Genomic DNA, 72,089 nt, shown 5'->3' on the forward strand with positions numbered 1-72,089 from the left:
ACTGTGGTTATACTTAATAATACTGTATTATACCCTTGAAAGCTGCTAAGAGAGTGGATGTTAAATGTTCTCACCACAATAAAAAGATGGTAATTGTGTGACGTGATGCAGGTGTTACCTAATAGGAGGGTGGCCATTATTTTGCAATATATGAGTGTATCAAACCAACACCTTGTACTCCTTAAACTTACACAATGTTATATGTTGATTGTAGTTCATTAAAGTTGAGAAAAAAGAAAAGTGTGCAATGGAAGGATTGAATGTATGTTGTAATTATATAGGTAATATATATAATGTGATATATCTTATATATACAAAATAATTGATTCCGTTTTGCAGAGAAATGAGTCAGTGATCTAGAGAACAAGCTGGCAGAACTCTTCTGTAACATGAGGACCAAAGACAGAGAGACATGCATTAACAGAGAAAAGGGCATGGCTGGGGAGGAAATCTTACAGTCATATAACTGGCACTGGTGAAGAAGAGATCGGAATCAGTATAACAGAAGCGAGAATCAAAAATATAATGGGAGAATATGTCAGGAGGTGAGGAAGAAATATTAGAATTATTGTCTAATTGGCAAATACCAGTAAAAAAGTAAAAGTAAAACCAAAACCCAACTCAAACCCAGACATTCTCTGCCTTAAAAAAATTCAAGGACTTTTTTGCTAATTAGTGAATTTATTCTTATTTTTCTAATTTTAAAATTAATATAGATTTATTTTTGAAAATTAGAGAAGTACACAATAAAACACAAATGACACGGCACTGGTAATATCACTACCAATAGGTATTACTATTATTATTTCTTAGGTTCTTTCAATGTTTTTCTATGCTATTTATCAATACAAAACAGAGATTATATTGTGTGCACAAATAGATTCATGCACACACCTATGTGTACACACATGTAAACGTATCCGCATGGGTACACAGGTGTATGGGTGATTGTGCATATGCATATATGTATTTATATAAACAGTTCATTCTTTTTTACTTATTTTTAGATGTCTATAGAAAGACCAACAGAACAACATCGAAAACATAGGCATTTGAAATCTTACCATTTTTAGTTACATTTTTTCAAGTTTTGTTATGCTCCTTTTATTATGGTAATTTCCCCAATACTCTGAATTTGCAGTTTTGATTTCCTACTCAACCTAATCATTACTTTGGAGAGGCTTTGTATATTTCATTTTCTCCTATGTTTTCTCCTGAAAAGTTTTACATTTTCCCTTTCATATTTAGGTCACGTGTCCCAGCGGCTGTTTTCTTGGTTCCCGTTCTAGAAACAAACCTCTGGTTTTCCTCTGCTGCGGCCAGAGAATAGACTGTAAGAGATTTGTCCTCTTTGGAATGTTCTGAGGTTTTCATCAAGGCCGAATTATGTAATCATATTTTTGTAAATGTTCTGGGCCCTGGGAAAGAAAGCTTTTTTTTTTTTGGTTTGTTTTTAAAGTACAGCATCTTCACTAACATTTGCTACCATCAGACTTGTGAAACTTGTGTATATCTGATTGTTGTAAAACAATATCTTATTGTAGTAAGTTTCCTATCTTCTCTCTTTGCTTGAGATGTTGATTACTATTCATATGCTTTTTTGGCCATTCTTGCTTTTGCTTCTATGAATCTTTGATTCTAGCCTTTGACCTTCCTTATTGGTTTGTCTTTTAAATATTGATTTATAGGCATTCCTTCTATGTTCTGGATTCGATTTTTTCCCTATTATATGAGATAGAAATAACTTTCACATGCCTGCAGGTTCTCTTCTCTTTTTGCTTATGTTGCCTTTTCTCATAAAAGCCTTTTATTTTAGTAGAGTAAGTTTGTCAATCTTTCATGTTTTGTGCTTTTTATCCTTTGCTTAAGATCTTCCTTTCTGTTAGCTTAAAAACATATTTTCCCATATTTCTCTTTTTAATCGTTTTAAACTTACACTTTTCACATTTAGGTTTTCAATCCATAAGGACTTTATGCTTGTATATGGCGTGAAGTAGGGATTATATTCTTTTTTTTTTTTTTTTCAATCTGGATGGCCAGTTGCTACAATGTCATGAAATAAATTATTTCTTGTCAATTTTTTAATGCCACCACATATTGGTAGATGTTTCTTGGAGATCTTTGCTTGGTCCTCTGGGTCAATTTACCTTTATTTGTACCAATGCCACATTATTTTCGTTCTATGACTTCATAGTGATAAATAGTAGGGCAAATCACCCATACTTATTTTTCAAAATTGTCTCGGTCCTTTATTCTTTCATTTCAACATCAGCTTATTGATCGCCATGGAAAGCTTTGTTGTAATTTTTATTGGAAACATGTGCTTATATATTAATTTAGAGGTTATTGCCTGCTCTATAATTTGAGTTCTTTTATCTGATGACATGGTGTATCTATCTCTGTATTTAGAATTCTTTTTACATTCTCAAATACAAATTTATAATTTCATTCATAAATTTCTTACCTTTTTCATTTCCTTTGTTGCATTTCTTCTTAGATATCCTGTAACTTTTGTTGTTCTTAAGAATGAGATTTTTAGGGGCACCTGGGTGGCTCAGTTGGTTAAGCGTCTGCCTTCGGCTCAGGTCATGATCCTGGAGTCCCAGAATCGAGTCCCACATGGGGCTCCCTGCTCAGCGGGGAGTCTGCTTCTCCCTCTGACCCTCCCCCCTCTCATGTGCTCTCTCTCTCTCTCTCCAGCAAATAAATAAATAAAATCTTAAAAAAAATGAGATTTTTAATTTTATTATAGTTTCTAATTATTTACCTAGGATTGTACTAATTTTAATATACTGCTCTATATCTGGCAGTAATGCTAAATATTTTTAAATAGTTCTAATACTCTTTTTCTCTATTGTCTTATATATTCAATGTTGTCTATGTGACTAGCAGAAGTATTTCTTTCTAATCCTTTATACCACTTCTTGCTTTTTCTTGCCTGCCTGCATTGACCAGGACCTTCTACATAATGCTGAGTAGGTACAATGATCAGAGCATTCCTTTCCCTTTGTCTTGACTTGAAAGAGAATGCTGCTAAATGCTCGGTATTCTCTATGATGTGTGTTGGAACTTGTGTGGAGATCTGCTGTATATGCTGTATCAGGAAGTTACCCTTTCCCTCTCCTGCCTCTGGTTTACTAAGACTATTTAAAAAAAAAATCAAGAACAGTTATTAAATTTTATCAAATGCTTTTTGGGCATCTTTTGAGATGCTCATATGATTTTTTCCCTTTAATATGTTAATGAGGTGAATTTCATTATAGGGTTTTTCTAATGTTTAATCATGCTGGCATTCCTGGCCTAACTCCAACTCGATTATCATTGTATATTATATACATAATAATAATTACATTATTGCGTTCAGTTCACTAATATTTTAATTAAGAGGCTACCCTACGATTCATTGTCTATATTTTTAAATTCTAGAAATTAAATTCTAACTTAGTCTAGAAGTTAATCTGTTTCAAATTTGTTCCATTTTTTCATCCTCATTTTTTCTTTCATTACTGTTTCCTTTAGTCATTTGTAACATATTTTATTTGATCATGTCTTTGAGATAACAAGCTACTACTTCCTAATTGTCCTATTTGTTATGCCCAGTGACTCTCCATAGCTGTGGTCTATTTTCCCATCTGGTTTGTGATTTTTGATTCTGAGCTCATCTTCTGCAGTGATTGGTTTTTCTGTCAGAATCCACTGGGTCTATGTCATGGAAACTTCCTTGCTGAAACTTCATGGTGGTGCTTGGGGTTTTCTGGTCCCTGTCAGAGTTTGAACAGCTCTTTGAGGATCTTTGTTTTACGTACATGGCTGATTCCACCCCATGCCTCGTGCAGACCTTGAATTGTGTATAGGCAGTCCCCGGCTTACCATGGTTCAACTTATAATTTTTTAACTTCATGATGGTGCAAAAGTGATACACATTCAATAGAAATTGTTCTTGGAATTTTAAAGCTGGATCTTTTCCTGGGTCTGCCTACCTAGATGGGTAGAAGACTTTCTTGCCGTGCTGGGCAGTGGCAGTAAGCCCAGCTCTGAGTCAGCCATGTGATCACAAGGGTAAACAACTGGTATACTTAAAACCATTCTATACCTATACAGTCATTCTGTATTTCACTTTCAGTGTGGTGTTCAATAAACTACATGAGACATTCAACACTTTAGTACAGAATAGGCTTTGTGTTAGATGGTTTTGCCCAACTTAGGGCCAATACAAATGTTCTGAGCACTTGTAAAGTAGGCTAGGCTAAGCTGTGATGCTTGGTAGGTTACCCCACTAAATACATTTTTGACATACTCTATTTTCAATTTATGATGGGTTCATTGGGATGCAACCCCATCATAAGTTGAGGAAGATCTTTATTCCCATCCTCCAGGGGACGGTGAAACCCCTGGGCTCCTGAGGCCTGTTATCAAAGCCTGAACGTGTCCAGAACCACACAGTGTCAGCTCATGTACTTCTCTTCCCTATTTCAGACTTTTGGGACTTATTTTTCTTTTCTTTGAGGACTTTTATGCACTTTTTAAATATCTTATAATTTATCCAGGATTTCTATCAGTCCATAATGGGAAGGAGGAGATTTTCATCTCCCTTAGTCTGACATTGTTTCAGAAGTTCAAATCTTTTCATTTTATTTTAAAATTCTCTAATCATTGTTTATCTGTGTAATCTTTCCTGATCTCAAATTATCTTTCTGACTATAGTAGTTTGATAAATTCAATGTCTTTTTGATTCTTCTTAGAACAAGAATACTTTCTTTTTTGCCTTGTTTCTTAGATATTTAACCTGATTCTTTTGAATGCCCATCATTTTTTGAAAAAGTTAATTTTCTTAGAATCAGGGTCTTTTCATTCCTTATAAAACCTATTAGCTTTTAGAGCAATGCTTCTCAAAATGTTGGCCACAGGCTACCAGCATTAGAAGCATCTCAATTCTTTCTTAAAATTGAAAATTCCTCGGTCTTCCTCTCCTTGCCCTCCTTGGGGGCAGGACCCTAGAAGCTACATTTTAAACATAGATTCTATACACCTGGGGAGCTGCTATTAAGGAACATCACTGCTTGTCCAGCGTTAGCTCCTAGTTAAACAAGATAGGCTAAAAGTTTCTTTATACGAATTCCCCTAAGTGTCTATAAAATCCTTTAGGCTGAAATTCAGAAGAGAAATGTCTGGGTTTGCTCTCAATTGCCACACCTGACTCTGACACCCAGAAGCTTCCAGTGATTTAGGACAGACATAGAGCTAGAAACAGAAGTGGGCCTGGTGGTGGCCTTTGTGGGTGGGACATACCATGCCTTCTCAGTGTTTGACATAGTGTCCAGTGCTCCACTTTCTGGTCTTACAAACCAGTAGATACTCTACATCTGGTGGCTGATGGGACCAGGAGGAGGTGTGAGACCACTGAGGGCAGCAATGGAACAGAGATGTTGCTAACCCCCAGGGTGTGAGGGACCCCACTCTCCTGCAGCTTGCTTTATCTGTGGCTCTCAGCCCAATGATGGATTTCTGTTCAGTGGCCTCCCTTCTCTCTCCAGACAGGCTGCCATTTTATAGATGAAGTTGGAGCCTGCCATCTTTTTGTCTCCCCTGCCATCTAGAACATTTCTGAAGCTGGTGCAGACTTCAGTGCACGTTTATGGTCTTTTGGTCATTCTGCTGAGAATCTGAGAAGACAGAGGCTTTATCAGATGCCTTTATGTCTGTTAATGAGCTTCTGGGAATATTTTCTTTGTTGTTTTATACTGTAGCTGTGAGGAGAAGCTCTGAGAATTCTTTTCTTTTTCTAAAACAAGTAATTTTATTACGCAATTGTGAAATACCAAAAATATAGATTTATCTTTGATACGTTACACATTAAATGTATTTTTTTCTTAAAGATTTTATTTATTTATTCATCAGAGAGAGAGAGAGAGAGAAAAGGGTGCGAGCACAAGTAGGGGAGTGGCAGGCAGAAGGAGAAGCAGGCTCCCCGCTGAGCAGGGAGCCTGACGCAGGACTTGATCTGGGACTCCAGGATCATGACCTGAGCTGAAGGCAGACATTCAACTGACTGAGCCACCCAGACGTCCCACTAAATGTATTTTGTATAGCATATGCTTTAAAAGGTGCTTTATCAAGTTTGCCATTAATTGCTCTGCTCTCTATATAGATTACATCCAATGTATTATTTTATTTATTTATTTTTAAACATTTTATTTATTTATTTGACAGAGAGAGACAGTGAGAGAGGGAACACAAGCAGGGGGGATGGGAGAGGGAGAAGCAGGCTTCCCACTGAGCAGGGAGCCCAATGTGGGGTTCGACCCCAAGACCCTGGAATCACAACCTGAGCCGAAGGCAGACACTTAACGACTGAGCCACCCGGGTGCCCCCAATGTATCATTTTAAAGCAAATAACCTTATTTTTGTATACATCAGCGATGTGTTTTGTGATACTCTCCTCGGACTGAATTGTGTATCAGAAGTCACATGTCTGGTGAGATTTTTATAACAAATAAGTTAGTGTACATACATATGTCCCTGAGATGTACATTTCAGCTACCAGAAACCTAGTATGGAGTGCAGGGCACGTAAGAGACCATACCCTTTTTCCTTTGTGTAGATAGGGAAGTTATAACCCTACTTATACTGAAGGATTGTTGATGCAAGGTTGAGTGAGTTTTGCAGCTGAGTCTGACAACAGTTTTGAAGCGTACCCTTATTTGCCCGTATTTACAGCCTCTCAAGTATTAAGAAGTCTAAAAGTACGTAGCTCCTTCCAATTTTAACAAAGCTTAATTTAATGTATAGAGCAACTTAAAGCTTTTACAGAGGCATGCGGTCAGTAAATGTGTGCTTATTTTCTAGGAAATAGAGTAAATGATCATATCGTAGGATCAAATAAAATTTTTCTAGTTGTTTCTAAAATAATCAAATGACTTTTATCTTGAAATAGAGGATATGAGAGCTTCAAGAGACTCTGGGGAAAATTTCATCCATCGAGGGGTCGGAAAATAAATATTGCCTCTAACTTTGATTTTTCTCAAAGTTTTCTGTATTTTCACTTCTTTTCTCATGGCATCAACATTTCTGGGGCTTTTGCTGCAAGCTGTCGAAAAGCCATTTGGCTTTTCAGCTCAAATCACAAACTCCAAGCTCTGACTTCCTTTAGGATGCAACTTGAGCACCTAAGAACATGGCCAACTAAAAACCAGAGTGCAAATGTTTTCTTTCATCCCTTTGACGTTGTCCCAAGTTACACCACTGCAAAAGGGCGCATGTCAGATTGAGGGGAACACCTGGCTCAGGTCTGATCTCCCAGCCATATTCCCTGCCACCGAGGGGAAGCTTGGAAAAGATGGGTGATAACTCAGCCATTTCTAAAAAAGGAAAATGGTAACAACCTGTCAGAGGGCCAGCCATAGCACATGGCCTCATTGGTGTATGCAAACCAGTCAATCTGCTTCTGCTTAAGGGGCATCTTGGGCCTGGTTCAAAGGAAGGCCTTCTCTGTGCTATGTGTGCCTGGAAAAGCCAGAGTGGGTGGAAACTAGAGACTGTTTTCAGTCTTCAGTGTTTATTTAACAAGAGCACGGCCTCCCAGAGAAACACAGAAAGGGCTAGGGTTCTGCAGGACAGAATCCCACAGCTCTATGTTGGCTTCTCCCTCTGTCTGGGGACTTCGGTTCACTTGCTTGACGTGGCAGTTCTCTGAGACCACCCGAGGCTCCCCTGGGCTCGGGCCCCTTCCTCCCCATTCCCTGCTGCTTCTGTGCTTTCTGGTCAGGATGTTTGTGAGGGCTTGAGACAGGGGATTACAATGCCCATGTTGGAAAGGAAGAAAGTTTGACTCAACCTAAGGTCTAAGGCCACAGAATTTGCAAATCTTGAGTCTGGATGAAAATCCAGGCCTGACTGGTGCTAAATAGCGTATCTTTGGCTAAACCACTGACTCTCTCTGGCCCTTACTTTCCTCCCTGAAGTGAGTTATTGTTAGGCCAAGTGGCATTCATTCATTCGTTCCTTCATTTGACAAATATTCACAGCACGCTAATTCTGTGCCAGAAACTCTTCCAGGTACTAGGAATACAATGAACATCCCTGTGTTCACAGAATTTATCATTAGGTGGAGGAAAGGCAAACCATAAACAAAATAAATGTTGCATTCATATTTCAAGGGGTGCTAAATGCTAAATAGGTAGGTAGGTAGGGGTGGGGGCCATAAAGGATGCTGGGAGCAGGGGGTAAAAATTTTAGCTTGGAATGTCCACAATAGCCAAACTGTGGAAAGAGCCAAGATGTCCACCGACAAATGAATGGATAAAGAAGATGTGGTATATATATACAATGGAATATTATGCAGCCATCAAAAGGAATGAGATCTTGCCATTTGCAATGACGTGGATGGAACTAGAGGGTATTATGTTGAGTGAAATAAGTCAAACAGAGAAAGACATGTATCATATGATCTCACTGATATGAGGAATTCTTAATCACAGGAAACAAACTGAGGGTTGTTGGAGTGGGGGGTGGGGTGGGAGGGATGGGGTGACTGGGTGATAGACACTGGGGAGAGTATGTGCTCTGGTAAGCGCTGTGAATTGTGCAAGACTGTTGAATCTCAGATCTGTACCTCTGAAACAAATAATGCAATATATGTTAAGAAAAAAAAAAAAGAAGAAGAAGGTAGCGGGAGGGGAAGAATGAAGCGGGGGAAATCGGAGGGGTAGACGAACCATGAGAGACGATGGACTCTGAAAAACAAACAGGGTTCTAGAGGGGAGGGGGGTGGGAGGATGGGTTAGCCTGGTGGTGGGTATTGAGGAGGGCACATTCTGCATGGAGCACTGGGTGTTATGCACAAACAATGAATCATGGAACACTTCATCTAAAACTAATGATGTAATGTATGGGGATTAACATAAGAATAAAAAAAAATTCCTAAAAAAAAAAAAATTTTAGCTTGGATGTTTAGGAGATGCCTCACGGAGTCAGTAACTTTTGAACAGGAGGTGGGGGAGTGAGCCCCAAGGATAATTAGGGGAAGAACATTCTAGGCAGACTGAACAGGAGTGAAGTCTCTCAACCAGCAGCAAGCCTGGCCTAGGCAAAGAAAATCAAGAAGGTGCCGTGGCCACGTAGATGGGGTGAAGAAGAAGAGGAGGAGATGATGTCATAGAGGTGATGCAGGGGCGGGAGGGGGGGGTCATCAGACAACAGAGCTTTAGAGGCCTTTATCAGAGATGATGATCATAAAAATGCTTTTTGATGGGCAAAGGACTGTCCAAATGTATATGCTATAGTGTAAATAAAACCTATCAGCTGTTCTGGAATTTGGGTTCCAAAACCAGTCTGCATTGTAGATTTTATTTATTTATTTATTTATTTTTAAAGATTTTATTTATTTATTTGACAGAGAGATAGAGAGAGAGCACAAGTAGGTAGAGTGGCAGGCAGAGGGAGAGGGAGAAGTAAGCTCTCCGCTGAGCAGGGAGCCGGACGTGGGGCTGGATCCCAGGACCCCAGGATCATGACCTGAGCCCAAGGCAGCCGCTTAACCGACTGAGCCCCTCAGGTGCCCCTGCATTGTAGATTTTAGTGCTCAGCTCTTAGTCCTGAAATCCCAGCTCCTATAGAGCTGTAGTTCTCAAATGGGTGCCATGATTTGTGGGGTTTCATCCAGCTCACTGTCCAATTCCTGATCAACACGTAAGAGTTGATGGGTATCATTGGTGCGTGTGGATTTTTAAGTTGAATGGGATTATGATGGGGCGTAATGTCTTATGATTAAGAAATAGGAACTGTAGCTTAATGCCAAGCCAGCAGCAAGGAAAAGACCTTCTTCTGAAATGCATGAGGACGGCTCCTCCTCGGAAGGGTGAACTGCGTCCTCCCGCAGCATTGCCAAGATGAAGGGGGAGCAAAGGCACAAGCCAGGAACTGGAGGTTTTTATAGACACTGTGAGACATTTTTATAACCCAGCAGTGATTGTGCTATTGTCATGGCTGACTTGTTAAAATCTGCTATTCAGAGATTTTAATTTTGCTAAGCATCCTGCTAAAATTTCAAATAATCAAAAATGTGGTGCAAAAACATATGAAAAAAAAAATGAAGGTTGGGAAGCACTATTTTGGAACCTAGAGAACTGCGTGATTGTCCCTGGTGTGCAGCTCCTGGGTGAATCACTTCGGGCCAGTTATGCAGTTTAGACAGATAGACTGATAAATTGGTCTGGCCATTGCCTTAAATGGATTGTTTCCCTTTTTTTGTTAGCTGGGCATTTGGTTTATGGAATACTCTATCCTGCATTGTCCCATTTTATCCTCCCAAGACTTGTGTGGAATGAGCATGAGGATTGTCACCTTCTTATTATGAATGAGAAAAATGAGAAAACGGGGGATGCTGTGATTTGCCCAAGGTCACACTGCCATTAAGTAACAGCAGAGATGGGACATGAATCGAGAGGATCAACAAACCCATCCTTCCTTCCTTTTCTAGACTGACTTCCAAATGATGAAGACATGATAGAGGAAGATAATCAGACCGAACGAATTATTTATTGTTATGTAGAGAAATAGCATTCCAATGAGTAGCCGCTTTCAATCTTAACCAGTTATTAGCCCTGCATCCGTGTGGAAGGCCTAGAGCAGCTCCGAAAATGTATTTTCTTTTCTTTTTTTTTTTTTTAAAGATTTTATTTATTTATTTATTTGAGACAGAGAGAATGAGAGACAGAGAGCATGAGAGGGAGGAGGGTCAGAGGGAGAAGCAGACTCCCTGCCGAGCAGGGAGCCCGATGCGGGACTCGATCCCGGGACTCCAGGATCATGACCTGAGCCGAAGGCAGTCGCTTAACCAACTGAGCCACCCAGGCACCCCTTCCTTTACAATTCTTTTTTTTTTTTTTTTAAAGATTTTATTTATTTATTTGAGAAAGAGAGAATGAGAGAGAGCACATGAGAGGGGGGAGGGTTAGAGGGAGAAGCAGACTCCCCGCCGAGCGGGGAGCCCGACATGGGACTCGATCCCGGGACTCCAGGATCATGACCTGAGCTGAAGGCAGCTGCTTAACCAACTGAGCCACCCAGGCGCCCCAAAAATGTATTTTCTTGATGCAACCGAACAACCCAGTGTGTAGCCAGGTTTCATGACCATCAGTGTATGGGTAAACTGTGTTCCCTTGTGTGACAGCAGGCTGAACTCTGCAGGCCTGATCAAATAGGGAGGGGTAGGTTGAGTGCTCTGGTCAGTAGGAATTATCTGATTTCTCTTAATTATCACTAAGAAATTATTATTTCTGCTTTACAGCTTAATTCTCCCAACTAGATTGACCTCTCAGAGGGCCATATCCATTATTGTTTTATTTTAGAAACTTTTCACTATTGCCCATTCTCTGGTGTAGCACCATCTAACCAAACTTTCTAGGATGATGGAAATGTTCGATATTGGCCTTGTCCAATATGGCAGCCACCCGCCACATGCAGTGGCTATGGAGTAGTTGAAATGTGGCTGGAGCAACTGAGGGACTGATGGTTAAATTTTATTTAATTTTAACTAATTTAAATCTAAAAAGCCGCATGTGGCTGGATGTGGGCCAGGAAGAGGTTAAGAAGGAGAGAGTGAATCAGGGGTGGAAATTGTGTGCCTGGGAAGCTGGAGGGCCTTGGTGAAAGCAGATGAGGAACAGGGTTTGGAAGATGGCCGGGGGGGGTGGTGGGGGGGAGCGGCTTTAGGGTTACCTGATGGGCTTGTATTGTGTTGTGTGGTGTGTGAGGCTGAAGCTGAGCGGAAGTGGCTAGGGCAGAGGAGGGACTGTGGAAACCGTGAACAATGGGACTTTGGGAAGTGGGGCTGGGATGCAGGGTGGGCCCAGGGTGGTGATGGTCACAATAATGAGGATAATAGTAATGATAACAGTGGAAGGTCAAAAGAGCTTCCTCTGAGACTGGCAAGATGAGGGAGGGGCCTCGTAGCAGGCTCACTTCGCACTGTGGGGCTGTGAGCCCTGAAAACCCAGCTCTGTCTGGTAGAAACTGAGGTGAACAACTGCCAGAGGGGAAAGGGAGGTGGGGGCTGAAAGGGAAGATTTTCCGAACACAGGAACCAAGGTAAATAAAGGAAATGGAACATTAACGCTATTTGGATTCAAACAAAGGAACCCCACCAGGGCTTTGGTAGAGTTCCCTCGGTCCTTTCAGCTGGCTAGGAATCTTATCCAGAGGGTCTCTCTGCTGTAAGCCTGAGCCTGAGAATGACCTGAGGTTTGAATGAGGCCTTAGTCCCAAGCGCTCAGGGGCCCCCTCTGGCTCCCTGACCAAATGTGCCCCCCATTTTGGGAGATAGACGTGGGGAAAGAATTTACCATTTTCAGGACAAACTCAGGGACATACAGGGCAATGCTGTCAGAATCTCCACAAGACCTGAACCGCATTTCAAGTCATCAAAAGCATCAGGGGAGACTTTTTTGGGGTCACTTAGGTGACAGTGTCTGGGAGGACAGAAGCCCAATATAGAGGGTGTCCTGAACAGAACTTTGTGCAGAAGATGTCATGGAGGTCTGAATCCTTCTTAATCTCCCCCACACTGAGGTGCAATAACACTGTGTCATTTAATCCTTCCTGGCAAAACTCCCCTCACTCAAAACAAGTATTAGCCCCGTTGTACAGATGGAGAAACTGATGCCAAGAGGAGGTAAAATTACTTGAGTAAGTAGGAATGGTAGATTCTAGCTGGAGTAGGGGAGCTGAGGGAATTCTGCTCTCCTGTGTTACCAGGGAAGCCTGGGGAATTGGGAGAGCATCTTCTAGGTGATGTCTCAGTTGACCACAATGCTCTTAGGCGTTCTTGACTTTCTCCTTTTCATCCTTCATGTCTCCTCCTCAGAGTGGCCTTCCTTGATCACTCAGGCTAAAGGACATCTCAGCACCTTTTTGTGTCTTTCGAGGCACTGATTTGAATTGTATTTATTTATGAATCCCCCTCCCTTTATTCTACCCATTTTCTCCAGTAGACTGTGACTTCTGTGTAGTTGAGGACTGGTCTGTATCGCTCACTCTTAGATCCTGGCACCAAGGGAAGTGCTTGGTGCATAATATTAATGATGACTATTTTGTGGAGTGAAGGATCCTCTTAGTTCCCAGGAATGGGGCCTGACCAGAAGACTGGGGCTCCTCAGGAAGGCAAGGAATACAGGGTCCCTTTGGTGTGCTAGTTTCAAGGGCTATGGAGTAGAAATGACAGCTAGGTTTATGAAAGTGAGAAGAAAATGTCCCATTTTTCTATCATTTTCTGTACTCGTATATGGAGGAGCACAGCTGGGGCTGGGTTGGAGCAGGTGTAAGAGAACTGGACCAGCCCTTGTGCTATGTTGGGGAACTGTGTGGGCTGGGGGAGGTACACCTCTCTTTGAGGGCATGAGCTTTACAGACTTGGTCTCATTTGCTCTTCCCAAAAGCACCTTGAGGTAAGGGTTCCTACCATCATTGTCATCCTTATCAGTGATGAAACAGGCTCTCAAAGAGGGTAAGCCATAGTCCAACACCATGCAGGCAAGATGGTGGAGGTGGGATGCTAACTCAGGTGTGTCAAGCTCCATGACCCTTTTCTCTAGTGATTATGACTGTCCTTTTGAGCCAGAATGCCTGGGTTCATAGTCCTGCTCCATCACTAACTAGCTGTGTGATGGTAGGAAAATTATTTAATTTTTCTGTGCCTTAGTGTCCTCATCTAAAAAAATAGGATAATATGAGTGTCTACCTTATAAGGTTGTATAAGGACTAAATAGGTCAATACTCTAGGTAAATAGGTAAAGACCCACTTCAGTACATGACACTCTTATCTATCATCATCATCATCATCACCATTACCACCACCATTTATTTATTGGGTTTCTTTCCTCCTAGGCTGAGGTGGTGCACAGGCTACGAATGGCTAGGAAGGGAAACCATCTAGGAAGATCTGAGTGAAGATTCCGATTTAGGGGAGCCCTGGAAGCAGCGAGAAAGAGCTCACATCTGGTTCTTATGACAATTATCTCTTTCTCCTGCACTGCTTCTTTCAAAGGCTAAGAGGTTTCCTTTCAGGTTTCCTGAGTTTCTATACAGTAAGTGTGATCTTTCTTTCCTTTCATCTTTTAGTCCTGGTGGAAAAGGAGAGTAATGATATGAAGACTTTATCAGGAAATGAACACATCAAAATAACACTGTTTGAGATGGTGCATCAGTGAGAGTCGCAGGGACGCCCCAGGGGATGTGAAAAGCCAGGCTGAAGCTCTGCCCTACATTCAAATACAGGCGTTTCAGGCTGATCCTTTAGCAGAGTCCACAGTCTTTCTAGGCATATTAGAGAAGAGAGAGGAGCTACATGAGAGAGGGAACTCTCAGACACCCATCTGAAAGGTGTTTGAAAAAGTGATACTTTACACCAGTTATGAAGCATCATGGATATTTGTAACTGGAGACACAGTCTTGCTTTTCCTTCTGTTAATGGACTATACCCGTATGTTTCCCATTTGGGGCATAATTAAGAAATTCCATAGTGAGCTAATGGTTCTTGGGAGGTTGAGAGGCATTCCTCTGATTTTGCCCCAAAGAAGAAGATTTTAGTTTTTAGGAAGCTGCAGAGTCTGTGCACCCATCTCTGCCAGGTCTCTGATCTCTCTTTATGTTGACCCCCCCCTGGGGCTGGAGCTCCCCACATTAGAAATACAGACAAAGCTAAGTCCCTGTGACGTAGCAAACACCATGACCAAAAGATGGACTCCGGAATTGGCCAAGGAGTGGGGTGGGAAGTAATTATGTCCCAGCTTTCTCAGCTGGCTTTGGACCCTGCACTTCCCCAAGCTCAGGATATCCTAAAGCCATTCTCTCTGAAGCACCCAGGTGGAAAAATGATGACAGAACCCTGGTCTCCCTACAATGCAGTTTGACCTTTTCTAGAACCTTCAAAAGCCCAGAACACAAGTTCCGCTACAATCCATTAATGCAGGAAAGAATTGTGAGGTTTGGGGGGCGCCTGGGTGGCGTAGTCGATTAAGCATCCGACTCTTGGTTTAGGCTCAAGTCAGGATCTCAGGGTTGTGAGATAGAGCCCGGAATTGGGCTCTGCACTCAGTGTGGAGTCCACTTGGGTTTCCCTCTCCCTCTCCCTCTGCATCCCCCCTTCAAATAAATAAATAAGTAAATCTTAAAAAAAAAAACCAAAAGAATAGTGTGGTTTGTTTAAGGAGAAGCAAACCCTCTATGGAAACACACATCTGCTGGGATTTTGGAGAGATTTTCTCTGATCAATCTAGAAAGTCAGCAATGGAAAATGTGTCTGCCCATAGGTGGCAGGACCCAGGTGAGTTCTACAGAAAATAGAATGGATGTGTTAAGGGATGCATTTGTGAATTTGACCGCAAGGTAATCAAAATCTTGAAAATGGACCCTGATCTCTCTATGAAAATATCCTCTTCCTGATTTCCATACTGTCTCCCCACTGGGGACAAGGGGACTGAAAACTCCTCAGGAAAATAAGAAATCCTAACATTTTATTCTGGCATAAATGGTTATTTTTACCAAGTTCAAAAAGTTGGTTAAGTTCATACAAGACATCAGGTTTTTTCTGTTATTGTTGTTGTTGCTGTTCCATAACCAACTTGTTAAAAAACAGCCTTGAAAAGAATTTATGTTTAGTTGATAGAAATAACAAGGGAGTCTCAGTGCTAAAAAATTTTGAGTTTGAGATCTGAGCTGAAAGATAATTACTTCCTATCACCTCTTGTTTTTATGCCATAAATGTATGGATGCAGTTTAACTTGCTTAGGAATCTTTATACAGCTGATCAGAGAAAGTAAGGAAATGAACATTTATTGAGGGGTTACTATGCGCCCATCACTTTCTCCTCTAGTCAATACTGACAGCTAGCATTTATTATGTTCAGGTGGGGCCTAGTACTGCACTGTGCACATTACAGTCAGTTCTATTATAATGCTGCATATGATACATGCCTCCTTAAAATCACCGTACTGTGCCAAATCATGCAGGGAGAACACGCGGCTTATGGGAGCAATGGGCTTGGGGCACAACACTCAAAAACTTCTTAAGTGACAAATGAAAAAAAAAAAAAGATAGGAACCATATAGGCAAAATAGATAAAGGTGTTTGAGAGGTACAAAATTCCAGTTATAAAATAAATAAGTCATAGGGATGAAAGGTACAGCATAGGGAATATGGCCCGTAATATTGTAATAACATCGTATGGTGACAGAGGTGACCACACGTACTGTGACAGGCGCTGCGTAATGTACAACATGGATGGATTGCTATGTTGTGTGCCTGAAACTAATATAATGGCCTATGCCAATTATGTTTTAGTAATACAAAATTTTAAAAAGATAGGGACCTAATAAAAATGACAGCTCAGTTTGATATCTTGAATGGTTAAGGCATATACAAATACTAATAGATAGGGCATTTTACCTTTAAAGACGCCTAAAGATTGCCTGTGTAAGTGGGCTTTTTTTTGCGGCTGGTGAGTAATTATGAAGGGGTCCCCTGAAATCGGATGGAAAGTTGGAGCCCAGGTGTGGAGGGGTGTGGCTCACTGAGGGAGCAAACTGAGGCAAACTGAGGTAGATGTTTGAGGTGTGTGTGTGTGTGTGTGTGTGTGTGTGTCTGGGCACAGCGCAGTTCAATGGTGTTCAGTTTTCTGGATTCATCTCAGTGTTTCTCAAGGATGAAACTTCACATAAGTCAATACAGAATTCATGTTATGTTCAAGTCACCCCCAGTAATCAATCACACTGGAGCAAATTCCGTTTTCAAAATACACGTTGGGGCAGGACTGTGACGCATGCATCCCGGCTTCCGGAGCCCACGACTACTCAAGAGGCCAGCACCAGGATCATTGTCCCTACACGGAAAGTCTGAGTCACAGTTTCCTTATACTTAAGCAAGTTTTCCAGGATCGCAGACAAAGTTTGGATCTCACATAATTTTTGAACCTTGGATACAGTTCATGGGCTGGTATTGGTAGCTGGCCCATGCGAGGACAATACATATCTAATTAATCCCCTTTCTCTCCACGTCCTATTCTATAGGCAACAATTCTAATGTGTTTGTGGTATCATGGCGACAATAACCCTGAGCATTTTGCAGATTTTCCTGATGCAGGGAAGGCAGTCTGAGAGAGGGTAAGTTTAAGGTCATGACTGTATTAGGTGGTTCCATCACTTTCCTAGGGCTGCCACAATAGATTACCATAAAATTGGTGGCTTAAAACAACAGAAATTTATTCTCTCCTGGTTCTGGAAGCCAGAAGTCTAGAATTGAGGTGCCGGCAGAGCTCTGCTCCCCAGCGAAGGTCCAGCAGAGGATCCTTCCTTGCCTCCTCTAGCTTCTGGTGGCTTCTGGCATTCCTTGGCTTGTAGCTGCATCCTTCCAATCTCTGCCTTGGTCTCCACAGGGCCTTCTTCCGTGGGTCTCTGTGTCTTAAATCTCCCTCTTTTTCTTATAAGGACATCAATCATTGGATTTAGGGCCTACTCTAACTCCAAAATGATCTCATCTCAAGATCCTTAACTTAATTACATCTGCAAAGGCACTATCTCCAAAGAAGTTTGCATTCACAGGTACTAGAGGTTAAGACTTGGATGTATCATTTGGCAGGGGGTGGAGGGACCATTCAACCCAGTACAGTAGTCCAACAGGGATTTGAAAGCAAGTGTAGAGCTCTTTTGGTTAGGCCATGGAGGCACTAAGTTTTTGACTTGCAGGGAAGTGCACTCCATCCCCGAAGATACAGAAAAAATTTTAAAACATCAAAGCTGCTAAGTTCCTCCCTTGGCAGAATTTTGCTTCCTTCTGCCAAATTGTTTCCATCCTTGGAAGGCATCTATAGAGAGGACATTTGCAGTATCAGAGAGGGAGGTCTAATGGGAGGAGGTCCTACAGGGTCTGAGGAACCCTGGAGGCTGGGAAGACCTTTATGTTGGGGGGTGGGGACACTTGGGGCTTGTTAATGTGCTCAGAGGATAGAATTCAAGCCTTCCTGAAGGGGACCTTCTCCCTGGACTCAGGGATGAAACTAGTAGAGCCTCCGGACAGGCCACCAAATAACTAGGTCAGTGGTTCCTTCACTTTAATGTACGGAAGAGCCACCTGGACAGCTTGTTCAAACACAGACTCCTGGACTTCATCCTCCCAGACTGTCATTCAGCAGGTCTGGGCTGGGACCTGAGACCTGGCATTTCAAACAACCTTCCAGGTAATGTTACCACTGCCATTGCTGGGTGGGGAGCAGGGACCATGGTTTGAATAGCATCGATTAAGTAGATGGTACAAAAAGCCAAATGGGCCAGTCTTGGCATCACAGTCAAAGATAGTCCAGAGAAAGTCAGCTCAAAATATTCTCACGTGGACTCCTGTTTCTCAAAGAGCAAGGGACATTCAAAAGTGTTGAGTCCATAACCCAGAGTTCTGAGAAGACTTTCTGACTTCTCTCTTCTGCCACAGACCTGGGACTTCTCACCCACGCGCCGCCACCCTCCCCACAGAGCTTTGGCTTGCCCTCTTTTTCTGACTCTTCCCCTTTCTCCCTTTGTCCTCTGGCTCTGAGTCCCCAACTCCTAGGATCCAGTGTGTTAAAGAGAGAAGTCCCCCAGAGGGAGAGGCGAAGGGTGGAGCCTGGGAGACCGACACTCCCAGGCTGATAAATCTCATCCCTTTCAAACCTATTAATATTTCACATCTGAGCTCTGGAGGGAAACTTCACTGATCCAAAGTGACCTGCAGCCACTCAGGAAAATGTTTATTTTTTAAATAATTTAACTTTATGTGGTAGACAAGCAAGGGCAGGTGTGTCCTGAGTGGCTCCATTAACCTGTAATTCCCCAGTGACGCTGCTGAAATTGGTAGTGTTGTTACTTCCAGATGTCCACCTGACACAGACTTGTTGATTATATTATTTGTTCCTCTTCATTCAGGCTTATTTTACATCTTGACCAGAAAGAGGTATATTAATATGTATATTTATATAAATAGATCTTATATTTTATAATATATACTTATATATACTTTATAATATATGTATTTATATTTATACAAATATATAGTAATATATGAGAATACATTAGTGTATACATAAAACGGTATATATAGTTTAAGAATTTTAAACATAATTTTTAATTTGGTACTGGAGCTAAGAGGCAGGGAGGGTCGTAGTGCAGAGTCTGGGAACAGAAGAAGTTAACAAAGCAGGGTTAGGTCAAGTGGTTGGGTCAGGGAAGGCAGCTACGTGCTCGGGAGGGTCCACCTCTAAGTGTCCATGCAGCGTGGCCTCAGACGCCATAGTCCCACACCTGCACTGGCCGGCCTGTTCTTCCCTGGGTCCTGACTGAAAGCCCTCGGCCAGACTGGGTGGGGGGGATAGGCACAGGATTCTCTTACTGAGGACCACAGCCCAGCCCAGCTCACAGCCTCAGCGTCCCCAAGGATGGAGGGTCACTGCTGCCATGACCACGTGCACCTGCTGCGGCCCGGCCAGGTCCCGCTGGTGGATGAGCCTCTTCCCTGGATACCCTATATTCTATAGAATATATAGTTTTCTAGATATAATGATATATATTCTCTAGAATCCACATATGTACACCCTGAATGTCATATACACACACTATGTAGTGTATATGCTAAAGTGGCCGAAGACACAAACCAGCCCCTCAGCACGCGCATGCCCCTGCCTGAGGACTCTGTCTGGCCATAGGTAGGGCTGCCTGAGGTGCCTGGGAGCTGTTCCAGGAGCTTTGTAACTGGCGCCGAACGGGAGTTGGTAGGAAAATACCCTCGCTTGTCCCCTCAGTGGAACAGCTCCGAGACATATTCAACCTGTTTATCATGAGACCATATACCAGGTTTTCTCCCTTCCCCACTTCCTCACTGTGCCTCCTGGATTCCCAAATAATGACCTCCCTCCCCCACTTCCTCACTGTGCCTCCTGGATTCCCAAATAATGACCTCCCTCCCATTCTCAGAGTCTGCTTTGGGGGAATTTAAACTAAAACAATACACCACAGACAGTCCCCACACATATCTTCCAAATTTGGCAAAAATCCATCTGGGCATTTTTTTTTTTTTTTTGATCATGTGATTCAGAGAGATGCTTCTCTTTCTCTAGGTATAGCCTTCATATTTGCATAAATGTTATCTGATTCATCAACATTGCTATTAAGTGTTCTTGCAATAAAATAATTGAAAAATAATTTCTATACTTACTTCCTATTTTCAGCTATTTACAACTTTCAGGAGACTTTGACTCTAATACATTTTTAGTCACTTTGTGTGAAATTTCACTTTTTTTCCCCTTTAAAATTTTTATTTGGCTCAAGACTCTGCCTGTCCCATATGGTGAGTGCATGCAAAGTCCCACTGGTGGAAAGCGATTCTTTTTATTTGAGTTGTTTCCCTAAAAATTTATTGTCAGAACATTTCTTTGGAGTATGTGTAACTCCTCTGGGGGGTTAAATGTGGGTGGTGAGCTGTTTAGAGAAATCCTACTGTGGCCCTTCCTGGGCACAGATATTCTCTTATATATTTAGTCTGGCTTTGAGTACATAGTTGGTGCTAAACAAATGCTAATTAATAATAATCTAATAGAAAATGGATTTAGGGCAAACAAATGCAATGCTTAATGACATCCTAGGTTTTTCAAATAACACTCATCACATTTATTTTGGACTTCTCAAGCTCAAGCCAATCTTTTAAGTCAGCTCTGAAGAAAAGAGGAGGTTAGGTTTGGGTCTGGTTTTTTTTTTTTTTCCCCCCAGAATGTTCTATCCTGTAGATGCCTGTAGGTCCTGGGCCAAGGCAGAGTAGCTGTGTGCCATGCGGAGGTATGGAATGTGTGAAAAGTTGCTCTGTAAGGATGGGGTCCTTTCTTCTCCAGAGAGGATTCTCACTGGGATTTAGTACGCTGTCCAGGAAATTGTCATTCCAAGAGAAGATAAAGCTTTTATTTAATTAATAGGATGGATGAAGCCATAGACTCCCTGGTTTATAACCTGGATCCAGGCCAAGACTAGGGTCAATAGAAAGGTGGCAGATGTGATGTTAACACCTTCTTTCCTTCAGTAACTCCTTTTAATTTTTTACTGATTCTCATCCTGCCACGATACCATTTAGATGTGGTCATTGTACACCCTGCGCCCACTCTTCATCGCAGCCTTTCTTCCTGCCTCTGGACCTGCCCTGTCTTTCGTCCACCATGTCTCCCAGGAAATAGGGTCTCTCCGCACAATGGAGTATAATTCAGCCATAACAAGAAGGAAGCCCGACGAGAGGCCATAATGTGGATGAACCTGGAGGACATCATGCTAAGTGCAATAAGCCAGACACGGAAAGGCAAACACTGCATGATTCCACTTCCCTGAGCCATAAAAATTCCTCCTATGAGACATAAAATAGTCCAACACGTGGAAACAGAAGGTAGAATGGTGGTTGCCTGGAGCTGGTGAGAAAGGGAAAAGTCACTGTTCAATGGGTGTGAAGTTTTGGTTATGAGATAAATGAGTTGTGGAGGTCTGCACACGGCTGTGCCCAAAGCTAACAACACTGTATCGTGCTCTTAAAAATTTGTTAAGAGGATAGATCTCACATGAAGTGTTCTTACTACAATAATTAAAAAAAAAAAAAAAAAAAGACAAATCTCACCAAGGTGTCTAAGCTTCAGTTCACTTGTCTGGAAATAGATAATGCCAACTTGGTGTCAGCGTGAGAAAGGAATGTGAGAATGTTTACTGGATGTCTGGCATGACCCTATAGCAGTAAGCACATCTCGGTTTCATGCCCATCGGAGGCGTGCGTGTGGCCTGGCGGGGAGCATGGGCTCCGAGGCTGAACGGCCTGAATCTGAATTCGGTCTTTGCCATTTGCTGCTTGTGAGGTTCCGGGGAAACGTGATTTCTTTGCTCTGTGACTCAGTTGCCCCATCAGTTAAATGGGGGCAACGACGGTGTCTGTTACATAGGGCTACTGTGAGGATGAAATGGGGTGGGGCCTGCACTTAACGCAACGGACGCCTCATCATTATTATTCTTTGTTTCCCAGGGAAATAAACAGTCCCTCTTCATCCCCTCTAATTCAGTTCTATTATTCTACGATTCTTTCCTTCCCAGGTGGGAAAATGGGTCCTCATTGCTAAACTTACGAAAGAAAATGCTGATCTCCCAAAATAGCTATTGAGCAGTAATTTTCAAAATACATAGTAAACCCAAGCCGTACATGAAAGGCTCTTAAAGTAGGTCATTGCCACGGGGCTGCTTAGAGAGGGTGCCGCTGGGGTGATTTATGTCTGGGGGGATTATTAATTAAACAAAAGAGGGTCTGTGTTTTTGAAAAATGCCTCTGCCACAAAAGAACCGTTCATGAAGAGGCATAAAGGAATAGCTGTGATTAAAGAGTGTATCTCTCTCTCTATCTCTCTCTCTATATATATATTCAAAAGATTATGCATTAAACAGTTTTTTTTTTTCTGTATTTAATGCTTTGGGAGTTTTCACAGATCTCTGTGTTCAGTTTGGACTACTTCGGCAAACTTGCTGCAAAGGCAATAGTTTGTGCGCACGATCGCTGCGTCAATGAGGGATCGGCTCTTGTTTTTTTTTTTTTAAACTTTTTTTTTTTATTTGAGAGAGAGAGAATGAGAGACAGAGAGCATGAGAGGGAGGAGGGTCAGAGGGAGAAGCAGACTCCCTGCTGAGCAGGGAGCCCGATGCGGGACTCGATCCCGGGACTCCAGGATCATGACCTGAGCCGAAGGCAGTCGCTTAACCAACTGAGCCACCCAGGCGCCCTCGGCTCTTGTTTTTAAGAAGGAACAGAGGGAGGGCACTGACGTGTGTGTATGTGTCATACGTGTGTGCCGATTCTAGGTGTGTTTCTCTACAGGCGTGTGACCACTGCGTATTTTTCCACAGAGGGTTTATTTTGGGGAGCTTGATAAGGACAGGGATTTAGTGGTGTATCTTGCAGCAGTGGAAATTTCTCTGGCAGGAATGTTGAAGGTGGCATAATCACCTTTGAGGACCCCCACCCGCCCTCCTGTTACCTTCCCCACAGTGTGGGGGCGGGGGGGCTCTTTGTCATTGCATTTTCTTTCTCTCTTGACTTCATGAAGCTCAAGCATTGTCCTTCTTCATTTTGCCCTCTATTAAAGATAAAAATATCTTTATATTTTGTCATTATAAAAATAAGGCATAATTCTAGAGGTTCCTTATATATTTTGGTGATCAGCCCCTTATCACATACATGGTTTGCAAATACTTTTTCACATCCCATCGGTTGACTTTTCACTCTGTCGATTGTTCCTTTGCTGTGCAGAATTTTAGTTTGACATAGTAGTTTGCTTTTGTTTTTGTCGCCTGTGCTAAGTTAGAAACTTGAATAGACATTTCTCCAAAGAAGACATACAGATGGCCAACAGGTATGTGAAAAGATACCCAACATCATTAATTATAAGGGAAATGCAAGTTAAAACCACAGTGAGACGCCACCTCACACCTGTCAGGATGGCTCTTGTCAAAATAAAAAAACACCCACAAAACCCAAAAGACGCCAAATGTTGGCAAGGATGTGGAAAAATTGTGACCTTTGCACATCATTGGTGGGAATGTGAAATGTTGCAGCTACTATGGAAAACATTATGGAGATTCCTCAAAAGTTAAAAAAACAGAACTACTGTGTGATCCAGTAGTCCCACTTCTGGGTATTTATCCAAAAGAATTGAAATCGGGATCTGGAAGACACAGTAACACTCTTACGTTTGTTGCAGTATTATTCATAGCAATTAAGATACAGAAAGAACTACGGGTTAGCCTGGTGGTGGGTATTGAGGAGGGCACATTCTGCATGGAGCACTGGGTGTTGTGCACAAACAATGAATCATGGAACACTTCATCTAAAACTAATGATGTAATGTATGGGGATTAACATAAGAATAAAAAAAATAAATTAATAAAAAAAAAGGAAAAAAGATACAGAAAGAACTTAACGCCCATGGACAGATGAAAGAATACAGAAAATGTGGTATATTCATCCAATGGAATATTATTCAGTCATAAAAAGAAGAAAACTCTACAATATATAGCAATATGGAGAAACCTAAAGAATATTATGTTAGGTGTAACATGCCAATTACAGAAGGACAAATACTGCATGATTCCACCCACATGAGGCACCTAAAATAGCCAAATTAACAGAATAGAAGAGTGGATTGGTGGTTGCCAGGGGCTGGAGGAGAGGGGAAATGGGGAGTCCTAATCAATGAAAGTAAAGTTTCAGTTATGCAAGATGAATAAGTTCTAGGGATTCACTGTACAACACGGTACCTATAGTCAACAATAATGTATACACTTAGACATTTGTTGAGGGTAGATCTCATACTAAGTTCTTTACCACTGTAAAATAAAAAATTTTAAAAACCTAAGAAAATAGGGCATAATTGTAAAAATTTAAACAATAGAGATATGTAAAAAATAATCACATCTAACAGCAATAGGTACTATTAATACCTCTGAGATTGTTGCTATGCATGGGTGCACATGTAACTCACACATAACAGAATTTTGTAGCCGCTTCTATCCCTTCACGATGTAGTATTCCTCAATCTTCATGTCAGCATATATAGCTCTATTGTTTTTGTAGAGCTGCATAATATATTTTGAATGCAATTATTTATGTACCAGTCTTATAGGTAAACCTCCAGGTTTTTTCTAATTTTGTTGTTATAAACAACCTTTATATGAATATCCATGTACATACATCTTTACACTGTTGCCTGATTATTTCCTTAGAATGAGGTCCTAGAAGGTTAATGGCTGGAGTTAGATGTATGAGCATTTAGTTTTGGGTTCATATTGGTAAATTGTCCTTCAAAAGGATGGTTTGAGGTCATATTTCCACAATAGTTTAAGTGCATCTTTCTCTATATCTGCAACAATAATGGATAATATTAATCTTTTCGCTCTTTGACAATTTGATGGGCGCAAAAAAGTATGTTGATATCTCAATCTGCATTTCTTTGGCTCTTACTGAGATGAGCATCTTTTTCCTCTGTGTATTGCTCTTGCATAGATCTTTTGTGAATTGCCTGTTCATGCTCCTTTCTGTGTTTTCTATCATAATGTTCATTTTAAATTGATTTGTATGATCTCTTTATTGATTAAGAATAGTAATCATTTTTATGTCATCTATCTTGTAAATATTTCCCTAAGTTTTATTTAACATTTTATGTCTGATGACAATGTTTTGTCCATGTTTTACATTTTCCTGAACTAATTTGTTTATCTTTCCTTTAAGATTTTTGGCTTTGATGCCAAGCTAATAATGGTCATCCCCACTCCACAATGACAAAATTAAATGTACATAAATCCAGTATTTCACATATGGGACAAATATAAAGCTTACCAGAAAAAAATCAGAGACTAGGATGTCTGCAATAGAGGCATGTGGATGGATATAAAGCAACAGGCACAAAGTTGAAGATTTTTCTATCACATGTCAATGTTCACATTTGTCAAAACATCCACCATGGAGTAAACCTTGAACAACAAAGTAGACAAAACGGCTTGCCCAGTTGATGTTAGTCAGCCTTCATCATTGGCCGCCCCAGACCTGGCACACCTGTGAATGAAAGATTGTAGTGGCAGAGATGGAGGCTTTAAATGAGCTGAAGAGTATGTACTCCCACTTCATAAGGCTTATCTGTCACATCTGAATGGCCAATCTCTTAATAGCAGAGATGAACAGAGCCTTTATTATGGCACTGTTTTTCATAGAATCTAACAGACAACTTGGTGCAAGAGCGTTCCCATGACCATGTGATCTGCTGGTCATATCACATAGGACCCCATCCAAAATTGATAACTCTATTGAGCCTCTTCCATCCTAGAAGGGACAAGGGATTATCTTCATAGGGATAGATATTCCAGGTCTCTTAGACATGAGATAATGTCTGATCGGCAGGCATGATATTATCTTCCCCATGAAACTGAGGCTTAGAAAGATTTCATAACTTGCCCAAGGTTACACATCTTGAATGTTTGAGAACTGCAATTTAAACCCAATCTGGGGTCCCCACAGCCCATTCTTTTTCTAGTCCAGTGGGACCAGTGTGGTTTCCTGCAGAAGACACATTGATTCAGGTCTGGGGGGCTTGGCTTGGCCACTCTATAACCAAAATTGAGCCCAGAGCCCCACATAATTGCTTCCTATGGGAATGGGAGTACCTGGGGAAAAGCCTCCATGATTGCTTCATTCAACACAAAACAGAACAATAAGCAAACAATTTCTTTCACTCGTCATGTATCTAGAACTTCGATAAGGTGTTGGTGGCTTTTTCTTCAACTGCTCCAGGGATTGGTGGATAATGTAGAAAAATCTATACTAGAGTCAGGCTCAGTCTAGCTCTTAAGCTTCCGACCTCCTTTCCCACATCCTCATCTGAAAAAAGAAGTTGCAATTTCAAAAGGACCAAGGGGACATGTGTTGGGGGGGGAGGTCCAGCACCCAGATCCTACTTGTTGTCCCTTCTTCCTAACCTCTGATACGCATATCCCAGAAGTAACCTCCTGTAGTGGGCCCTCTTTCTGAGCCCTGTTGCATCATCTGTCCTTCAGCTTGTGATACGCTCACATTCAACTTGTATAAGTGTGCCGTTAGTACCATGTTTGGTGGTGACAGAAACCCAGTTTAAACTATAATAAGATTTATCAGCCTAAGAAAGTGAATGTACCGCTAGACTGAGGACCCGTTGGAATGGGCATCTTGAATGTTACCAGGACCCCATTTCTTCCTCTCTCTTTTATGCTTCTTTCAACCAGTCCATTTGTATCCTTTCAGATTGGCCTCCTCCATTTGGCTGGAATCACAGTCGTTGGTGGCCCCCAAGCCTCCCAGCTTATATCTGCATTATTCCCAGTTTCAGTTTGAAACACCTCAAGGACAATGCTGATTGGATGGGCTTCGGTTAGATGCCCACCCCCGGACTAAAGAGATATGGCCACGAAGGTGGCGTGCTATGACTGGCAGGTGTCCTGCAACCAGTGGTTGGAATGTAGGAAGCAGCAGTTGTCCACAAGAAGGAAGGTGTTGTTGGCATCCCAGAGGAAAAATATTGAGCCAAGAAAACAAAGACACCCACAGTGGTGGCCAGCTGACTTGCAATGAGCAAGCCAAATCAATAATGCTGTAAGCTCCTACGAAATAATTACATTTTTTTTTCTCTTCTAGGAAACGTTGATTTTTGAACACGGTCAAAGATGACTTAGCCTACCTTTGTACTTTCCCCAATGATGAACAAAGTGCCTTAAACTGAAGAAACAGGAAGGGGAAAATCAGAGCAGGTGATAGGTTTCTCTGCTGGGATAATGACTTTTATTTTTTTTTCCCTAGCCATCAACTCCTTACTGGGCATCTTGAGGTGTTTCTTTGGTTGCATTTGCCTCCCTGGCTCTGTCAGAAAAAAAGCAAACAGGATTTTTCACATTTAGCCTTTGGTTTCTGAAGCTGCTTAGGCACTGCATCATGGGTAAAATTTGGGTTAAAGATAATTGTAAATATGGTATTGATATTAACTGATGTTTTCCCAACATTGCAATAATGCTTGTTTTGTTTGTTGGAGAGTTTATTACTTTTTGATCAATAGAATGTGAGATTTGTGGGGGAAATTAGCATAGTGAATAACAATTAGGCAAAAAATCAATGGCATTCAGACAAATATGGGGCTTGGAAAAGTCCCATAGGCACACCAACCTTCACACACACACACACACACACACACACACACACACACACACACACTTTTAAAACTGTAATGCATCTCATTTACAATTCTGAAGCATGAGGTGGGGGTGGGGGTATGTGCGGCTCCTATGAACAGAAAAGGAACAGGTCCAGAGAAGATGTCTGTGGATTTTGTGTTCAGGAAACTCAAAATCTATCTCATTTACAATTCTGAAGCATGAGGTGGGGGTGGGGGTATGTGCGGCTCCTATGAACAGAAAAGATGTCTGTGGATTTCGTGTTCAGGAAACTCAAAATCTTTGCATTCTGAAAAACCCAAAACATCAATATCTACTAATTCTATTTACACTTACTCTACTTTCAGCTGAAGAGTCACTGAATGCCTGCTTTTCACCAGCTGTCTGGGGGTCAGAGGTGGAGCAGATAGGACCATAGTTCTCCCTTAGTCTCACTTCTGTTCTTTTCCTTCCTTCAACATTATTCCATAGTGGCCAGAGCAAAAACATTTCTATCCTATGTCATGGGATCAGAGTCAAATAAATTAGGAGAGCCCTCAGCAGTCATATGATCCAATTCACTCTGAAACACAGGACAGAAATCCTTAAAACTGCAGTGGGTCCTCACCTTTTACTTGAACACTTCTAGGGACAGAGAACAAATTACCTCCCAGTGCGGCCCACCATGAAGTAGCATAGCTCCGAGGCTTAGAATGTGCTTCCTGACACTGCATATTCTCCCACTGGTCCTGGTTGTCCCTCTGGAGTCAGAAGGAACAGGAGAGGAAGGAAGAAAGCCATGATTCATTTATCACCTTGTAAGGTTATAGGTCATTTCATATCTTTTCGTCTTTAGGACAAATGGTCAAGACCAACTTTGTATGAGTTTTTGAGCATCACTGTGTGCCAGACACTGGAGTAAGCACTTCACATGCATATACCATCTCCCTCTCTCACACAGCAAAACTCTGTGGTGAATAGGTTGCCATTTAACTGAGGGAAACTGAGAACTGATGTTCTCTAGGACTAATCTGTCCTAGAAAGTGTCAGAGACAGGATTCAAACCCAGAAATTCTGAGTCCAGAGCCTGTTGTTGCAAATACTACTCTCTGTGAGCTTTTTGTCCTTAGCACAGGAGGTAAAGATATGTATAAAATTCAAACACATTTCAATATATGAATTTGGATTGAAGTATTCTGCTTTTCTCTGGCTGTCGAATATGGAATGGACACCCTTGAAGAGAGCCACACTGAGGTGTTTCCTAATTCCCTTCCCTCCTGCTTGGTGGGAAGAAGCCATGGGGATTTGGAGAAAGGAAAAAAGAATTTCCATTTATTTAACGGATTTATTTTTCTTTGGAACTCAGAGAGATTCATGCTATGCTTTACAGCCCTGAGCACCTTGTATGTTGTTGAAGAGATGTCCCACGTTTCTGTGAACGTCTTTCATTGGATGTAGGACTCTGCTGAAATATAGAAACCTATCTGTAAAGGAGAACCTTCTGAGACACTAGCCACATTCCAAGCATCCATCCTTTTTGAGTGGAGGGCATTTCTAGGCTTCCTTAAGGAACAACACAACATATTGACTGCGGGGTCCTCAAAGGTAGAGGCCATGTTTCCTTCTTGCCTCCTGAACCTCCAGTGAATACGGTTCAGGGAAATTACTAAGCATATATTTGTTGGATTAAATACAGTGATTGGCGTACAATACAGTTCTCAGCTCTTATATCTTATGGTGCATCTAAGAAATATTCCTTGCAAACATTGCTAAAGTATATTCACAGCATTGCTGAGTCTCCCTATGGGCTCTGACATCTGTATATCATGGTATTTGAGGATTCCAGGGGGTTCATTGCCTTGTCTGAGAATCCTCACTATATATCATCCTATCTGATAATTCCTTATGGAATATCTCTGTAGCTGAGAATTTCCTTCCCCTGCATGCCTGTTCAGAAATCAATGTTTAGAATAATGGTCCTGCTTGGCTCTGAATTGGGCTGGTTAATAACCATTGCCAGGGAAATCAATCAAATCTATGATACCTTATTACTTACACTAATTTAATCACAGGGAACAGATCACTGTTCCAGTTCAAAGGGCAAAGTGTGTGTGTGTGTGTGTGTGTGTGTGTGTGTGAAAGAGAGAGAGAGAGAGAGAGACTGACCTTAAGCACAGAAGGTAGTGAACCCTGGAGGAAATGACCTATTACTATAAATCTCTACACTGCATGATTACAGGCAATATTCAGCTGAACTTTAATTTATACCTAAAAGCATGACCCTTTTATTCCAATTTCATTCTGAGGATATTTTGTGTTTTGAATAATCTTTGAGATCAGAGAAGGCAATTGCTAATTCCCTAATCATACAAATTAACTGAGTGTGATCTTTAGTAAAATTGCTCACATGTGATTACTGCAGCCAACATAGCTAGCTCAGTCCTAGGCAGCTGATTAGATTACAGATGGACAGGACAGAGTCTGTGCATGTGGGGAATCGAAGATGGTTCTGTCTCTTCATGTACATCACTTAGTCTGTGTCAGCCACTTACACTCCCTCCCATCTCAGAAATGGGAAGTGGCACCTTTTTATCTACCCTGAGCTCAGGTGTCCCAGCGTCCATGAAGCCTTTTCTAAGGACCCCAATCAGGTGAGGGCTTCCCTCTCCCGCCTTCTTCACATTCCTTTTGTGCCTTGGTAGTGGGCACCAATCTGATCTACCCATGTCTCTTTTTTACTGGGCAGTGCCCCTATTTCATGGGGATTCTAGTGGGTTTTAAATCAAGGACCATGCTCCTTTGCCCCAGGCTGGTCAGTAGAGGACCCCACCCTCCCCTGGGCAGAAAGATTGGTTCAGGCTGAGCCTGTTTCTCAAGCAGGGCAAGAAGAATCATCCTTTGGTGATTTTGTGAAGTTCAGGGTAGGTAGGAAACACTCCTGAGATTGCAAATGGTAAAGACCAGGAAGCTGTAGTTTCCATTTTCCCTGGCTTCCCTCTTTTTTGTACAGCTTTGCCTTTGTCTTTCGCTTCTGTTTTATGAAGTTTCCTATTCTCTGATCACTGGGTTAATGCCGAAATGACAGATTTTATCTCAGGTCCCAAGCCTGACTGACTGGCAGTGGCTGTTGGCAGACTGTGTTAAGAACCTAAAGAGACACCTAGGGTCAGCAAGAAAAGAGATCTGTGATCAACTAGTTATGTCTGGCATGGGGACAGGAATGCATGTAAACAAGCAGGTGCTTGCCGTCCTTTATCTAGTGACATGTCTTATATTTTTTTTTAGTGATTGGTGTGAGTCCTGGATTTAGGTGGCATCCTATTTCTATCATGTGTCACATTTGTCACTGGGAAAGTCACAGTGACCACTTCATGAACCAGGCCAACCAGAGCTTTGCCCTTCAGATTTTGGCATTAATTCTTTGGATCCTCAAAGCTGGAGTCAGTTAGCAGAAGAAGTGATATTAAAGAGTATATATCCAAGTGGGGAAGGAACATAAAGAATGAGAAGAGAGAACAACTAGAGCCATTCTGACAATTTAAGGAGTGTGCAGCAGCAGCTGGGAAGCTTGGGGTTGTATGTTCAGCAGCATGTGAAGCTAATTCAGTTAAATTAGCTTTCCAAATCCAGAAGAAAAGAGAAAGGACCCAAATTAATAAAATTATGAATGAAAGGGGAGAGATCACAACTAATACCAAGGAAATAGAAACAATTATTAGAAATTATTATCAACAACCATATGCCAATAAACTGAGCAATCTGGATGAAATGGATGCCTTCCTGGAAACCTATAAACTGCGAAGACTGAAACAGGAAGAAATTGACAACCTGAATAGGCCAATAACCAGTAACGAGATTGAAGCAGTGATCAAAAACCTCCCAAAAAACAAGAGTTCAGAGCCTGATGGATTCCCTGGGGGAATTCTACCAAACATTCAAAGAAGAAATAATACTTATTTTCCTGAACCTGTTTCAAAAAATAGAAACAGAAGGAAAGCTTCCAGACTCATTCTATGAGGCCAGCATTACCTTAATCCCCAAACCAGGCAAAGACCCCACCAAAAAGGAGAATTTCAGACCGATATCCCTGATGAATATGTATTCCAAAATCCTCAACAAAATCCTAGCTAATAGGATCCAACAATACATTAAAAGGATCATCCACCACGACCAAGTGGGATTTAACCCTGGGATGCAAGGGTGGTTCAACATTCACAAATCAAACAATGTGATAGAACACATTAATAAGAGGAGAGAGAAGAACCATATGGTCCTCTCAATTGATGCAGAAAAAACATTTGACAAAATACAGCATCCTTTCCTGATTAAAACTCTTCAGAGTATAGGGATAGAGGGAACATTCCTCAAGTTCATAAAATCCATCTATGAAAAACCCACAGTGAATATCATCCTCAATGGGGAAAAGCTGAGAGCCTTTCCCTTATGATCAGGAACACGTCAAGGATGCCCACTCTCGCCACTATTGTTCAACATAGTACTAGAAGTCCTAGCAACAGCAATCAGACAACAAAAAGAAATAAAGGGTATTCAAATTGGCAAAGAAGAAGTCAAACTCTCTCTTTTCGCAGATGACATGATACTTTATGTGGAAAACCCATAAGACTCCACCCCCAAATTACTAAAACTCATACAGCAATTCAGTAATGTGGCAGGATAAAAATCAATGCACAGAAATCAGTTGCTTTCTTAAACACTAACAATGCAACTGTAGAAAGAGAAATTAGAGAAACAATGCCATTTACAATAGCACCCAAAACCATAAGATACCATGGAATAAACTTAATGAAAGAGGTAAAGTATTTATACTCTAGGAACTACAGAACACTCATGAAAGAAATTTAAGAAGACACAAAAAGATGGAAAAATATTCCATGCTCATGGATTGGAAGAATAAACATTGTTAAAATGTCTATGCTACCCAGAGCAATCTATACCTTCAATGCCATCCTGATCAAAATTCCAATGACACTTTTCAAAGTGCTGGAACAAACAATCCTAAAGTTTGTATGGAATCAGAAAAGACCCTGAATCACCAAGGAAATGTTGAAAAAGAAAAACAAAGCTGGGGGCATCATGTTGCCTGATTTCAAGCTATATTATAAAGCAGTGATCACCAAGACAGCATGGTACTGGCATAAAAACAGACATATAGACCAATGGAACAGAATAGAGAGCCCAGATATGGACCCTCAATTCTATGGTCAAATAATCTTTGACAGAGCAGGAAAAAATATGCAATGGAAAAAAGACAGTCTCTTTAATAAATGGTGCTGGGAAAATTGGACAGCCACATGCAGAAGAATGAAACTCGACCATTCTCTAACACCCTACACAAAGATAAACTCAAAATGGATGAAAGACCTCAATGTGAGACAGGAATCCATCAAAATCCTAGAGGAAAACATAGGCAGTAACCTCTTTGACATTGGCCATAGCAAATTCTTTCAAGATACATCTCCAAAAGCTAGTGAAACAAAAACAAAAATGAACTTTTGGGACTTCATCAAGATAAAAAGCTGCACAGTAAAGGAAACAGTCAACAAAACAAAGAGGCAACCCACAGAATAGGAGAAGATATTTGCAAATGACACTACAGATAAAGGGCTGGTATCCAAGATCTATAAAGAACTTCTCAAACTCAACACCCAAAAAACAAATAATCAAGTCAAAAAAATGGGCAGAAGATATGAACAGACACTTCTCTGAAGAAGACATACAAATGGCTAACAGGCACATGAAACAATGTTCATCATCATTAGCCATCAGGGAAATTCAAATTAAAACCATATTGAGATACCACCTTATACCAGTTAGAATGGCAAAAATGGACAAGGCAAGAAACAAATGTTGGAGAGGTTGTGGAGAAAGGGGAACCCTCTTACACTGTTGGTGGGAATGCAAGTTGGTACAGCCACTTTGGAAAGCAGTATGGAGGTGCCTCAAAGAATTAAAAATAGAGCTACCCTATGACCCAGCAATTGCACTCCTGGGTATTTACCCTAAAGACACAGATGTAGTGAAAAGAAGGGCCATATGCACCCCAGTGTTCATAGCAGCAATGTTTGCAATAGCCAAACTGTGAAAAGGGCCAAGATGCCCTTCAGCAGATGAATGGATAAAGAAGATGTGGTCCATAAATACAATGGAATATTACTCAGCCATCAGAAAGGATGAATGCCCAACTTTTATATCAACGTGAATGGGACTGGAGGAGATTATGCTAAGTGAAATAAGTCAAGCAGAGAAAGTCAATTATCATATGGTTTCACTTATTTGTGGAACATATGGAATAGAATGGAGGACATGAGGAGAAGGAAGGGAAAAATGAAGGGGGGAAATCGGAGGGAGAGATGAACCATGAGAGACTATGGACTCAGAAACAAACTGAGGGTTTTAGAGGGGAGGGGTTGGGGGAATGGGTTAGCCCGGTGATGCGTATTAAGGAGGGCACGTACTGCATGGAGCACTGGGTGTCATATGAAAACACCGAATTGTGGATCACTACATCAAAAACTAATGATGTATGGTGACTAACATAACATAATAAAATAAAATTAAAAATTTTTATTTTATTTTTAAAATTTTTTTTATTTAATTTCAATTTAGTTAACATAGAGTGTATGAGTAGTCTCAGGGGTAAAATTTAGTGATGCATAAGTTGCATATAATACCCAGTGCTCATTACATCAAGTGTCCTCCTTAATGGCTATCACCCAGTTACCCCATCTCCCCACCGACCTCCCCTCCAGCACCCTTCAGTTCATTTCCTAGAGTTAAAAGTCTCTTATGGTTTGCTTCTCTCTCTGTTTTTATCTTATTTTATTTTTCCTTCCCTTCCCCTATGTTCATCTGTTTTGTTTCTTAAATTCCACACATGAGTGAAATCATATGGTATTTGTCTTTCTCTGACTGACTTATTTTGCTTAGCATAATACCCTCTAGTTCCATCCATGTTGTTGCAAATGGCAAGATTTCATTCTTTTTGATGGCTGAGTAATATTCCATTGTATACATATACCACATCTTCCTTATCCATTCATCTGTTGATCGACATCTGGCTCCTTCCATATTTTGGCTATTGTGGACATTGCTGCTATAAACATTGGGGCTCATGTGCCCCTTTGAATCACTGTGTTTGTATTCTTTGGATAAATACCTAGTAGTGCAATTGCTGGGTTGGAGGGTAGCTCTATTTTTAACATTTTGAGGAACCTCCATACTGTTCTCCAGAGTGGCTGCACAGTTTGCATTCCCACCACCAATTCAAATTTTAATTGATTGATATGGTGGCATCATGGTCCTTTGTATGTAAAAATGTGGTCACAGATCATGTATGCCTTTTTGCTACTGCATCTTCTGTGCCTAGTACATAGTAGGTGCTCAATAACATTGTGTTGAATGAGGGAAATAATAAATTTACATATTAATGTACAATCTTCCCAGATCATATCAGAAGTCAAAACTGATAAAATGTATATATTTGGAATATTGTCTGAACTGAAGCAGGAGCATCTAGAAAGCACATTCTGATTTTGAGAGATATTAGGAGCTGCAATTCATCAAATTTGGCAGTGGGTAGGATGCTGGGAAAATGGAGGAGAAAGAGAACAAGAAGCCTTTCAGATTTATGACTGGGTGGGTGGTGTCGGCATTCACCAAGACACTCTAATGAAGTACCAGGGTGGATCCTAGCAAAAGGACTTCTCATACTATATTTTTATTGGTTTGTTATTTGTCTGACTTCCTCCCAACCCAGGAAGTGCCCAGAGTCTAGCACAGTGCCAGCACATAGTAGGCCTGTCATAAATACTGAGCACATGCATGGATTGGCAACACATATCCACCAATGATGACAAACTAGTTAGTTAGTATGTAGGGTGACATTACATTTCTATTCACTGTGGCAGGGGAACATGTCATGTGAAAGCAACTTCCAGCCATTTATGATGGAGAGCAGGAGGCAAGCCCTGTTTCACACAGCTCGGAACTGCATTTAGGTCTACCGGAGGCCTGCCAATCTTACTGTGGTATTAAAATGAAAGTTTTGCATGAGCTTCAATTACTGAAAGTCTATATGGAGTTTATGAGGCTTAACCCATAGCTGGTTCCTGTTCACAGTCAAAGGCCAATGAATGGTCAATAAAAGCTGCAAATAGTTTTCCATTATTCCTGATGGATTTCTCTGTAAGATGACAGAGTGTAACAATGATCAATAGTGGAACAGCCATTCCTGAAGGCCTTTGTGCCAGATATAATATACTGATAAAAAAGAGGGCAGCATGGAGTTTTGTTGGTATATTGGCCTGTGGTTTTTGGGTAAACAGGAAAGCTCTTCTTGAAAATAGGGTAGACTGTGCTTGCATCCTTTCAATAGAACCTGCTCCATGGTTGGGGCTCAACAATTGTGCGGTTGTGAGGATCATATCAGAAGACCTGGTTGAGGGGGAGCATATTAGTGAGCCCAGGAGCTCAGGAATTAGATTAGTTCTTGGGGAAAAAGTTCCTCACCTGGTGTTTTATTGAAATTTAAGATTTGAAAACAGATGAGCTCAATGAAGAGGCAGAGCTGGGTGGGAAGGAGCTGTGACCTACAAGATGCTATTATTTTTACGTTAGATAACTCTCAGCAGCATGGAAATGGTTAAACACTCTCTCCTTTCAGAAAAGCTCACCCCAGATGATTTCCATAACCCTTGTTATGGGTGGAAGTATGTCCCTTTCAAATTTATATGTTTTGTTGAGACACCTGCTCTTTTTTCCCTGTGTCCTCCAAACTGAGGAACCTCATTACCATTGAGCCAGAAAGCTGGAGACTTCTCTTTCTTCTTCCTCAGCCCCGAATGCATTCATCACCAAATCCCACCAGTTTCACTTCTTTAATGTTTTCTCCCTGAAACTTATCCAAGGCAGCAGCTTCCTTGTTTCAGGATACTTGATCTCTTGCTCAAGTGGCTTCAGTAACCATCTATCTGTCTCCCAGCTCCGGCTGTCTTTCCCATCTTCTTCAGTCTCTACACTAGAGCTTGATGATCTTTGTAAAATAAGAAGTTTTGATCATGTCGCACCCTGCCCCAATTAAAACCCATCAATGTTATCACCTTGCCCTCAGAATGAAACAGAGCATCCATCACAAGGCCTTTCTTCATTTGGTCCCAACCTACTTAATTTATCTCCAGGTCATCCTCTTGCTCAGGACGAAAATGGGTGGAAAAGACATGTTCAATTTACTGAATGGTGAGGACAGCATTTGTTTTCCTATTCATTACACACTCAACACTTCCTGGCTTAGGTCTGGGAGAGTCAGAATTGAAGACCTGTGTCAGGACACTGCTAATGATGCATGAGGGGCGCAAAGAGCTGCGCTAATTCAGGAGGACACCCAGCATCATCTGGGGGTACAAATTGGCTAACTCATTAGTGTCTCTAAGATATTCTGAAGGCACTAAGGTTTGGATGTCCAGTTTTTAATGCTCATTGGAAGCAAGTAAGTAATAGCCCATTTATATAGATGGGGAGATCTGTTCTTTGCAGGTGTAGTGAATGTGGTAGGTCACCATATAGCAAAGCTAGGATCAGTTAGATAATGATTCACAGTCCTGGATGCACATGAGAATCTGTTGGGAATCTTGACCAGTGTGGGAGCTCTGCCCTAGAATAAGATTTGTATGGGTGAGTTTAGGAATCATTTTTTTTTTTAAAAGCTTCTTAGGTGATTGTAATGCACAGTGTGGGCTGAAAACCACTGATTTAACTCACTAGAGAAATAAATACATCAGACATTTTTTATGGAGAAAACCTTTTTGAATTGATAGTTACCTGGGCAGTGAATTAAAAAAAAAATGGATTTGGAATATTTTTGGAATTAGATATTGTTAGCTAAATAATGCCTTGGCTTTGGGATAGCTGGTTTCATTTTGTATGTGCCTTCCTCTGGAAGGGAAAAACATGAAAATTTTTCTTACTCTTTGTCTAGACACTGGTTACAACCATTGCCCCAAATATCCAAACTTTGAGAAAGGCAGATTAGCATACAGTGACTAATTGGGAGGTTATGTATCTATTGAGAGGGCCTCCAAGTATGCATTCCCTCAGGGAATCTTGATTCTCACCTCAGGCTGACTCCGGGGAAGGCTGTCCTTGGGTGTGGGAACAAGGTGGATAAGTTGGATTTAGGGGTTTAGACTTCAGAAAACAACCAGAGGGGTAGCATCAAAAGTTCCTGCCTCTTCTGAATCAAAAGGAGAAATGGTGGTTGCTAGGAAATGGTCTTTGCTGTTTGGCGAGCACATTTTGTTACATCTGACCCAGTGGTTAACTCTTTAAGTAAGTGGACATTGCCAGTGAAAACCGCCCTGGGATGGCAGTAGCCGACTTGGTGCTGTGGGAGCCATATGCAAAAGCTTATCAAAGCAGCCCCAAGAGGGGCTTTACTTGCTATAGATGGAATTCAAACTTTCCTAAGCATTTGGAGACCACAAATTACAAAAAAAAAAAAAGCCTACTGGATCTGAGATTTTTTTTTTCCTGCTGGTTTCAGACTTATTATTATTAATGAGTATGTTGGGAACTGGACTTGTTTCATTATTTTAAGTATTCAACTGACCTATAATAAAGAGATATTGCCAAGCAAGTGTTGTTCAATAAAGGAAAGGATTGTATTTCTGTTAAAAACATGAGCCTGTATATCTGTGACCTTGTATATCTGGCTGGGGTGATGCCTTTCCAGGCCTATCCGAATGGGTTAGTTCCTTCTCATTTGACCAATGAGTCTACTGAGACTTGGTAGGAGTTGCCAGAGAGCTATTAAATAATGTGGAAATTGAGCTGCCTTTTCCCTGGAGGCTGCTCTGCAAGGAAGATAAGTGAAGGCAGAATCTTGCTGCGAAGGGGAGCCTCCATAAGGATGTTTGATGATGGCTCTCTGCAGGATGAGAAAGAGCGATAGACAGAAGGGTTGTCACTGTCTCCTCTCCTTCCATTGTTCCTGAGACCTCAGTTGTATAGCCCTGTCCTCCCTCTCTTCATGCCTGTCTCTCTGTGTGGGTGGAGGAGATGACAGAATGCACAACCATGGAGCAGACAAGAGGTCATGAGAGTGGACACCAGAGTCTGTCCAGAGTGGGGTCAACTGTTGGCTTGAATGCCTGCATGTATTTGGATGGAAGCCAGAGAGCCATCCACAGTGTTCTTCCAGAGAGTCAGACTGCCTGGGCTCAAATCTGTTCTGCCACTTTTTGACTGTGTAATCTTGACTCTCAGTTTCCTCATCTATATAATGGGGTGATGATAACAGCACTCAACCTCTCAGGGCCATTTTGAGAGTGAAATGAAGTCATGCTTGTAAGTGCTTAGAATAGTTCCAGGCATAGAGTAAGTGGTCAGTGTAAGTTAAATATTATTATAGGCTTTTAGGAAATAAGTAGGGAAATTTGACACCTGTCTTTCTCAGAAGAATGGCCATTCATTTATTCATTCATTCAACAAATATTTTCTGAGTAGTATTGTGCGCTGGGTCTCATGCCAGGTACTCACAAATGAATTACAAATAACTTCTCTTTCAAAGAGCTGGAGCTGGGAGGGCTAGTCAGTTTTTTATGTCCCAAGAACAGACAATCAAAAAGTGAAAACAGTAGAACTGCCTGCCAGCCCAAGGATACATGGAGACCTCTTGTACCCTGGAAGGATCTAGTCATGGGGACTGGAGCTTCTCTGGGAAGATATGCCACCAGGATGCAGCCCACGTAAGGTAGTGGGGATGGAGGAACATGACACCAGGCCTTTCTCTTTCCACCAATCTAGAAGTGAGGCTTATAAAGTCATTTCCTAAAAGCAATCTATTGAACTCAAGTTCACCATCACAATCTCAGAAAGGTAGGCAAGAGGGGCTGGCTGCCTCCTTTCACAGACTTTCAGGGCAGGGAACTCCAACAAACAGCCAGCTTCTACAGGCCCCATAGAAGATTCCACTGTTGAGTGATGCTGGTCTTGGATGGAAGGAAACCTTCTCTGCTAAGTCTTCCTGGGCCTGGGCCAAGGGCTCTGCACAACAAATAGCTTCCTGGGGATGGGACCACTGTGTTCTCAGTCTGCTTTAGATTATAATTATTGATAGACTTTCAGCTTGGCAGAACTGGGCTGGATCTTGGAGATCATTGAATTCAATTCTAACATCTTACAAAGGAAATCCCTTACACCCAAGGGCCAGGTTCTCCTTCCTTGCTGCCCAGTTCTGTTCCCCTCACAGCAGAAATCTCATCTCTCCACCGATTGTCCATAGGGATTCTGCCAGATCCACTTACACATGCTTCATATCCTAAGAACTTTGTACCAAATGTAAAGTCTAAAATATTTGAACTGCAATAGGTTTCAACAATGGCTCCCAACTAGTATGGAGCATACTAGGATATTTTCATAAGTTATACAAAACACATTTATGTTTTACTTTACTATTTACATAAAATTAGAGTCCCTTATAGCCATCATCACCATCATCGCCATCATCAGCATCACCATCATCACCACCACCACCATCATCATCATCACCACCACGACCATCATCACCATCATTATCACCATAATCACCACCACCATCAGCAGCATCATCATCATCATTACCACCACCATCACCATCATCACCAACACCATCACCATCATCACCAACACCATCACCATCATCACCACCACCATCATCACCATCATCACCACCATCATGATCATCATCATCACCACCACTCACCATCATCACCATCACCAACACCATCATCACCACCACCACCATCATCATCATCATCATCATCACCAATACCATCACCATCATCATCATCATCATCATCATCATCACCATCACCATCATCACCACCGCCATCATCATCCTCATCACAATGGATGAAGCTATGAAAGACCAGTGGTTCTCAAAGTGTGGTCCCAAATCAACAGCATAAACATTGCCTGGGAACCTGTCAGACATGCAAAACCTCAGAGCCCATCTTAAACCTAATAAGTCAGAAACTCTGAGAGTCAGACCCAGGAATCTGTGTTTTAACAACCCTACTGATGAATCTGATGTGTGCTAAAGTTTGAGAAACACTGTGCTAGACCGTGCCAAGGACTTTTTTTTATTAGTAATTCCAAATATTTATTTTTACTTCATTCTTCAGTACTCTGTTGTTTGCCTCTAGGTTGAGATTTTACAGACTGTTTTGCAGCCCTCTGTATAAAGTATGTTCCAAGATGGACACCTATGAAAGACACCCCAGCTACAAGAAGATAGTTCTTTCTAATCCAGCTGGTGTTTTTCATCTCTTCTTTCAATATCAAGCTCAATTCAAAGATGCTTCTTTCTGAAGATTCCAAGCCTGCTATTTCCCTTTGATGTGCTTCTTCTCAGGACATTCAAGTGCTGGACTATCTGGTGCAGAAACATTGTCCTTATTAAGCATTTGGAAAACAGGGCTGCTCCTGATGCTATGCCATTCCAAATGTATGAACCCAACTAAAGGTACCATAACAATCAGAACTTTGTACTTTCTCCAGAAGTTCTGAAAGCTCATAGTACTTCAGCATCAGTGCACCTGCCCACCAGCCGCTGAGTCTCCCTAGGCCGCCGCCACCAGCTGGCCCCATAGGCCAAGCCGCACGCAGCTGCTGCAGCTGGTCCTGCCAACCTGCGCTCGAAGCTTGGAGAGCTGTGCCAAGGACTTTTAATGCATTATCTCAATTTTTCCTCTAAATAACCCTCTGTGATAAATACCACTATTTTCTCCACTTTGAGAAAGCTGAGATGTGACAAGGTTAAGTAACCTGCCCAAGATCACACAGTTTGTAAGGGGTTTGGCTAGACTCTGGCCTGCAGTTATTCAGTTATACGATGAGGTCAACATCTTATCCTAATCAATTCTTTGAACTACAAAAGGAAAGGTGTAGAAAATCCTTTAGCAACCACCCACTCCCTCCAAGCTAGGGCACAGAATTACAACTTATTTTTACTCAGCCTCATCCCTTTTTAGTCCATAACTAGCACGTGGAGCTTGAAGTGGTGGCGTGACTTCAAACCCTGCCTCGTCTTCCCTTGAAGTAGCGCCAGAGGTGGTTTCCTGGGCAGGTCTGAGGCCACTGACATCTGTGGCAGCGAAAAGGACTGGGCAGAGGAGGATGAAGCTGGGGCCAGCTGCAAATACTTGCTGAGTAGGGAAAGCGGGGATGGAGAGGAAAGGCCAAAAAAGGAAGTAAGTAAGCTGGCCACTGGTCTGTGAAACAAGTATGAGGGCATCGATTTAACCGGTGAGCAAATGGAAACCTAGGGAGGTACATGACACCTGTAATACCACCAACCAGGCAATAGAAGTCTTGGGATTTGCCTCTAAGTCCAGTGCTTACTCCACCACAGTGCCATTGGAGCAACTGGGTAAAAAGCCAGCGATATTGGGCTATGAAGAAACAGAGGTACCTGTCTTGGGTTCCTACTGACCCTCAGGGGATTGATGGACTCACTGAAATTAGGTGTAAAGTTACAGTATTATGGTGTGTGTGCATGTGTTTATGAGATATACATTTATATGCACATATACATATGTGTGTGTCCATACATATATATACACACATACATGTATAAATCTGGATTATTGGGGTTCTCCAGAGAAACAGAACCAATAGGAGATCTCTCCCTCTCTTCATCTATCTATCTATCTATCTATCTATCTATCTATCTATCTATCTATCTATCATCTGTCTTTCTCTATCATTCATCTATCTAACTAGCTCATATATTTACCTATTGATCTCTCTATCTCTATCACATATCCATCTATGTTATAAGGAACTGGCTCACAGGAGAAATTCCATGCTCTGCCCTCCATAAGGAGGAGATTCAGGAGAGCTGGTTTAGTTCCAGTTTGAGCCCCAAGGCCCAAGAACCAGGAGAACCGATGGTGTAAGTTCCCGTCCGAGTGCAGGAGAAGACCAATGTCCCAACATGAGGATAGTTAGGCAGAGAGTGAGAATTTTCCTTTACCCTGCCTTTTCTGTTTGGGGCTTCTGTGGTTTAGCTGAACCCCCCCACCTCCACATTGGGGAAGGCAATCTGCCATTGTCTACCAATTCAAACGTTAATCGCACCCAGAGATACCCTCATAGACACACCCAGAATAATGTTGAACCAAATAGCTGGGCACTTGTTGGCTATATATATATATATATATATATATATGTGCAAGGTTTGAAAAAAAATTTTGTCTTGTGTTTATTTTTTTAAATAAATCTCTTTTCTCCTGTTTGTGTGTGTGTATAATATATATATATATATATATATATATATATATATATATTTCCTCTCAATCTCTCTCTCTCCTATATATATATAGGAAATAATTTGTAGGAGGGGCTCTGTGGCATATTGCATTTTCCAAAGATGGCTGCACACGCACACACACGCACAAAGGTGGGGTCTGTGTTCCCTACCTCCTGCATCTGGACAGGGGTTTGGGACAGCTTCAGCCAATAGATAATGGTGCAAGTGATGTCATGTGACATCCAAAGCTAGGTCATAAAAAGGGTATAGCTCCCATCCCCTGCAATCCCAGCCACAGTGCTGTGAGGAAGCTGAAACCAGCTGAGGGGAGCTGAGGTCCCCAAGCTGACATCCAGCATTGAACCACCAAATGTGACTAGATGTGTGAGGGAGTGAGCCTTCAAATGATGACACCTGCCAGCTTCGAGTCTGAGACCCCTGAGACTGTGGAGGGGAACCAAACTGTCCTTGCTGTGTCCTGTTCGAATCCTGACTCCCAGAGTCCGAGAGCATGATAAATGATTGTTTTATGTCGGCCCCCTTGCAGGAAGCACTACCCTGACTTACCGAAGGGCTGAAGTTTCCCTGAAACCATCAGTTCCCCAAACCCGTGTCTAAGCAAGACCACACCTGGCCATGAAGGGGTGTCACGAGCTCACAGTAAAAAAAGGTGAAAAAGCAAAGTTTATGCACAAGGCTCCCTTTAGGGTAAATCTATTAAATTTTTTGAACCAAACCCCCCCTCCCCTACTTCCACCCGCCCCCCCATTTCTTTAACTGAAATTTATACTCTTCCTGTTTTTTTGGTGCTAAAAATGTTCCTTCTTTAATGAAATGATGAGAGTAGCTTGTTTTGTTGTTTCTGCTCCTGCTGTATTTTGTTGTAAAGCCCTTACTAGGCAAAATAAAAAGTTGGTCACTAAATGCTATCCTCCCAGTCTTTCGAAAAAAATTCTGATACTTGAAGTAGAACCGCTGACCCACATAATAAAGTCCAAGCCACTTGGCATGGCATTAAAAACTTGATGCTGTATTAGTTGAATCCTATTCTAATTAGGTGATAATCAGGCCCAACCACAATGCGATTCAACACTATGCCCCTCAGGTAAGTTACGGACTTCCGAGAAAATTAGAGGCTCGGCGGAGCATATTTTTTTTTTTTTTTTTTTTTTTGCGGAGCATATTTCTTTAGGAAAATGTGTTTTAAGACACAAACTATTGACTTAATTTTTAAAACGCAGCCCACTTCAAAGCTGGGCACTGCTAGTTCATAAATAATTAACACAAACCATATATTCACACAGACAAGGGACCCACAGGCTCAGCTCCCACCCTGTGTCGTTCCCACACCGGAAGTGTGGACGCATGCGCACACGGCACACAGACGCCCACGGCAGCTGCAAAGAGGCAGCGCTCACCCGAATGATCCAGCGAGGCCACCAAGCTGAGCGGCGCTTCCCAGTTCCTGTCCAACTGCGCAGTGCTCCATTAATCTCTGCATATCCGCTTCCAGGAGCTCTTCTCCCCAAAGTCCTCGAAATGAACCTGTGGCCTGATATTTGAGAAAGGGCCAGTATGGGTCCTGCTTACATAACTCATCCATGCCCTTGACATCCCTCCCCGCCCCCCGCCCCCCGCACTCCACCGGGTTTGTCCACGAACAGCTGCCCATCCCCAGGACCAGGACGGGACTACAGGCTCAGGCCCTCTGGTGGAGAAAACACTGGCATTTTCTCCGGACCGGACAGGCAGCCACCCGGACTTGCTTCAGTTAATCAGTTGCCTGCCACCTCGCCGGGATAATAGTTCATTTCGGGTTTGTTGGCCTCTGTCTCCTCGGGTTACCTGGTGTTTGGTGATTCAGAGAGTGATAAATAAACACAGGATTCATAATCACAGCACGCATGATTAGGAACACTTTCTGAAGATTTCAATTCAATTTGCATTTAGGTCTGGTTAACCTGAGGGGCAGGCATGTTAATCTTCACACAATACAGATTGATTACTGGCTTCTCTAATTTTTCTTCCTTCAGATGACAAGCCCCAGCAGCCTGGAATTTGTCAATTTAGGATAGCACCCAAGGAGCACAACTAACCCACTTTAGGAAAAAAAAAATTAACTTGAAAAAATACATTACTTCCGCACGGAGCAAGAACATAAAATTATACCCCAAGGAAAGGCGCAGCCTATAACCTACTGCACTCCTGAGATATCACAGTGCTGCTATTAAATTTATTAATGAGGGTTGGGAGGTCTTAGTGGCGATCGCTGGCCCATCAGTTCCCCCCAGCCCTATTGTTTAATAGGATCAGTGGACATTTACCAGTACAGATGATTAATTAGAGAGAGGCTTTATCAGTGTAAGGGTTGGGACTGGGGAAGCAGGTGGAGATGTTTCCCCTTGACCTCATAATCCTTCATCTGTCTTCCTTGTGGTGAGGTTTTATTACTCCCAGTGCACAAGGATCCACTGCTCACCCTTGAAGATGTCTAGGCATGTGGGGGTGTCTCTGGGATCTCCGTGGAAGACCTTAGGAATTCCATCCAGGTGTGTGGGTTTCTCTGCTCTGGCCCATGCTTAACAATGGAACGAGGAAAAGGGGCAAGCCCAAGGAGTATTTATTGTATCATAAGTGACTTGAATTTTGCAAGGCAGAAGTTAGGCCTTATGTCCCTCCGAGATCTTAGTAACTGGTGTACTTTAGGATGCGCAGCAGGTCCTTAGGAAATGTTTACTAAGTGAATGGGCTTTTGGACTGTTTGGGAGTTGATGATTTCCTTGCTGTTGCTTGAATAAAGATGGAAGAAGATAGTTTACTGCAAGAAGAGGATCCTGAAGAGTCTCTGTAAGATTTTTTCCTTCACTGCCCCCTCCTGTCACACTGCACTCTTTTGTCTGGTCTATAACAACGATTCTTGACTGTTCTCCCCAATCTAATGGAGCTCATACCCCTCCTTACCTTTTTGGTTTTCACAGAATGATGTTAATGCTGCTGGCGATGACTGTCTATGGTGCTTGGGGCCATCCTCAAAATGTAACACAGGATAACTTCCTCACAAGCATTTCCCCATGAGGGTGATCTAGTGATCACAGGCCCTCAGTTTCTTTTCCAGTTTCTGGAGAGAAGTAATATTTGAGAAGTATTGCTTGCTGGGAAGGTCTGCAATCCACCTCTTTCCCCAAATACTCTAAAATGTTTCCTTGGAATAAACTAGGCCAACAGAAAGCTGGGCATCTGGACATTCAGCTGGTTCCCTATAGATCTGCTGTTAATGAATGGCCCTGTGATGGTCTATATGGAAGTTCTCATAAGAAACAGACCTATGAAGCTTATAGTTATATCTATTTTAATGACACTGTAAAATGGTGTTTATTATATCATACATTGTCTTCTTTATGAAGACTCCTGGGAGGAATTTTTATCTGGTCCCAGTGCCATGAAGGGATGGATAATTAGCAAAGAGTGGAGCCTTTACCTTTATGAGATATATAAACTTTCATATGTGTTTGGTTTGTGTGTGTGTGTGTGCTTATTTCAAGAAATCTCTAAAGCAATGCAAAGACAGGATTCCTGTGGGAAAGGAACTCCTATCCATCCTTTAAGACTTATCTTAAACATATATCCTTTGAGGAGCCTTTCTCCACTGCTCAGAGGTAGTTAGAAACTCCTGCCTCTGGTCCCCCAGATCACCTTGTTCTGTAGATTCCGCAGTTGCACTGTGTTGGGATTTGAGTGTCTGTGCCTATCACCTCCACTCACCTTATAAGGCCTTCCTTGTAGTCTCCAGAACCTAGATATATAGCTAGGGACATTGTCACTGAGAAGTTTACCTATGCCTCTTGATCTCCACCTGACGAGTGGACTCTCGGGGATGCTTCATCTATGTGCAACTTTATAATAGAGTAGTGGAAAAAGAAAGGGATAGGCCTTTTTGGACAGAGGTGGGTTCATCCTTTATTCAAGACTTTGTAAGTCTATTTCCTGTTCCTACCACCCAGAATTAAGAAACATCTTCTCTAGTGGTGTGTGTGTGTGTTTGTGTGTGCGTGAGAGAGAGAGAGACACACACACACACACACAGAGCAAGTTTGAGTGATTATTCAAGACATACCCAAGTTACTGAATGGGAAGAGGACCCACAGTCTTGACTTATGAGTTAGATCTGACCCACAAAATTACAGTGCTGCCACCTTGTAGGACCAGGTGCTCTTTTGTATTCTTTTCTTAATCAATCTGTGACTGGGTCATTCTCATTTTTGGATTTTGGAGCAGATCTGTTGAAGATAAAAACTGTGCCTCTGAGGTTTGCTTTCTAAAACACAGCTGTTTCTTCTTTTCTTTTCTTTTTTCTGATTTGCTTTCAATTTCATCCTTTCTTCGACCACTTCCTTTTTCCTTTCTAGGAGTAATACAAAGTTCAGACAAGTTTTGAGGTTGAGTTTTTGGTGACTTTAGCAGAAAGTCAGCAGGACGTTGACAGTGGGTGGTGGAAGGTGATGATGTTTGTGTTCCCAGTCCTCCCTTGGACCTGCGCTGCACCACCATGGAGTGTGGACCGTTAACATCTTGGGAAGGCAGACGCTCGTCAGCTTTTGGCAAATCACTGAGCAGCATTGGAAAGAAATGGACATCACGGATCAACTTCATGCCAAGGGGCTCTCCACTCAGTTGTGGTCTGCTTTGGACTGTTTGGGCTTATTTCGCTCAGCATAACCCCCTGGGGTTTTAAAAATTAGGAAAAAGCAAAGTAGAAAGCCCCAAGAGGAAAACACTGGATTTCTTACCAACATATTAAAGGGAGCTCAAGACTTTAATTTGAGCTGACAACTTTTATAACAGGTATACTTTTTGAGTTTCTAAAAATGGAACAAGTCATTATGGTTACACATTTTTTTTTTTTTCTAAAAACCCTGGGTAATTGCTGTGAACTGAATGCTTATGTCCTTCAGATTCATGTGTTGAAGCCCTAACCCCAGTGGCTATATTTGGAGATGGGGCCTTTACAAAAGCAATTAAGGTTAAATGAAGTCATAAAGGTGGGGCCTTAATCCCATAAAATTAGTGTCCTGCTAAGAGGAGACAGGAGAGAGCTTGCTTTCCCTGAATACAAAGGAGTCATGTAAGCACGAGGGAAGAAGCCTAGTAATGAAACCCATCTCTCTGGCAACTTGATCTTGGGTTTCCAGCCTCCAAAAACTGTGAGAAATAACTTTGTGTTGTGTAAGGCACTTAGTCTCTGGTATTTTGTTATGGCAGCCCAAGGAGACAAATATAGTAATTTTAGTGAATCTGCTATTTACAGGGGAGTAGAGTGTGTCCAGCTTTGGTAGTCAGGAAGACCGGGAATTAAGTCCTATGTACACCATTTGTTTGCTGTGACTTTTAGGCGAGTCTCTTTGCCTCTAAGCTTGTATTCTATCACACGTAACGTATCATGCAGTCCTCAGTGTAAAGGTTAAATGAGATAATACACAAAAATACAAGTCTAAACGCAGGACTGGCATAATGAATTGTCTAACAGCTATCACCCCTCATACAACTGCTGGACGATAATAGTGCCTCCAGATTTATTTTGATGTGGCCACCTCCCCAGTGCTCACCCTCACCCCAGAATTGGTGGTAAGAGCATTTGGGGTGGCAAGTCTGCCTCTGATTCCCTTCTCTCCATGAACTGGAACCAAAAAGATTTTTAAAAAAATTTCCTCTAAGTAGTTATCCTCCTACCTTAGGGCAACAAGCTTTATGGTTCAGCTGGATTAGTGGAGAAGAGATATTTTAAGGTCCCTGGGTGAAAGGAATGACTCCCTCAAAGAGGGTAGGAGAAGTCTGGGGAGAGTTCAGCAAAGGGACTAGTTCCAAAGGCGTGGATTTGAGGAATGAATGAGAGGGATAATGCGGTATGCTGCAACAGTGGGGAGGTGATACCACCTCTAGGTCTAATGGGGCAAGAGGAGGGACCAGTCTCCAGAATAACGGTATGGAGTTGGGTAACTATATGATGAGGGGGGTTCTGGCAGGGTCTCTGCCTGGCGATAGAGGAAAACAGCCCACTCAGGATACCTTGGCCGTGAGGGACCTATGGGGACAAATATCCAACCATACTCTCCTCCTGTCTTCTCCTCTCCTGCTGGCCTCCAACTGGCTGAAACCAACCAGAAGCCAAAGATAAGGGGATTGGTTGATGGATCCCATATGAGTTCATCCCCTGGGGCACATAGCAGAGGTAGGGAGTGAACTTGGGAGGGCAAATGGAAGCTATGCAAGACAGGAATCTTCTCAGCACTTCTCACCTTCTCCATAGAGGAGCCACTCTCCATTTGGTTCTTGAGATGTTAGAAGAGTACAGAACATCCCCTGTCTTTCCCAAACTTAAATTTCTAGCTTAAAGTCTGCCCCGGAGTGATAAATTTCTACCTTAGAGCAGAAGACAGCAAGGACACATGATTTAGGAGAATTAAAACGAACCGGCTTAATGTTTGGAAAACACTTTCTCCATTACACTGACTCACGCTGTCAGTGCATCCGTGGCTGGGGGTCCTTTAATCACTGTGTTCTGGGGCCACCTGTATTGTCCATACCTCTTTGTCACTGGAAATAAAAATCTATTTCTTTGGGCCTTCCCTCCTCCCTCTTTTTATTTAACCTTTTTAGTTTGAGATAATTATATATAATTATATACTGACATGCAGGTATAAGAAGTAATTCTGAGAGATCCCACATACGTTTTACTCAATTTCTGGATTTCAACGTAAATACAAGTCACCGATCTTCAGTCAGATTGTCTCAGTTTTACTTGCACTCCTCTGTGTGTGTGTGTGTGTGTGTATCTATACAATTCTGCCACAGGTACAGGTTTGTGTATCCACCACTCAGTCAAGATACAGAACAGTTCAGTCACCACAAGGATCTTATTGCTCACTTATAATCATACCTGTTTCCTTCCTGTCCCCAAGCCAGCCCCTGTCCCATACTTAACCCTTGGTGATTATCAGTCTGTCCTCCTTTTCTATACAGACATACCTTGTTTTATTGCACTTTGCAGAGGGTTTTTTGGTTTTGTTTTGTTTTGTTTTTTTACAAATCAAAGGTTTGTGACAACCCTGCACTGAGCAAGTCTATCGGTGCGATTTTTCTAGCAGTTTGTGTCTTTGTCACATTTTGGTAATTCTTGTGATGTTTCCAACTTTTTCGTTATTATTATATTTGTTACGGTGATCTGTGAACAGTGATTACAACTCACTGAAAGCTCAGATGGTGGTTAGCGTTTTTTAGCAATAAAGTATTTTTAAAGTATGCACCCTGGTTTTTTTTTTCTTAGATATATGCTCTTGTGCCCTTGATAGACTATAATATAGTGTAAACATAACTTCTATATGCACTGGAAAGCCAAAAAATCCATTTGCCTCACTTTACTGCAAATTTTGCTTTATTGTGGTGGTCTGGAACCAAATCTGCCATGCCTCTGATGGATGCCTATAATTTTGTCATTTCAAGAATGTTACATGAACGGAATCATACAGTTTGTAACCACTGGGATTTTTTTTTTCTCACTCAGCATGATTTCTATGAAAATTAACCCCAATTGCTGTATGTATCAACAGTTCATCCCTTTTTCGTGCTGAGTGGTATTCTGTGGTCTGGATGCACCAGTTTATTTCCCATTCATCCATTAAAAGTCATTTGGTTTGTTTCCAGCTTTTTACTATTAGGATCAAAGCTGTTACAGTCATGTACAGGTTTTTGTGTGAACATGAATTTTCATTTCTCTGGGATAAATGCTCAAGAGTGCAGTTGCTGGGCTATATGACCATTTCCCATTTAGTTTTATAGGACGCTGCCCTACTGTTTCGCAGAGTCGCTGAGCCACTTCCCATTCCTACCAGCCAAGTAGAAGTGATCCATTTTCTTTGCATCCTGCCAGCATCTGGTCTTTTAACTATTAAAAAACAAAAAACAAACAAAAAACCCCAAACTTCTAGCCGCTCTGATAGGTGTGTGGTAATATCACGTTGTGGTTTTAGTTTGCATTTTGTTGAACATCTTTTAATGTGCTTATTTTCCATCTGTCCATCCTTTTCGATGACATATCTGTTCATAGCCTTTGCCTATTTTTTAACTGATTGTCGATTTTGACTCTTTTGAGAGTACTTTATGTATTCTAGATGTTAATCCTTTGTCAGTTATATGGTTTTCAAATATTTCCTCTCAGTCCGTAACTAATTTTCTCAGCGTCTTAACAGGATATGTCATAGAGTGAAAGTTTTTCATTTAGATGAGGTCCAATTTATGATTTTTTCCCACTTTTTATCGATCCTGCTTTTGGTATTGAAGCTACAGCCCTCCACTTTCCACTTGCTTTTGTGACTGTTACTGGAACACAGAAAAGCCTGTTTGTTTACATATAGTGTTTGGCTGCTTTTATGCTATACCAGCAGAGATGAGTATTTGTTACCCAGACCACAGGGCCCACAAAACCTAAAACATTTACTAAGGAGCTCTTGAAGAAAAGCTTGCAGGCATCTGATTTAATACATTGTAATTATTTCACAATTATAAAAAACTATTTTGTAGACAACAGCAAACTGAAACTTACTTAGGTTATAATTTCAAGGGAAAAGTAACATACACTTCTACCCATATTTTATAGTTAAAATGATGCCAGCTTACAACTAAAGAGCATGAAACAAAGAGAAAGTAAAACTCATTTGTTAGATTTGGGGAATTCTAAGAGGTTTTCCTTCCCCCAATTTCTTATATTAAAAAAAAAAAGAGTCGTGCAATAATCGTTATCATCTAAAAACTGTGTCATCTCTTAAAGAGTTCAGGAATTCAGATCCTCGCTTGGTGTGGCCAAGTTTCTAAGCGAGACCTCCTACAGGTGGTTACAAAGGGTCCTGTCCGTGCAGGTGTTCTCGGAGTTGAGACATGTACTGACAGCAGAAAGGTAGAATGACGTCCTTTCCTTTCCTTCCCTTCCTGTCCCTGCAGGCAAAGCCAAAGCATTTCTGGTTGCAGGGCTTCTTAGAAATGCAAAATGAATATCTCATAGTAGTCGTCTTAACAGAGCTTTTTTTAGCTGTCAAAGTGGATTTATATCAGCACATTGATTAGTTGCTGCCGAATTGCAGAGCTTGTATTTGTGATAAGATTAGGGCTACCTGACTATAGTTCCTAGTTTATTACTGTTGTATTGTGCAAGCAATAAGGTTCCTGCACACGCACACACATACACATACACAACCCTATGAACTATGAGGGCCAAACAAAATTTCTGGAGACTGTATATGTCCCTTGGACTGAAAGTCTTTAACCTCTGCTCTAGAAAATGGTTTGGAGTAAATCTTCCAAGGTCCCCACCTAGCACACAAATTATGTCTTTGAATTAGATGTGGTATTTTTTGCTACTAAATCTATTCAACATCGTACAAGCCACTGATGGGACCCTACACTGAGTCCATGCTGATAAGGTATTTTGTTTGTCTGTAGATTATGTGAAGTGCAGATAGAGCACAGTAACTACTTGTTTGTGAGTTCACATACTTTTTGAATTCGAAGGGGCCTGAACGGCCATGCTTCAAGCTCTCCTTTGGGTGCACCTTTTCTCCATAATATCCTGGGTGAATGGCAGGCCATCTATGAACAGTGCACAACGAATGCAGGAGGACTCCACACCTTGTCAGGCGGTTCAGTTCACTACAAAGCACTTCACTTATCTGAGAGCTTTTCATTATATTAAACAAATCCAATATCCCTGTTAAGTATTCTTATTGACCCTTTGGAATTCTGTAACAGTATCCAATTCCTCTTCTGCTTGACCGTGCTAATTATTTCAGTGAAGCTACCAAAAGATCCCAAGTCTTATGAACTCCCTGCAAAAATAGCCACTGTCCCTCATGGCTTCCGGATGCTTCATGTACCCCAAACTGATTCTGAGTGTTAGCAAAGGCTATTTTGAAATGTAATCAAATGTTCCAGAGCCCTCTAGCTGGCACAGGATACTAGTATCAAAGGAGTAAAGAGTCGCAGAGCTGTAGACACTGTAGATGAAGCCCAAGGTTGAATTTGTTGCCCATCTTCCTCATCATGTGAGTGTCTCGTACAGTTTACCATTGACTTCAGTTCCTCGGCAGTTTCCCCTATATTTGTCTTAGCCATGTTTTTCGGTCCTGTCCTTGCACAGCTGACTTAAAGACATAGGTGTAGTAATTTACATTTCCATCATCTTATTTTGTTGTGTTAGATCTGATCCATTCTTCTGACCTAAGTATTCTTGTCAATTTCAACTCATTTGTTCAACAAATATACACCAAGCACCCATTCTTTTGCCAAGTACTGAAAATACAATGGTAGAGATCCTTGGATATTAATTCTAGTTATTCACCACATTCACTGCATTGCAAACTTTGTATCGTCTGTGAATGTGATGAGCATATATTAAGGTGACAAAATGACAAATTAAGATTATACTCCAGGTATAGAAGAATGTTTAGTTTGAGAATGTCTATTAATCAAATTCAACATATTAATGCATTTAAAAAGAGAAAATATTACTTTATAATAAAAACAAATGTAGAAATTGAATATGAAAAAGTAATTTGCATTTCCCTTTGTGCTAAGATTTAAAAAATACTCTCAGTTAATCAGGAAAATAATTCCTTAACCTGATAAAGAATATCTTCTGAAAAATGACAGTAAGCATCATAACTAATATAACTAACATAGAAGTATTTTCTTTAAAGTTATAAGATATGGATGCATATTCTTATCACTTTGTCCAACACTATATTGGAAGGTTCAACTAGCACAATAAAACAATGTAAAGAAATAAAAGGTGTGAGGATTAAGAGGGAAGAAACAAAAAGATTATTATTATTATTATTATTAAAGATTTTATTTATTTATTTGAGAGAGAGAATGAGATAGGGAGCATGAGAGGGGGAGGGTCAGAGAGAGAGGCAGACTCCCTGCTGAGCAGGGAGCCCGACGTGGGACTCGATCCCGGGACTCCGGGATCATGACCTGAGCCGAAGGCAGTCGCTTAACCAACTGAGCCACCCAGGCGCCCCCAAAAAGATTATTATTTTTAAACAAAATGATTGTTCACATAGAAACTCTGAGATAATCTACTTATAACCATTACTACTACTAAGAGAGATGAGTAATGATGCTGAATGTAAAGTCAATGTTCATGTATATCATAAACAATTAGAAAATGTAATATAAAAAATATATTATTTTAAACAGCAAATGAGATCTGCAAATGGCTTAGGAATACGGTGTGCAATAACTTAGGGAAAAATTATGACACCTTACTAAAAGTTATAAGAGGAAATCTTAGAGAGAAATGTATTTATGTTCATGGAGAAGGGCAAATCACAGATTTGGAGAAGCAAAGGGAGAATGGACAGCTCGCAGTAGTAGTTCTCGGCTATATTTTTGTGGTAGCAAGTCTATTTCCAGACTCCATTCAATGGTAAGAATCAGTGTTGAAGGATGGATGGTTCTTATGAGATCTAGACCAGAACAGAGCCTTCTGGAAAAGGGTCTTAGTGTTATTGCTGAACTGGGATGCGGAGAGCAGGATCTGATCTAAGAAGAAGCCCTGTGGTGAACAGATGCGAGGGCCTGCGCATCTGGCTTGTTAAGGTAGCTGTGTACTCTGAGCAACCGGGTACGATCTTTTGAAATCTCATTTTACCGCAAACCAACGTCCCCAGGTAACTCCAATTAGTAGGAGTCACTGTCCTTCCACTCTCCTTCCCCCTGCTGCATCACCACTGGGCGAAACAGAGCTTTCTGCATGAATTGGCTTCATCTGTAGCTCAGCTCCATCATTAAACAAATATTTATTGAGTGCCTGCTGTGTGCAAGACAGTATACGGGCACAGTGGGAATCCGGCAATGAACAAGACAGTCCTTGTCCTCGAGACCTTCCAGCACGGTAAGACAAAGAAAGCAAGTCCATGAGAGGCTGCAACACGAGGTTGAATTTGTTACCTCGTCCCCACCCCTGCTTCTTCCCAAACTGCTTCTCTCTGTGGATAACATGATCGTTGTCCATTTTGTTGGTGTTGACATCTGGCAATCTCGTGGCCAACTTTACCCGAGAGGGACTGGGGCTGTATGTTTCAGGGAACTGAAAGCAAGAAGGGGATCGAATTAGAGTATGTTGGTGTTTAGCAGGAGACCTTTCCTAACTAAGCCCTGATTTTGATGAAGGTAGCGTGAGGGGCAGAATGGGGGCTTACTTCCCGGGGTCTCATACTGAGTAGCTTCCCGCGGAGAGAAGCTCCATTAGCACCACTGGAGAACGGTGTAGATTTGTAAAGTGGGATCAGTGTCATTCTCTGCACGTTAACTTGAAGACACATGGCTTATGGCATTTAACTCTTACAGTTCCAGACTCATGCAGGGACCTTAGTCGGAGGCTGCACTTTTACCTTCATAGCAACGGAATCCACCCATTCAGAAAGAAAGGAAATGCAAAAGGGGAGAGTGAGTTTTTGGGGGAAAGGGGCACCTTTCCACTGAGCTCTGCTCTGCTGTCATCTTTCTTGTGGGAGACTAGTTATTAGTAGCCCCGAGTGCTATGGATATGGTGTGTAGATTCTCTTGTCTCAGAATCCAAAGGCTGCAGTAAAGTACCCTTAGTCTGTTCCCCCATAATTCTCCGGCCCTTCCAGCTGTGGTCACCAACTGAGGACTCAAGCTGGAAAAGTCCCAACTGGCTGCAGGCTCATCCCAAGCTGAGTAATAGGAGTGCATAGGAGCTGTAGCACGTTAGCAGATTGGGTCTGGCTTTGGTTGTTGCTGTTCGTTTTACTATAAACCTAAGTACTAGTGTATCTGGGTTGAGACTGAATCCCTTAAGGAGGCTCCTGAATTCCCATCTGCCTTTATACCTGCTGTCTTGGTCCAGTTCAGGATCCCCTGAGAGTGGTTCTTAGGACTGCCTTAAATGGAATTGGGAAGAAAAACAGGGGGTTCCAATGTCAGAACGGTTCATGAGACACTGCACACCCTCTCCCCTTCTGAGGATGATAATCTGTATGTCCAACGCACTGAGAAGTCTTGTAGTTACCAAGAAGAAAGAAAAAAAGAAAGCCCACATTGATTGAACTCACATTTTACGTGTTTGTTTGCTTAAGTATTCCCCCAGTCCTCTCCCCCGTCCTCTCTCTGCTTTAGGGAAATTCATAATATGCTAGGGTGTCAGGCATACAGTAAGCACTCAATAGGTACTGCTTGCTGCTAGCTATTGAAGTTCTGCAGTGAAGCCTAAAGTTTTCAGGAATAGGAGTTCCCAGCGCTACCTGCAGAACTCTGCCCCTCAGTCGGTCCCCATTCCTCTGAGTTATGGACACCTGCCTGCTGTAGCTCTTCAGGGGGGAACCCTGTAAGTGACGGCACTGGGCTGGGCATTGCAGCCGGGCACCGGGCTGGGCACACAGGTGGGCACCACAGCCGGGCACCGAGCTGGGCACTGCAGGCGGGCACTGGGCTGGGCACTGCAGGTGGGCACCGGGCTGGGCACTGGGCTGGGCACCGCAGGTGGGCACTGCAGCCAGGTGCAGCAAGCATGAAGCAAGCTCGAGGCAATGACTTAGGGGGTGATTTCCATGCACATCACCCGCACCCCAGGCCTCACAGCCCAGGGGCACACAGAGGCATCTGCCTGTATTTTTCCACTCTGCTTGCTCTGTCAGGCCCAGACTGGGGTCTGGGAATTCTCATCTGGGCTCTGCTGTTAATGGGTTGTGTGAGCTTAGGGCACTTACTTAACCTTGGGGTCCTGTTTCCCGAGCTGTGAAATGAGGGGGTTGCATTGGGTGGTCCAGATGGGCCTTCTGTGAATTTCACAAGCACGAAATTGTGTGTCCCCTCTTCCACACCTCAGTGCCCTTGTCTTGTGAACAAAAGGAGAGTGAACTTCAGGAAAACGGGTTGGCCCGTAGAATGGAGGGTGCAGGATTCCTTAGGCTGGAGCTCTATCTAGTTCATGCCTGCACTTGGACCTTGCTTCACTCTGAAGCTCAAGTCTGTTTGCTATCAAACCGCTGGGAAAAGCGCATGCGAACAGAATCAAAAGATCCAACAGAGGAGCTGGCCACAGGGAAGCCAGGGCCTCAAACAGGGGGTGTACAAGGAAGACTCGAGAAGCTGCCAGGAAAAGTAAAAGGGCAAGGTCTAGTTTGGGTCCTGGCAGTAGCCTCCTAACCTCACTGTATCTCAGCTTCTCCCTCGTTAACTCCCCACTCACCGGCTTGTCCTGAGCTTGGAGGAGAAGCAAAGCTTGGAGCAGACGACCTGAGTGACAGCCCTGCTCCGCCACTCACTCACCATGACCTCGAGTAAGCTCTTTATCCGGCCTGGGCTTTTGCTTCTAGGGTTTGTGAGGATTGACGAGATAGTACACAGTCAAGTTCCTACCTCGTTCAGCATCCGATCACCATGGGCAATCACCGTGGCGGATTCGCTGCTGTTGCCATGTTGGCTGTAGTAAACTCTCAGTAAATACTGGGCTCTCCATCAGCCTTTATTCTGTTCTAGGCTTTTCCAGACTCCTAGAGTATCGGACACCATTGTCCAGTTTCTTGGTTATAACAGAAGAGTTGGCCGGATGCAAAGGGAGGTCTTCACATGAACAAATACATATCCCGATTTCTTGAGCCATTTAAAAGTTTCCTTTATGAACACACCCCTATCTTGAGCCAGCTTTGGTCCCACTGAACTTGGTATTATTTGCCTGTGTGTTTTAGTCTCAGCTGGTAAATCAGGAAGCGGGGAGGTGAAGTCCAGGAAGTCCTGTGCGTCTATCTAAGTCCATTGCACAGAGGGCTGAGCTTCCTGGGGGCCCAGGCTGAGGGCCCCCCAAATCTGGGATAGAGTGGGGGTGGGGCGTACACCCTCTTCTGCCCCATCGAGCAGGTGTGCCCCGCCCATGTCTCTCAGCAAAGACCTGCCAAGGGACTATTGACACATTGTGTGGGAATAAAAGCAGTGGGCGAGTAGCTGCTGTTTCCAATGGCAGCGTGGGTAGTGGGGGCGGGCCGGCCCCGGGAGAGTGACAGCAGTGGTACCCAACATTGTCAGCGCAGACGCTGATGGCCTCTGTTCCCCTCCATTCCCCGTGCCTGCCCACATTTGTGCACCCTGTCACGGCAGGGTGACAAACCCAAACACAAGGGGCCTCCCTTTCTTATGCTAATGCTCCAGGATGACAGCTTCACCAGGTGTGACAGCCACCACAGGAGCTTCCTCCCCCACTTCTGGGCTTGGCACCTCAGGCCCTGGTCCTAGGCCTGATTCAGAACAGAGCCAGCTGTGGGGGGACAGACACCCCTTCCACCAGCCATGAAGGTCTCGGGTGCTCAAGCAGGTGACCATCACAGGCTAGATCTTGGCTTGTTTCCACTGACAATGTCATCTTGTTGCTGTCCTTCTCTGTCTTCGTCTCCTTTCCTCTTGCTGTGTAATCATCCTCCTCTTGGCAATCTTCTTGTTCTGAAACTTCTTGTTCCTTCTGCCTGGACACTTCTGACCTGTGCTCATTTGTGAGTTGGTTCAGGGCTCCTGTTAACGTCACCTCCTTCTCTGACTGCCCTGTCCCGTGTCGATAGCTCCCCATTCTCTCCTCCATACCCCTTTGTTTCCTAGATCAGATCGATTTCAGTCTTTAATTATCTTGTCTGCTAATGTCTTCATTTGCTTCTGCGTCTCCTTGACCAGAACAGAAACTCCATAAAGGCAGGAACCTCGTCTATCTTGTTCAAAGCTCCATCCTCAGAGTGAGCCCCTGTGCCTGGCACATAGTGGCTGCTCAGTAAACACAGATTGAGTGAATCAATGAATGAAGATGCGCGTGAATGAAAATGCCCCCTTATATAACTGTGGCTTACCAAGCAATGACTTTCCAACGGGGAGCCATGACCTCAAGGGCACACCGCTTCTTAGGAAAGCCCCCAAGACGATTCTACTGTCTTCCTACGAGAGCAGGTACTCTGTTCTACTTTTGCCCCCTGCTTCTTTTGCTTTCCGAAATAAATCTCATCTGCCGGATCCTTGAGCCCCATTCTCTGCCAACGCGGGTTTGGACGAGTTAAACGTTGAACATGTGCTCCCCCCGGCTACTCCAGCCTGAAGGCAAGGGGTAACAATTGTTTAAAAATCTTGTTTTCCCTCTGCAAACTTGTCAGGATCTCTCTTTATCTTTGAAGTCTGGGAATTTCACAAGCTATTCCAAGTGTATGTCTTTTCTCACTCGCTCTGCCCAGGGCTCCGCGAGCTCTTTCCATCCCAAGCCTAGAACAGCATGTGCTCTGCTTCACCGTTTTCTTCTATCATCCACGTGTGAATTTTCTGCAGTCTATTTTCCGTTCACCTTTTGGTTCTCCTAGCTAAGACTCTTGGATCCATCCTCTGTGTGTTTTGTTTCATCCCTGAATCTCCTTTTAAAATTTTAAATTCTTATGTGTGTATGTTGGCACTGGTATTTCTTTCCCAACACAAATTCAGATCTCAGGAGTGACTCCTCACTTTTTCAAATCTTCTCTTAAATTTTTATTTTATTTTATTTTAAGATTTTATTTATTTATTTGACAGAGAGAGAGAGAGATCACGAGAGCAGGAACACAAACAGGGGGAGTGGGAGAGGGAGAAGCAGGCTTCCTGCGGATCAGGGAGCTGGATGCAGGGCTCGATCCCAGGACCCTGGGATCATGACCTGAGCCAAAGGCAGACGCCTAACGACTGAGCCACCCAGGTGTCCCTTCTCTTAAAATTTTAAATCCTGAAACATTTCCCCTAAAAAGCCTGACTCTAGCATCAATGGCGTCTCTTTGAGAGAGAATGTTTCTTTCCTACTAAAGTCGTTTTTCTTGCTTATTCCAGGTCTTGCATGTCAGTGGGAGTCCGCTCTTGCGGTCCTTCAGCTTGGTCCTCTCTCTCAATTTCCTAAGTCTCTATGAGACTCTGTTTTAATTTTAATTTTTTCCTCAATTTTAATTTTTAATATGGTAAATATTGATAGGTATAACTCATGTAAATATTAGAGTCTTCAGCACCTTTTAAAGATGTAAACAATCCTGAAATCTCAAAAAGTTTAATGGATTTTGATATATTCATTTTCTCAAGAGAGATTATTGAGTACCAGGCACTGCTTATTGGGGATTTGGGAGAACAGCAGCAAATGAGGCAGAGACATTGCTCTTGTGGACATTCTAGCTGGGTAGGCAGATGCTGATAAGTCAACAACTTGACATTGAAAATAATTTCGGGTATGATGCAAGGAAGGAAGCAAGGTTGAGAAGGGAGAGCAAATGCCAGGGGTTGCCATTTTAGATGTGGGAATCAGAGAGGTTTCCTTGGGAAGGGCACATTGAGTCAGGGACCCGAATGGGTTTACTTCTCTGTGCCATTTCTCCCAGGAGGGCCAGAAACTCAGTGTGCATATAGACTCACAGTGGCCCATTAGAACATGACAGGGGTTCTAGTGGGTGGGCAAAATAGCAAGACCCTTGTCATTCATGAAAGACATTGCTCCTTTAAATAGATTCATCTTAAGCTCAGTTCAAAATAATTATTAAAATTAAAATAAGAAGAACCATTTATTGAATATTGAACATTTAATGTTAACCACTTGCCAGGGACTATGCAAATTATATTGCATGCATTTCTCATTGAACCCTTACAATAACAGAGTGAGCTAAGTACCATTCATATCTCCACTTTACATATGAGGACTCTGAGGCCTAGAAATGCAAAGTCCCTTTTACAAGGTTAGTTAGTAGCAGAACCCAAATCCAAATCCTCGTTTTCTTTTTTCCAAAATTCATGCTCTTGACTATGAGGCAATTATAGTAGGCCTGGGGATTTAAAAATAAATTCATATTCTTTGCTCTGTAAAAGCTCATTGAATTATGACCATAATAGATAGATAGATAGATAGATAGATAGATAGATAGATAGATAGATAGATAGAAAATTATTATACCACGTGGTGAATGCTAGGATTCAGCAAAGCATAGAATGGCAATGGGAGGTCAGAGGATGGTCTTTCAACCTAACTGGCAGGAAAGCACTAGAAAGAAGAGATTTGAATTTGAACCCAAAAGATGTGGAGATAATCAAAGAAGAAAAGGAGAGAAGGGTATTCCTGGTAAAGAAATGAACATAAACAAAGATGCTGAGTTATGTACTTTGCAGAGCATCCAGAGAACTCTGGGATGTTCAGTGCCGGAGCATGGAGATTGGGGCAATCCATAAGCAAGAGATCGTAGAGTCTGAAGACGTGTGACCATGGAGTGTTGTACACCATGGAAAGAAGCTTGGGATTTGTTTTGTGAAAAATAAGCAGTTGGAAGTTTTCAAACAATTATCAAGGTAAGACTTACTTTAGGTAAAATGCCCTGGTGACCCACACACAAAAATAGACTCAAAATGGCTGAAAGACCTAAATGTGATACAGGAATCCATCAAAATCCTTGAGGAGAACACAGGCAGCAACCTCTTCGACCTCAGTCGCAGCAACTTCTTCCTAGACACATCGCCAAAGGCAAGGGAAGCAAGGGCAAAAATGAGCTATTGGGACTTCATCAAGATAAAAAGCTTTTGCACAGCAAAAGAAACAGTCAACAAAACCAAAAGACAACCAACAGAATGGGAGAAGATATTTGCAAATGACATATCAGATAAAGGGCTAGTATCCAAAATCTATAAAGAACTTAATCAAACTCAACACCCAAAGAATAAAGAATCCAATCAAGAAATGGGCAGAAGACATGAACAGACATTTCTGCAAAGAAGACATCCAAATGGTCAACAGACACATGAAAAAGTGCTCAACACCACGGCATCAGGGGAATACAAATCAAAACCTCAATGAGATACCACCTCACATCAGTCAGAATGGCTAAAATTAACAAAGTCAGGAAACGACAGATGTTAGCAAGAATGTGGAGAAAGGGGAACCCTCCTACACTGTTGGTGGGAATGCAAGCTGGTGTAGCCACTCTGGAAAACAGTATGGAGGTTCTCAAAAAGTTGAAAATAGAGCTACCCTACTACCCAGCAATTGCACTACTGGGTATTTACCCCAAAGATACAAATGTAGTGATCTGAAAGGGTACGTGCATCCCGATGTTTATAGCAGCAATGTCCACAATAACCAAACTATGGAAAGAGCCAAGATGTCCATCAACAGATGAATGGGTAAAGAAGATGTGGTATATATATACAATGGAATATTATATAGCCATCAAGAAAAAATGAAATCTTGCCATTTGTAATAACATGGATGGAACTAGAGGGTATTATGCTAAGCTAAATAAGTCGATCAGAGAAAGACAAGTATCATATGATCTCACTGATATGAGGAATTCTTAATCTTAGGAAACAAACTAAGGGTTGCTGGAGTGGTGTGGGGTGGGTGCGATAGGGTGGCTGGGTGATGGACATTGGGGAGGGTATGTGCTATGGTGAGAGCTGTGAATTGTGTAAGACTGATGAATCACAGACCTGTACCTCTGAAACAATACATTATATGTTAAAAAAGAAGAAGAAGAAGAAGAAGGAGAAGAAGATAGCAAGAAGGGAAAAATGAAGGGGGGGAAATCGGAGGGGGAGAGGAACCTTGAGAGATGATGGACTCTGAGAAACAAACTGAGGGTTCTAGAGGGGAAGGGGGTGGGGAGATGGGTTAGCCCAGTGATGGGTATTAAGGAGGGCATGTATTGAATGGAGTACTGGGTGTTAAACGCAAACAATGAATCACGGAACACTACATCAAAAACTAATGATGTAATGTATGGTGACTAATATAACATAATAAAATAAAATTAAAAAAAAATGCCCTAGTGACCATTCTGAGGATGGGTTTGAGGGGGAAGGATAGGACTAAGGTCAGGAAGATCAGTTAGGAAGCAATTGTACTGGTCCAGGGGAGAGACGGTAGTGGTCTCCTCTAAAATAATGGTGATAAAGATGGAGAAAAGAGGAAGTTTGAGGATGTTGAGGACACATCAGCAGGGTCTGGTGCCAAATTGGAAGTTGAGATTGAGCAAAAGGGAAAATCAGTGTGATCCTCAGATTTTGGCTCAAGGGACTAGATAAATATTGGTTCCTTCAGCTGATCTGGAGAACCAGTGGGCAGGAGCAGCACAAGAGGGAGATTGGACAGAATGGGATGCCACGGTACATTTGTGGTGCATTTAGGACACCAGCTGGAGTGCACTGGGTGTCTGCAGCTCACCACAGAGATCTGTGCTGGAGATAGGGACCTGGGAATCTCGGCAACCCATTGAACGTGAAAACAGTAAGAGTGGATGAGGTCATCCAGGCAGCAGCTGGTAGAACGGTGGTGGGAAAACAAAATAGAATCGGGAAAGCATAACATTTAAGAATATTCAAGCAATTGGGCGCCTGGGTGCCTCAGATGGTTAAGCGTCTGCCTTCAGCTCAGGTCATGATCTCAGGGTCCTGGGATCGAGTCCCGCATCGGGCTCCCTGCTCCTTGGGAGCCTGCTTCTCCCTCTGCCTCTCTCTCTCTCTGTCTCTCATGAATAAATAAATAAAATCTTTAAAAAAAAAAAGAATATTCAAGCAATTGAGTAATGATTATAAAACAAGTTAAAGAAACTGTAGCTGACAAGATTTTCTTCGTTGGTGAGGCTAGGCGGAAAAGGGTGTAAGAAAGATTTTAGGAAAGAGAGGAAGGACACAAGAGAGTAGGCAACACCAGTGAGAACCAGCGAGTGGAGTGGGGCAAGTCATGGGGCCAGGAAAGACATATGGAGAAAGATGACCAGGGAGTGGACAGGGCAAGGCGGGGTTAGGTTGCTGATCCTTCCAGGAGTCTTTATGTTTTAAAGAAGAGTATCTTCTTCATTCAAAAAATGTCAGGCCAAGTATCCAAAAAAGAACATCGGAGTTTCCAAAGTCACTTTGCAGTGGGCTTTGTTATTGCTGTTAACTGAAGGCCAACCTTAGCTGTCCCTGTGCCATAATCCAGTGGCCAAAATCACAGGGTTAGAGAGGTACTGGAGGATCTAGATCCAATGATAAACAGCAAAGTTAACCTTGTCACTCAAGCAACAAGCATCTTGTTGCTTCATGGTTCCTTGGGAAGCAACATGGATGAAGATATGTATATGTCTGACTTTAGTTGTCTTTTTCCTTCTACTGGAAATTTTATTTGGCTGATGGAAAGCTGTGGAATGCTTAGCATCCCATGGAGACAGTCACTTTTTTTGGTCTTGTAATTAGAATGAAGTACTTCTTTGTTAGTCAGTAAACTTTTCGTGGCAAAAATAACATTAATATGACAGGTTAGACAAGAGTTTTATTGAAAGATCAGTGACAAGGACTGGCTCCAGAAAGATAAATAATCTTCATTTCACATGACAACCTAATGATAGATGAGGACAGATGGTGACAACCCTCAACCTAGAAATCTGCTTGAATCAATCAATCAATCAATCAGCAACTATTTATTGATCTCCTGTTTTGGCTAAGAACACCTTAGAATCAGATATCAGAATTCAAAACCCAGTTTTTCCACGTACCAGTGACTTATCCTTGGGAGGATTCCAAAATGTTTCTGAGCTTCAATTTCTCCCTTTAAGTAATGAGCAAAATAATTATATTTAACCCAACGAGTTGTTGTGGGGACCAGATGAGATGTAAGGACTCCATAAACACCAGTTACTGCTGCTGTTGTTGTTGATATGATTTTTGTCACTTCTGGGTGCCCCAGGTTAGTGTCCAGGCTCGCTTTCTTTCCAGGGTGATTTTATTGTGTTTCCTAGAAATGGGTAAACTGAGTTTCAAAGAAATGCTCAAGGAGGTGCCCTGGGCCTGTTAACCTATCCTGGGAATGCAGGGTTTATAGTTTTCTGACCATTCAGAGGAGCATATCCCTCTTCTCCTGTGAGGACCCTGTGGGAGAGAAGGGATGAAGAGAAGAATGAGGTGAAGACACCGAGGAAGGCAGGAGAGGGAGGGAGAGAGGGAGATAGAGAGGGAGAGAAGGAAAGGAGGGAGGAGGGAGGAAGAGAGAAAGAAAAAGAGAGTGGGAGGGAGGGAAGAGGCACAGAAAGGGAAGAACTTCATTGTGGAAAAAGAGTAAGTCCAGGGACATGCATAGGTTTTGCCTCGATTTTTGCTGGGCTTCATTCATTCCCTCAATAGATATTTCTAGAATGCCTACCATGTGCCAGGCATTCTTCTAGGTGCTGGGGATACCATAATGACTAGGAAATCTGAAGTCCCAACATTTATGAATGTTATATTCTATGGGGGAAGGTAGGGCAAAGACAAGGAAATACCCTCAAATCTATTTTCTTCCAGTAGCAGTAAATGTTCTGAAGAAAAGAAAGCTGGTGAGTTGCTAGACATTGATTTGGCGATAGTGAGAGGATCTACTTGGGTTATGTGGTCAGGAAGGACATTTTTGGTTGCTAAAGAGGGGCCTGACTTGTCTGGGGACAGTTCTCCAATACTGAAATTCCACTGCATGTGGTGGATCAGACTGGTCTGGCCTGTCTCCCTACCTCTTCACAAGCTCCTCTTCTCACCATTCGAGGCCGACAGCCTTTTCTACAGTGAAATTGGGAGCAAGACTTGGTCATGCACAGCTCAGCTAATTTCCTCTCCCTTTTGGGGCAGAGAGGGGGGTGCCTGCAAAGGATATGTATTCCACTATGCTTCTTCATAGTTTAAGTTTTACAAGCATAGCACCCCATCTTCTTCCGAATCCTGGGGTTCAGTATTAGGAGGCTCTCATGCCTTCATGTGTCAGCCTTCATGAGAGGCAGTGATGCTGAAAGGGCCAGCGACATCAGCAGCACCTGAGCGGTTGTTAGAAATGCAAGTTCTGGGGCACCTGGGTGGCTCAGTCAGTGACGTGTCCGACTCTTGATTTTGGCTCAAGTCATGATCTCAGGATCATGAGGTCAAGCGCCGCACTAAGCTCCTTGCTCAGTGGTGGTGGTGGGGAGGTCTGCTTGAGATTCTCTCTCCCTCTCCCTTGGCCTCCACTCCCTGCTCGTGCAGTCTCTAAATAAATAAATAAATAAATAAATAAATAAATAAATAAATAAATAATAAAATCTCTTAAAGAAAGAAATGCGAGTTCTCAGGCCTCACCCCAGACCACCTGAATCAGCAACTCTGGGACTGAAGCCCAGCAATGTGTGTTTTAACAATTGTGCCAAGTGATTCTGATGAGTGTTCAAGTTTGAAACCACTGCTCAAATACAGCTTTGCTTTCTGTAATATACAAGGCCCCAGGTGTTAGAAAGGTCTGCAGTTCCAATCTGCTCACAGTCAGTAACAAAGAGCCTAGAACTTGAACATCAGAAGCTTTCACAGCCCTCCTGTCTACCTCAGGGCGCCACACACCCAGCCCTGACATTTGGGGCTGGCTAATTCTTTGGTGTAGGGATTGATCTTGAGCATTGTGAGATGTTGTGAGATGGTAGCATCTCTGGCCGTTACTCCCTAGATGCCAGTAACACTGCACCCCAGCAATGACACACCCCAGCTGTGACAATCAAAGTGTCTCCAGACATGACCAGATACCCACGGGATGCAAATTCATCCTTGGGGGAGGACCACTGGTCTATCTGCATTGGCTGCTGGCATAGCTTATTGACTCTTCTCAGTGACCACTAAGTAAATGGTCTTCCTTAGGGAAAGAACACCACCTGCCTCTTAAATTGTTGGGAGGATTAAATGTAAATGTTTGACAACCATTAGGACAGAATGTGTCATATGGGTTGTCATGTGACTTAGGTTTTCCTCTTCTCCTTCTCCTCCTCCTCCCCCTCCTTCTTCTTCTTCTTTCTTTCACTTGTTATAGGTCTATATAAAAGTTAGAAATTGTTAATATTATTTTTATTGTTATTAGTCTCCTTATCTTATTAAATGTCTTACTATATGCCTCCAGAAGTTAGTTGTTGTTAAGTTATTGTTATTCTCTCATCTCATGAGTTACCTGCAGTTGCCTTTAATTTCATCCCTGGCACTTCCCATTAGGAGGAAGGATCGTAAAGATCTTTATTCTTGCTGGTTTTGCCTTACCATATATTCCTTCCACTTAGAAAAATGTAGCAAACATTTTTTTAAAGAGGCAACCTCAAGCCAACATCGCATTGAGCATGGAGCCCAAGGCAGGGCTCGATCTCACAACCCTGGGATCAGGGCCTTGAGATGAAAGCTTAACCAACAGCACCACCCAAGTTCTCCTGTAGCAAACATATCTTTAACCCACTCTTCTACTTTCCTCACCCTCTTTGAGGATGCTCCAACACAATTGGACAGCGGCTCTTATTAGCCCTTCAAACCTTGCAACTTGCTCAACACAACCTGCTTCCTTACTTCTACCCCATCCCATGAACATTGTGATCCACACATGGACATAGAGACTCTTTTAAAATAAACTCCTCATAGTGTGCCAGGATTGACAGCTGCTGCCCACATCCTTAACTCTGTAACAGTAAACGTCTGAATAAAGGAGGAAAAAAATCCGGGTGTTTTGCTGATGCCTTGCCATGCATTAGAAATTATGCAACATCTGGATGACGACCCAGTATTTTGGCTTTCCATTGGGCTGCTTGGGTATTGTGTAGACACAGGCTTTATCTTAACATGGTCATAATTTACGAGTTTGGAATTTCAAATTCAATCCAAGTCCTTTGGAGCCTGAATCCATTCACCCTTGGCAAAACGTGAGTATGTGTTTTTAAGGCAATAGGACTTGGAAAGTTTATTAAAAAGTCTCAAAAGGCATTTGGACATCAAATAACTCTCAAAACCCAATGTTTTTGTGATTTAAATGAATCAGAAACATATGGATTAAATTTCCTTTAAATTGCTCGCAAGATTAAAAATCAAGGGAAACAGTGCTCAGGGCCAAATGTGTTTTGGGTTTTCCAGGACAAAGTATGGTTGAAACGGAGCTGGAGGCAGGAACAGCACCCACACTACTTCTGGGGTCTCCATTCCTCAAACCAGTAAGGACCAGTTTTATGCACAGAGCATTTGTTCTCACTCTGCCAAGCAACCCCACAGACCACCAAACACAATCTTAATAACAAACATCAACAATTAAAATGTTGGCTAATTTGCAGTGGGCCAAAAACAAGCAACATACTTCAAAGTCAAATTAAAGACATCTCTTTTTAAGGTTCTCTTGCAGAATCTGAAAGTGATTAAAAGAGAAATTATGTATGAAAAAGGAGCTATTTCAAGCATTATTTAAAAGTGGGCAGAGATGGGACTTCTAGCAGCAAAGTCACCTCAGGCAGCTGCCCAGCTCTGGGCTTGTCATCCCTAAGCTCAGATATCAACCTAAACTCAGCTCTGAGGGCTCTAAACTAAGCTGGAGAAAACCAGTTGGGAAGATATGGTGGGGATGAGCACGGGCACGTAGCTCTCCATTGGAGGGGGTCTTTGTTTATTTCTATCACTCCTCCAGCTCTCTGCTCTTGCCAAATAAGAAGTAGAATCTGTTCAATCTCATTGGTGATCAAACTACATCTCAAAACATAAAACATATGTTTTAATCTGATGTCCTCTTTCATATCACTTTTTTGGGATCAAATTATATGACCTTCCATTTCTGCTTCTTCAGATTAAAATTTCCAAGTTCACCATTCTTGACTTTGACCCAACCCTGGAGGCAAAGAGATCTTTGAAAGGAAGAATGCACAGTCTGACCTTGCTCAGTTTTCATTTTTCATTTTTTAACGTATTTTATTTAAATTCAGTTAGTTAACATATACTGTATCATTAGTTTCAGATGTAGGATTCAGTTATTCACCCGTTGCATATAACACCCAGTGCTCCTTACAAGTGCCCTTTTTTTTTTTTTAAAGATTTTATTTATTTATTTGAGACAGAGAGAATGAGAGAGACAGAGAGCACATGAGAGGGAGGAGGGTCAGAGGGAGAAGCAGGCTCCCTGCCGAGCAGGGAGCCCGATGTGGGACTCGATCCAGGGACTCCAGGATCATGACCTGAGCCGAAGGAAGTCGCTTAACCAACTGAGCCACCCAGGCACCCACAAGTGCCCTTCTTAATGCCTGTCACCCAGTTACCCCCACCCACCTCCCCTCCAGAAACCCTCAGTTTATTTCCTACAGTTAAGAGTCTCTTACAGTTTGTCTCCCTCTCAGATTTCGTCTTATTTTATTTTTCCCTCCCTTCCCCTATGACCCTGTTTTATTTCTTAAATTCCACATATGAGTGAAACCATATGATAATTGTTTTTTTCTGATTGACTTATTTCGCTTAGCATCATACCCTTCAGTTTCATCCATGTGGTTGCAAATAGCAAGATTTCATCCTTTTTGATGGCTGAGTAATATTCCATTGTGTATATATACCACATCCACAACCGAAGAAATACAAACAATTATAAGAACATGTTATGAGCAACTATATGTCAACAAATTAAGCAAGCTGTAAGAAATGGATGCATTCCTAGAAACATATAAACTACCAAAACTGAAACAGGAAGAAAAAACAGACAGACCCATAACCAGCAAGGAAAATGAAGCAGTAAAACAAAACAAAACAAAACAAAAAAACAACTAGCAAACTAGAGTCCAGGACCAGACGGCTTCCCAGGGGAATTATACCAAACATTTAAAGAAGAATTAATACCTATTCTTCTGATGCTGTTTCAAAAAATAGAAATGGAAGGAAAACTTCCAAACTTGTTCCATGAGGCCAGCATTACCTTGATCCCAAAATCAGGCAAAGAGCCCACCAGAAAGGAGAATTATAGACCAATATCCCTGATGAACATGGATGCCAAAATTCTCACTAAAATACTACCCAATAGGATCCAACAGTACGTTAAAAAGATTAGTCACCACGATCCGGTGGGATTTATTCCTGGGTTGCAAGGGTGGTTCAACATCCACTAATCAATCAATATGATACCTCACATCAATAAAAGAAAGGACAAGAACCATATGATCCTCTCAATTGATGCAGAAAAAAACATTTGACAAAATACAGCATCCTTTCTTGATTAAAACTCTCCACAGTGTAGGGATAGAGGGAAAATACCTCAATATCATAAAAGCCATGTATGAAAAGCCCACAGTGAATATCATTCTCAATGGGGAAAAACTGAGAGCTTTTCTCCAAGGTCAGGAACACAACAGGGATGTCCACTTTCACCACTGTTGTTCAATATAGTACTAGAAGTCCTAGCCTCAGCAATCAGACAACAAAAAGAAATAAAAGGCATCCAAATTGACAAAGAAGTCAAATTCTCACTCTTCACAGATGACATGATACTTTATGTGGAAAACCCAAAAGACTCCACCAGAAAATTGCTAGATCTCATGCAAGAATTCAGCAATGTGGCAGGATATAAAATCAATGCACAGAAATCAGTTGCATTTCTATATAGTAACAATGAGACAGAAGAAAGAGAAATTAAGGAATAAATCCTATTTACAATTGCACCCAAAACCTTAAGATATCTAGGAATAAACCTAACCAAAGAAATAAAGGATCTGTACTCTGAAAACTACAGAATGCTTATGAAAGAAATTGAGGAAGACATTGGAAGAACATTCCATGCTCATGGATTGGAAGAAAAAATATTGTTAAAATGTCTATGCTACCCAGAGCAATCTACACATTCAGTGCAATCCCTATCAAAATACCATCAACATTTTTCACAGAGCTGGAACAAATCATCCTAAATTTTGTAGGGAACCAGAAAAGACCCCGGATCACCAGAGGAATGTTGAAAAAGAAAACCAAAGCTGGTGGCATCACAATTCCGGACTTCCAGCTCTATTACAAAGCTGTCATCATCAAGACAGCATGGTACTGGCACAAAAACAGACACACAGATCAATGGAATAGAATAGAGAGCCCAGAAATGGACCCTCAACTCTATGGTCAACTAATCTTCAACAAAGCGGGAAAGAATGTCCAATGGCAAAAAAACAGTCTCTTCAACAAGTGGTGTTGGGGAAGTTGGACAGCCACATGCAGAAGAATGAAACTGGACCATTTTCTTACACCATACACAAAGTTAAACTCAAAATGGATGAAAGATCTAAATGTGAGACAGGAATCCATCAAAGTCCTAGAGGAAAACACAGGCAGCAAGCTCTTTGACCTTGGCTGAAGCCACTTCTTGCTGGACATGTCTCCAAAGGCAAGGGAAACAAAAGCAAAAATGAACTGTTGGGACTTCATCAAGATAAAAAACTTTTGCACAACAAATGAAACAGTTGACAAAACCAAAAGACAACCGACAGAATGGGAGAAGATATTTGCAAATGTCTTATCAGAGTAAGGGCTAGTATCCAAGATCTATAAAGAATTTATCACATTCTATACCCAATAACAAATATCCAGTCAAGAAATGGGCAGAAGACATGAACAGACATTTCTCCAAAGAAGACATACAAAAGGCCAACAGACACATGAAAAAATGCTCAACATTACTCAGCATCCGGGAAATCCAAATCAAAACCACAATGAGATACCACCTCACACCAGTCAGAATGGCTAAAATTAACAAGTCAGGAAACAACAGATGTTGGTGGGGATGCGGAGAAAGGGGAACCCTCCTACACTGTTGGTGGGAATGCAAGCTGGTGCGGCCACTCTGGAAAACAGTATGGAGGTTCCTCAAAAAGTTGAAAATAGAGCTACACTACCACCCAACAATTGCACTACTATTTACCCAAAGGATACAAATGCTGTGACCTGAAGGGTTACCTGTACCCCAATGTTGTAGCACCAATGTCCACAACAGCCAAACTATGGAAAGAGCCCAGATGTCCATAGACAGAGGAATTGCTCACTTTTCCTAGTTGGGTCTCCTGCAGACATTTCCCACAACACATCACCTCTTCCTCCTATTTCTCCCCCTCCCATTCCAGCTTTAATTTTATGGCTTATATTTAGGCATTTTGTTACAGTTCAGGGTGATATTTATTATCTCCCTATTATCAACTTTTCCATCAGAACTCTAAAACTGTTATATATTTCAG

Source organism: Mirounga angustirostris, unplaced genomic scaffold (assembly GCF_029215605.1).
Source record: "Mirounga angustirostris isolate CCGP_5_RB_7025 unplaced genomic scaffold, mMirAng1.0.hap1 SCAF_10, whole genome shotgun sequence".
Taxonomy (NCBI): domain Eukaryota; kingdom Metazoa; phylum Chordata; class Mammalia; order Carnivora; family Phocidae; genus Mirounga; species Mirounga angustirostris.